This window comes from Melozone crissalis, unplaced genomic scaffold (assembly GCF_028551555.1).
Source record: "Melozone crissalis strain CALT ecotype California unplaced genomic scaffold, PUWL_Pcris_2 ptg000005l_1, whole genome shotgun sequence".
Classification (NCBI taxonomy): Eukaryota; Metazoa; Chordata; class Aves; order Passeriformes; family Passerellidae; genus Melozone; species Melozone crissalis.
The window spans coordinates 33,348,446-33,420,534 of record NW_026535783.1 but is presented as its reverse complement, the minus strand read 5'-3'; the positions used below and the strand labels follow the sequence as shown (position 1 = coordinate 33,420,534).

General features: G+C 38.6%; 1 protein-coding gene across 3 annotated transcripts; it reads right to left on the bottom strand.

The window, feature by feature from the left end:
• Positions 1 to 19,304: 19,304 nt before the first annotated feature.
• MFSD14B (major facilitator superfamily domain containing 14B) lies at positions 19,305 to 65,828 on the bottom strand. Of its 3 annotated transcripts, none has more exons than XM_054286563.1 (12): positions 65,597 to 65,828; positions 53,718 to 53,813; positions 50,607 to 50,669; positions 48,269 to 48,396; positions 47,302 to 47,416; positions 46,105 to 46,323; positions 44,918 to 45,031; positions 44,309 to 44,380; positions 41,764 to 41,876; positions 40,779 to 40,876; positions 38,855 to 39,012; positions 19,305 to 20,341 (listed from the first exon to the last, which is right to left on the bottom strand). In XM_054286563.1, exons 1-12 carry the CDS (start codon positions 65,786 to 65,788, stop codon positions 20,309 to 20,311), a joined length of 1,401 nt encoding a protein of 466 aa, XP_054142538.1. In that variant the 5' UTR covers positions 65,789 to 65,828; the 3' UTR covers positions 19,305 to 20,308. The 3 variants fall into 3 exon arrangements, with proteins under 3 accessions (XP_054142538.1, XP_054142533.1, XP_054142547.1); XM_054286558.1 differs by lacking the exon at positions 19,305 to 20,341 and adding an exon at positions 35,707 to 37,301; XM_054286572.1 differs by lacking the exon at positions 19,305 to 20,341 and adding an exon at positions 35,707 to 37,301 and having other exon boundaries at positions 65,658 to 65,701.
• Positions 65,829 to 72,089: the final 6,261 nt, after the last annotated feature.

Sequence of the window (72,089 nt, the reverse complement as noted above, 5' to 3'; positions counted from 1 at the left end):
GCACAGTTGTTACTGTACTGTTGTAATATGTGCTATTGTACGTGCTGCTGGCAGAGAGGAGGCTGCAATGGTCTCTGTCTTGGACAGCCACAGGGGCTGCTGGCAGCAATGTGCCTGCTGACAGGTTGTGGATGCAACAGTGCCTGGAGACCTCCCCATGCAGCGCCTCACTGTTCACTGCCTTACTGATTGTATTTCATTTGATTACTGAGGCCCACTTTCTCTTAATTGTCTCCTGCTGTCTAGCCCACTTTACATGCTGGTGTGGGCTGCATACAGCATTTGCCTGGAAGCCTTCAATGCCACGTTAAGGGAGGGGCAAGCTGGTCTAGTGGAAGGTGTCCCTGCCTGTGGCAAGAGGGTTACAAACAGATGGTCTTTAGGTGCCTTCCAACACAAGCCATTCTATGACTGTTGTGATAGAATTCTCACAGCACCCAAATAGCAGAAAGCCCTTTGAGTGTCAAGGGGAAGCCAGGCCAGAGAGGACTCTGAGCAAAAAGCATGGTTCAAGTGCACAGCAAATAAGTGCATAACACAAAAATACCTTATGTAGAGCACAGAGATGCTCGTTGCTGCTGGTTGGCACAGTGGGCTCCACAGTGCATAGGGCCCCATATTGCAGCCTGACAGCAGTCCCTGACAGACAGACAGACCATCCCGCCTAGGACACCACGGCCCAGGCCAAGCTCCCCAGCATGGCCTGACCCAGGGCTGGGGGAGCCCAGCTGCCAGTCCACCCTGTGTCTCATGGGCCGGACCCTGCATGTGCTGCCTGACAGGCCCCTTGGCTGCTCACTGCTTGGACCCACCACCTCCCAGTTCCAGGTACAAGGATACAAACATAAAAAAAACTGCTAATAAACTTAGACTTGTTAGCCCTCCCTAGTTTTTTGTGCACCCATGTGTTTGGAAAGTTTTGTCTGCTATTCATAAAATCGTAATTACACTATACATCAAGCAGCTTTTCCAAAGCATTAACCATTCAGCCTTCTGTATGATAACAATATCACATATAGATGGCAGATTAGGACACCTGCTTATACATTTCTTCAGCTTTGTAGTCTTCCACTGTATGTGTGCCAATATGGTAACTTACCCTCTCAACCTTTTTAGCCAACTCATGCCACGCAGAAAAGAGAATCTGAAATGTCCACTGAAGAGCTGGAAACTGAATGCAGGCAGCAAACAACAACGATGGCAAATTTGTCTTTTTGTTTATAACTTGTAGTATATTGTTGTTTTCAAATACACATTTCAGCACTGAATGTATTAACATTTACGTAAGCAGGAGTCAAGAATGAAAGTCATTAGTACCCTCTACTGGTGTACTTTATAGTAGCAGGCAATCTGTCCGTCCTTGTCTTAGTGGCTTCTGTACAACTCATCTTCTTAATAGGATCTATGGCTAATTAAGAGAGATAATTATTCCTGAATAATTTAAAAAAAGGGAGATGGAATTATAAAAAGAAATTAAAAGTTGGGTACAGTCTGATAGGTGGATTATTCAGAGCAAAGCTCAGCTTGGAGTCTGTTACGAAGTCACGCCAATCCAGCTGGATGTACCATGAGAAAAGCTGCCACAGTCTCTCTGCTGCTTTACAGGAATAATGTTCCAGGAGTTTTAAAACTCCCTGCTTTCTAGCTTTTAATAAAGTGCTTAAACATGATGATCATCATGATTTTTCCATTAACAGCATACGAGTCTTGAGCACATAGAGATAAGGATATCAATGCAAAAGATAGAGATGTGCAGAAAGCAGAGCCTCTAAAGTCACTGCTTGTATTGTAAAAACTATCTGCTTCCCACTCCCACCCAGCCAACCCACACCAAGCCTTCTGGGTGAACCCATCGTCCAGCTCAATCCCTGCTTCACGGCCCTAAATTAAATAGTGGTGGCCTTTATTCTGTGAGCCATGGTACTACATCAAGGTACAGAGATACATCTCTGAATCAGAATGTCACAGTGGGAAATGGAGGACTGAAGAGAGAGGTGCTAAAAGCTAGTGGGGAAGATACACTGAGCATTTTGTGCTATATTTTCACAGTCTGGAACATAAACAATCTCTATTCTCTCCATCACTGACAACAGAGGAAAAGAATTTTCCAACTAACTAAATTATTTCTGGATGGTTTAACATATCTGTGATGATAATCAAAAGGGAAGATTACATAACAGCCATCATTCTGTAACAAGAAATCATAACCTGTTATGATCCACTGAGCTCCTTTGAAATCTCCTGCTTGAGCCTTTTGCTAAGATGTTATTTACTCCTGGGGACCAGCAAGCCAGATCAACAAAAGATTAGGTAATTGAGAAGGAAAACAGAAAACTTTATAACTCCAAACATCCTTCAGCCTTCACAGGTAGTTAGAGTAATTTCCTTCTGTAAGTGCTTAGAAAGAGATGTACAGAGAGGAGAATGAGAATGATGTAGTTTATTTAATATCTTAGCAAAAAGCTAATGTGCAGTACCTGCTGACAAAGTTTAGGGTAACACCACAGGAAATACCAATATGAAACAACATTTTTATCTGGTCAAGGTCCTTCAATTTCTATAGTAATGCAGCAAAACTTTTCAAGTTTATTAGGGCAAAAGGCTCTAGGAGACAAGAACCACAGTACAGTCCAAGCAAGAGGAGGTGCCTTTTGTCTTTCCAGTCTGTGTATTTTATTTTAGAAACAAACCTTAACCCTGAGTAGATCTCAAATGTATTTTTGCTTTAATGTTATGACTGTGTACTATTTGTGTTAATGACAAAAGTACCTAAAGATTCCAAAGGTGATCAGCACACATAATTCTAGATACTGGGTAAGCACATTTCACTTAAGGAAAGCTGAAAAGCCTTAATAATTCATGATGAGTTCATATTTTGATACAAAAATAGTATCAGTGTCCACTGTTTCAGAAATATCAGAGGATGCTTTTAGCAAAACTGTGACCTACACCCTAATCTTGTCCCAAACTGGTCCCTTAGTCAAGAGCTACTGTCCCTCCTCAAATGGAGTTGCATTATCTGAGTACTGGCAGGGTAGACAGATATGAAGATGAAATTCTATATAGGATGTGTGTTTGTCTATTCAGACATCCCCCCACAATCTAAGGAGATCTGAACTGAAAAGCTTTACTTAAGAATATGCATAGAAAAAGAGATCTGAATGTAAACTGAAATAAGGAAAATTTACTTTCTTTGTAATACAGAACACATCTTTCATTAACTTATCCTGACTTAAGACTCTTTTTGAATAAAATTCACATCTTCATATTTACTTTGCTCCTGCGAGTCTGCAGAAGAAAACTGCAGAACTGCAGAGCATCTCACATAATTTTAAAGTCCCTTAAAAACATCAATAAAATAAATTACTTTCTGAATGTCAAGAACTATCGTGACAGCTTCATCACCTCAGAGGCTGTGGTCACTACTTAAGAATGCAAAGTTCTGTCTGTTTTTCACAAGTATTAAAGGAACTATTTTTCACTAGTGCCCATAGCTTCCTTTATCATCTGCTATGGGTCTGATTAAGTGCCTTGCTTGATGGTAAATTACAGAACGTGAAAAAATGAGAGAAAACAGAGATATAAACATGAATGGAGACAGATTTTTAGCTTGTAGCATGAATTACAGAAAGTAATTTTAAGGTGAGAAAGACTATTCCTATTTTAAAGAATCCCAAATTAAAGAAATTCCAGTTTTATATTTTTTTCCAACCTGAGAGACATCTCTCATCTTCAGGAAAACCTTCCAATCATAACAACTTAAAAATGGAATTAGAAGCATGCAAACCAAAATACTCTTCAGCAAGAGAGCTCCACCATTTGCAAGCCTTGCTATGCCCATTGAAGCACATCTACATTGAGTAAAATTTCAGCTTGCCAAAACAAGAGAGTACGCATGATACCATCTACAACCTAATGCCATTGCTCCAACAGGCATCTTAACTCATGATGAACACCAGTAGATGTTCCTCCAAAGTGCTAATTTTGATACAAATGTGGCTTTAGGGTGTGAATCTGAATTAAATTTCCTACAAAAGGCTGTGATTGACAAGAGTTTTTGGAAGGAAGTGCTCTCTGCCACAATCCAATAGGTCAGAGCATGAATCTGATCCAACACTTGGCCTGTTTTGGATCAAGAGGTTGTATAAATTGTCCACACCTCTGGACAATGCCTGAATTGCATGGTAACATGGACTTCCTTTTTTCTCTATTTCCCTATTTTTCCACCTGAGGCTATTTTGTTTCACACAGCTAAAGAGAATTTCCTAGGAAAATTGGTAGGAAGAAGTAGAAGAGATAATACAGTTGTTAGAGCACTCATTGAGCCAGTCTAACCCCCAGCTCTATAAAATATTCATAGAAAATTAAATCATTTCACAGAAGGAAAAACACAAGCCTGGAGTATCTAATAAAAGTGTGGTGTATTAGATCTCTTCTACAAATCAGAAAATAAAGGCACTTTAGAATCTAGCCCATTAAATGCTCTAACCACTAGTTTAAACAAAATACCTTTTGTATTTTGTTTTTTTCTCATTAGACCAGCTTTAGGATAGGGTTTACTGCTGAGCAGCATTAGATGTTTCCTTCTATTTTGGGCTTAACTAGCTAATTATGTGTAGAACAGGAATCACACTTTCATTCCTCTCCTTGGCATTCTGTACTCATTAGGAAAGACAGGCCTTTTCTTATATTGCTGGATCCGCTGAAGCTCTGCTTTGGATTCAAACTTGCCAATCTCTGCTAGAGAAGGCACTTACTGTTCCAACTAAGCCTAATGGTAGAAAAGACACACACAGGCGGCTAGAATAGTTGGCTAGACTGAAGACTTGTCCAGGAACTGGGAATTGTGTCTAAATAACATGTAAAGACTTAATGATCTTAACATCAGTATTGTAACACTTCAAACAAATTTTAATTCCTGAGCAGTTGGAAAATATTTGTATGTCAAATATGCTTCAGTACAATATTTAAGAAGTTGATATGAGATCAAGTCAAGGAAGAATAAATATCACAGCAGACAAAATTTTTTGTAGTTCTGCCCAAATCAAGAAGTCGCATTCTACATTGCTGAAATAGTTGTAATTAGACTTTAATCCAAATTTTAAAAAGATGATAATTTAATTTATATTGCTGTTCATATGCAAAATATTGTGCAACACTAGTGATTGCAAACCCTTTATGATGAGGTGCATATTTGGAATCAGGCTTTTAAGCAAAATCCTGCAGAGAGGTACATTTCAGTTTATATCATAATGAATTTAAGGTAGAACTGAACAAATTCCATGTGAGCCTATCTTCCAAATTGTTTAGTTAAAACTGTAAATTGTGGATTTAGTTATACACCTTCTCGCACACCAGAGTAGGAATTTCACATTCAAAGGCTTTCTCATTTTTTTTCATGATAGGAGTTTAGATTGATCTTGCCTAGAAAAACAGATTTAGAAAGTGTGTGCAAACCTTTTGGTGACAAACTGTATTCTGTTTGAGAAACAAATCAAGGGTTATATACATCAGTGATCCCACTTCACATACCATTTTGAGAGAGCAAACCACCCTATAGACCCAATAGAAAGGATCCACTGCATTACATACATTTAAGATATATGAATATTCTGACTCAAGCTGTTTCTCCTGTGTGCAAAAGGCAAATTGTTTGTGAGAAAAGGACTGGGGACTGTATCATTGCAAGAGAATTTGTCTGCTGGCTGTGGGGATAACAAACCAGGCCTGAGGAGCTGAACTTTCAGGTTCAGAAGCAATGACAGAGAAGGGTGCTTGGCAAGAGGAAATATTTGAGGCAGAAAATGGGAACATGAAGAACCATGCAAACAGCTTAAATGGCTCTGTTCAAATAAGAAGCAGTGCAGCACAAATTCAGCTTTTAAGCCACTACTTTTGCGTAACGTGAAGAATTCTGACAGCAGCTCACTGACACCCTGCCAGCACCAGCTGGGCATAAAAGCAGGAAGAAAATTAGTGATTGCACAACTGCAATCATACTGAAACATAGAGTGCAGCCTCTATGGCTGCCTGGCAGCAAAGTTGCACAAAGACAGGTAAAATTCTGAAAAACTGGTAATTTAGGACCTGAACCTTCAGTAGCTGGCTAGGAAATTAAGAGTTGAAAATAAACAAATACAATAAAAAGTAAAATCTCATAGAACACATTTAATCTGTGTTTTAGGTATTGGAGATAAGGTTGGGAAAACCAGCTACTGAGCTGTATAAAATGCACGTTTCAGCTTTGCATGTTGGAGGAGCTGGTTGGACGTACTGATTTTGGAAAGAGTCATTTCATTCCACTAGGCCCCACAGACACAGTCTAGCTGCATGCGCCGGCATTCATTCCTCTCTAAGCATTACTAATCCAGGGAATTATATTTGCATGCTCAATAAAGGGCTGAACATGTTCCATAAAGAGCATACTGAAGATCTCAGATAGAATGAGTTTTAGTGCAGGTGGCATTACCTACATTGCTTGCAGAGTACAAGTGGCAGTGACAGGTAGGGTACAAAGAAATTGACTTGGTATCCAGGATAAACACCACATCTTTTTACTTGCAAACTGAAAGTGTTAGATATGGAAATTAGGAATAAACAAGAAATTCCAGCTGTGTCTTTTAGGAGTAGATTTGTTCTTCGGTTTGTTTGGGTTTTTTTTCACTATTTTCTTCTCTCATATATCTAGCCTGTCTTAAATCCACAAAAATATCTGCATAATAAAAATCTCCAATAGCAGGTCCTGCTTTGCACCTGATTATTTTTTCTCATGTCTGTAATTTTCATATCACTTTGAGGCATCTTGGCAAGTAAAAGTGAGAACAGCAAAACTTTCTACATTCTATGTAGCATTTAAAATAGAAAGGTTTGGAGTCTTTCTCTGACTAGTTTTCATCTTTCTCTTCTGTTCTGCCTAACACAGATATTCTGCCTAACAGAGGTGTTCTGCCTAGGTTTTACTCAGTCACATTAATTCGGAATCCATTCTCTCTGTATAGGAGACTTTCACACTGCTGATCACATGTTTTTTTTCTCTAGGTCAACAAGCAGAGTTGGAAAGTCAATGTCATCCCTGGCATATACAGTCACTGCACCAGCACATCTGTCAGTGTTGACACCAGCACTTGGATGGGCTTAGCTAATGGTCTGCAAGACCTTTTTGACAAATCATCCCAAGAAAGAGCTGCCATCTTGTCAAGACAATTAGTTGCAATATTTAATAAACCAAGACTTGGCTTTCATAAAATGGAGAAAAGCTAACCAGTTAATCCTCACTCATGGAGATACTCTATGGCTCCTTTCACTACTGTCAGAAACTCAAGACAAAAAGTTTTCCATCTATAGGGTAATGTAAGCATAATGGAATGGGTCGTCAAACATTTTTTTTTCCTTTCTCATACACTAAATTACAATTTTCCTTTCTCATACACTCAATTACAGTCATCAGGCTTGTGAGACCCATGCATGTAAACCTTAACAAGTTGAGCAGGGCCAAGTGTAGGATCCTACACCAGAGTCGGGGCAATTCCCAACACAAACACAGGTTGGATGGAGAAGAGATTGAGAGCAGCCCTGCCCAGAAGGGCTTGGGGGTGCTGGTGGGTGAGAGGCTGGACATGACCCAGCCATGGGCACTCCCAGCCCAGAGAGCCAAACGTGTCCTGGGCTGCATCCAGAGCAGCGTGGGCAGCAGGGCAGGGAGGGGATTCTGCCCCTCTGCTCTGCTCTGCTCTGGGGAGAGCCCACCTGGAACCTGCATCCAGCTCTGGGGTCCCAGCACAGGAAGGACATGGAGCTGTTGGAGTGATATCAGAGGAGCTACCAAGGGGGAGCACCTCTCCCATGAAGGCCTGCTGGGAGAGAGATGGGGTCATTCAGCCTGGAGAAAAGAAGACTCCAGGGGTACCTCAGAGCAGCCTTTCAGTATCTAGAAGGTACCTATAGGAGCTGGATGCTTTACAAGGGCATGGAGCAATACAACAAAGCGTAATGACTTCAAAGTGAAAGAGATTAAATTTAGATTGGTCATTAGGAAGAAAGTCTTTACTGTGAGGGTGGTGAAGCACTAGCACAGATTGTCCATGGAAGGTGTCCCCTGCTCATGGCAGGAGGATTGAACTAGATGGTCTTTTAGGCCCCTTCCAACCCAAAATATTCTATGATTTTATTGTCAGGGACTGAAACAAGGGACAGAGTCAATCTTATATTTTGTCTTCTTTTATACACCCAGACTTCTAACTATAAAAAGACAATACTGCTAGCAGCAGTGTGGTCAGGAGCAGCAAGACCTTGTCAGGCATCCAGCACCCACCCAGTCTCCAGATGATGATTGCAGGCCATTAACTTGGCAGCCTGCACTCTCCTGCCCACCCTCTGGCAGCCATTTCCTCCATGACAGTACTAAACCCAGTTGCTGTCATAATGACAAACTGGTCTTTATTCCCTTTCCGTGTCAGCTAACAAATCACAGAATGAAACTTAGGTAGCTGAAGTCTCCAGACCCAAAGAGTAATTATCATATTTTTCACAGAATGAGCTGTCAGAGCATTACCAACCCAGATGCTACTAGATTCCAAATTGCTTAGTATATAATCTAAACTATATTGTTTCTGGAATATCTGCAATACATTCTGCAGTACCTGTATTGCATATGACAGCACAGCATTCCTTGTGGACTGTAGAACTCCAGGTTTGTTGAGGTGTAAATTTTGTACACATGGTAAGTTCTTTGCCAAAACATAAACATGGTCAAATGTGGAGCTGTTTGGGAATGGTTTTGCTGTTTTTTCTTGAGGAAATACAAATGGACGTTGCAGACCAAAATACCTCTTAGATGCAAGATGAATTGAGTAATCAAAGCAGTAGTTCCTTGGTCCAGAAAAGGCAGCTGGTCAGACCGTCTACCTGGACTTGGCAAGACAGGGTATGAATTCCTGGCCTTGGTCAAGAAGAGCAGGGTAACACCTGGGTTTCTCATATGCCACATTAGTCCTCTCTTTCAGACATCTTTTCTTCCATTTTTCTGCAGAAAAAGAAATCTTGGAAGTCCAAGGCTTTATTTCAGTGTAAATTGTCTATAATCCCAGATTTCAAGATTTTATGGAGCAAAAAAAATCTCTACTGTCTGGGTTTCGTAGAAGATTGTATACTTTCCCTGGGGTAGTATGAAAGTATTTCAGTCTTAGGGCAGAAAAATGGTTTGGAATGTTTTTTAGGATCAGTTTATTGTTTTATACTGGCTAGAGAACTCCCAGATTTATTGGTCTGAATTGCTTTCACACTCATGAGTCAGTCTTTTCAATGCTTCACCTCGAGATTGGAGTTTAGAGAACAATTTGTAGTTCCTTTCAAGGTGGCAAGTGTCCCAAGGAATGACAGTTGAGAGTTCACTGGAAATAAAATAATTTTAATTATTCAAAACAATTCCAGTCAGTTTCAACCACTTCAGATTTTCAAACTTGTTCCATACACATGCTTTTATATGCAGAAAGTAAATACATTATTTGTATGTGCATAACTTTGGCTCAGAGTATAAACCCCAGGGATTGTATGCAGCTCTGAATACATAGGTTACAAAAAAATTTAATTTTTAAGCTTTTAAGGCTGTATTAACTCCATATTACTTTTTTCTGCACTTCTGCCTCTCCAGATGTAGAAGCAGAGGAAACAGTCCAGGAGGAGTTTTGATTAAGTTAACTTAATGATTAACCTGTCATTAAGTGATTTGAGCTGCAGCCACAAACTTCACTCCACAGGTAAAAGTCTGAGGACCTCTGTTTGTGGGTTTTGGGCCCAAGAAAAAATGGGTTTAGCCTAGACAGTGCCAATATATTCTGCAGTATACATTTCTGCTAAGGTTCAGCACAGCACAAGAAATAAAACCCAAGCAAGATAACATGTAGGATGAACACAGTGAGATGTAAGAGATGCAACTGTCAGCTGCTTAATGAGATTGTTCCATGCACAGTGATATGAAGGAATAAAACTCTATCTGAGCAAAACAGGTGGACTCAGTGCATACCAAATACCTGGCTGCATAATCAGTTATCTTGATAGTCTAATGGCCAGAAGGAGTCAAATCCCAAAATGAAATATGAGTAGAACATTTCCAACACTAATGTTCAAGCATTGAATAATGGAAACTGAGAATTGTTTTGAAACTCACTATGCCTGAAGACTGAAGATCGCAGATTCATTCACAAATCATGGAAGAATGGCAGGCTATATCTGCAGCTGTCCTGCAGATATCAACGGGTCTATCTCAATCTAAGTGAAGAAAATTGTTCAAATATTTCAGTTCCCCCAAGAATACTGGTGTTTTTGCTGTATAGTGTGATAAAGGGTTCATTTCTCACACAGGGAATGGACCATTTTTACAAATTCCATACCAAACAAATTTCCAGGAAAACATTTCCCTGATAACAATTCATCTGCTAATTCTGAACTGTGAGATTTGAATTCAAACATTTTTTTTCTCTGTCCTGCAGTGAAATAAACAGACCTTTCTAACTTTTTCTTTTAAAACATCCCACATTCCAGCATCTAGAGCAATCATGTGGCCTTTAAGATATTCCCATTTAAGTTTGGTCATCTTGGTTGGTTTCAGCTAGAGTAAAGTTAATTTTCTGCAGAGTGGCCAATGTGGGGCTGTTTTGGATTTGTGTTGAGCACAGGGTTGATAACACAGAGAGCATTTTGCTATTGCTGAGCAGCACTTACTCAGAGCCAAGGCCTTGTCTGCTTTTCACACTGCCTTGCTGGCAAGGACATTGGGGGTGCAAGGGAGGCTGAGGGGAGACACAGCCAGGACAGGTGACCCCAACTGACCAAGGGGATATTACAGACCATATGGATCATGCTCAGGATGTGAAGTGGGGGAAGAGGGAGGAAGGGAAGGACATTTGGTGTGATGGTGTCTGTCTTCCCAAGTAACCATTACATGTGATGGGGCCCTGCTCTGCTGGAGATGGCTGAATAGCTCCCAGCCTATGGGAAGCAGGGAGTTAATTCCATGGTTTGCTTTGGTTGTGTGCAGAGCTTTTGCTTCCCCTATTTAGGTGTCTTTATCTCAACCCATGAGTTTTCTGCCCTTTACCCCTCTGGTTCTCTCCGCAGCCTTGTTGGTGGGGGAGTTAGTGAGTGGCAGCATGGGCCTGGGTTGCTGGCTCGGGTTAAACCATGGCAACTTCAAATTCTCACACGTACTCTCTATCCTGGAGTGAGTTCCATTTAATATTTTCTTGTTAGAAGCACTTCACTTGCCACAGATAGTTATTGAATTGAGATGGGATTTGAACTTGAGAGCTGTATAAGAAGTAAGTACTGTTACCTCTTTTTTTGTAATTTTAATTCAAGACTACATCCAATGGACTTTCTGAAAGTTCAGCCACACCTGCTAAAGCCCCATTAAAATGCATTTTGTCAAAAATACTCATAACCAATTCACGCTTTCATTAAGGGGTGCCTCACAAAGATGTCTAAGATGCATGATGGGAGCCAGACTTGACATGGAGAGACAATACCAGAGGAAAAAAGGACTCTCAGATATTCAGCAAGGTATTCTCCGATTCCTTTAAAGCAATTCCATCTTTTCTATTTTCCACTTAAAAGATGGGGTCAAAAATGTGGAGACTTTTTTTCCCTTCAGTGCCTTGCAGACATACTTAGGTATTGCTGATTGCTTCTTCTTCAGGAGCTAAAGAAATATGGAAAAGTCCTCTGGGAATGAGTCTCTCTATTCCCTTATGAAAGATAACTATTTGAAACTTTTCACTTAGGGAGAAACTTATATAAGGTATTTCATGGTGATTTTAAAAAGTCATGCTAAGAAATAACAATCCATCTGGTATTAGAGATCCATCGCCCTAGAAAAGAAGTAAAAAGGGATTCCTACAGGTCTTTTCCTGATTAGGGTCAAAAGCTTAGAAACAAATTAATTATCTAAATCTCTTGCACACACTGCTGAAGTGCAGATTATTTCCTTAGAAATAGTCCATGCTCATTCCCTCAAGTCTTCTTCAAGCTCTAAATTTAGAATATTTTGCAACTATAATGCCACTTTTTAATAAAACTGGAAATTCTAAAAAGAAAATTTGAGAGCCAGGAGAGGGAGCATTAGCAGATGTTGAACTCAAAAGCAACATGAAGAACAAATGTGTGATTATACTGGAATTTACACCAAAATATTCCCAAAACAAAACCAAAAAATAAAATTCAAGGGACTTTGAAAGGTGCCATAAAGACCAGTAAAAGTTCTTAATTCCTTAGAGATTACTGCAATTTTGTTTTTTCCAATAAAACTCTGAAGTCCAGTTGACCAATATTTTTGTCAGAAAACATACACAGAAAAATTAGTGCATGGTAAATATTCTCCTATTTTTTTCTTCCTCAGGATTCACATTCCTGCACTTAATTTTTTTTTCCAGTTCTTTTAAGGCTATTTCAAGGCTGATTCTAGAAAGACTATTTTGGCTGAAAGACACCCATCTCCATACCTATGGGTAACTCTGACTGTAAAAAGAAAAGAGACTGAAGTAAGAAAGACATTTCTTTCTTGACTGCACAAGTAAGAAAATGGGGCAAAGAGCTCTGTGTGGATGAACAAGGGACCCCAGTCACTACTCAAGCATTAAGCAGGAAATACACAGGGGATGGAAGCACTCAGGCCACTTGGAATGAATATAGAGAATTTGCAAAGTGGAAAGCAGATGAGGAATGCGGAATTTAATGTAGCCAAGGATGTCAAAGACAACAAGAAAAGCTTCTTCAAACACATCAGCAACAAAAGGAAAACAAAAGATAATGTGGGCTCAGTCCTAAATGGAGGGGGAACCCTGGTAACAGAGGGCACAGGAAAGGCAAAGATACTGAATGCCTTCTTTGCATCAGTCTTCACTGACATGACCAGAAATCAGGAATCTGACAGGGGAGTTGGCAGGGGAGGGTGGGAGGGAGGAACCCAGCCCTGGTGAACTTGATATCCACAAGTCCACGGGCTCTAAAGGGATGCATCCCCAAGTGCTGAGAGGGCTGGTGAACACCGTAGCAAGGCCATGCACAATCACCTTTGAAAGGTCATGGCAACCACAGGAGGTGCCTGGGGACTGGAAGACAGCAAATGGCATCCCAGTCTTCAAAAATGGAAGAAGGAGCCACAGGAACTACCAGCCAGTCAGCCTCACTTCAGTCCCTGGAAGGGAGGCAGAGCATCTCATTCTGGAGGCCATCTCTAGCCACATGCATGACAAGAAGGTGATCAGGAGCAGGCAGCATGGATTCACCAAAGGTAAATCATGCTTGACCAGCCTGATTGCTTCTAAATGAAACAATTACCTATGTGGAGAGCTGTGGATATTCTCTACCTTGACTCCAGCAAGACTTTCAACACTGTCTCCCACAACATCCTCAGAGGTACACTCAGGAAGTGTGGGCTGGATGAGTGGACAGTGAGGTGGACAGAGGATCACAGAGAGCTGTAACTAGTGGCACAGGAGCTAGTTAGGGGTCTGTTATAAGTGGTGTCCCACAAGATGCCACAGTGGGCCCAGCATTGTTTACTTACTCATCAGTGACTTGGATGAAGTGATCAGTAACATCTCAGCAAGTTCCCTGATGACACTGAGCTGGGAGCAGTGGCTGATAATCCAGAGGGATGTGCAGTCCTTCAGAGGGACCTTAACAGGCCGGAGAGCCAGGCAGAGAAGAATTATCTGAAATTCAACAAAGATAAATGTAGGGTCCTGCACTGGGGAGGAACAACCCCAGGCACCAGCAGAGGCTGGGGGTGACCTGCTGGGAAGCAGCTCTGTGGAGAAGGACCTGGGGATCCTGGTGGACAGCAAGCTGTCCGTGAGCCAGCAGTGTGTCCTGGGGACCAAGGCCAATGGCATCCTGGAGGGCATCAGGATGATCTTTGCCAGCAGGTCAAGAGAGGTGATTCTGGCCCTCTGCCGTGCCCTGGTGAGGCACATCTGGAGTGCTGTGTGCAGTTCTGGGCTCCTCAGTACCAGAGAAACAAGGAGGTCCTGGAGGGGGTCCAGTGCAAGGCTAGGAGGATAAATTATTGGACTAGGGAGCATCTCTCTTATGAGGAAAGACTGAGGGAGCTGGGCCTGTTCAGCCTTGAGAAAAGATGACTGAGGGGGGACCTGATCAGTGTCTGTGAGTATCTGAAGGGAGGGTATGAAGAGGATGGAGCTAGGTTCTGCTCTGTGGTGCTGTGCAATGGGATGAGAGGCAATGGGCACAAACAGGTCCACAGGAAGTTCCACCTGGAAACAAGGAAGAGTGTTACTGTGCATGTTAACAAGCACAGGACTGTGTCCAGAGAGGATGTGGAGTCTCCCTCACTGCAGATACTCGAGAACAGTCTGGACACAGTCCTGTTCCATGTGCTCTAGGATGGCCCTGCTTCAGCCAGGGAGATTGGACCGGATGGCCAACTGTGGTGCCTCTCAGCATGTCTCATTCTGTGATTGTTGTAATCTCAACAAAACCCAGTTCCAGGGTACCAGGTTGAAAGCCTTCCACAAAGGTGATGTGTGACCAAACCATGAGAACCAATGGCATTTCCAAATGAAGGGAAGTATTCAACAACAATGTGCCTAAGGAAATTCGCAGTGGGAAAAAAAATGTTAGATGTGTATGTCCTAATAATTAAAGTTAAAAAACTAATTAGAAATCACTCCAATTTTCTTACTAATAGGAAGGAGGGGAGGGAGTAAATTATTATCACTAATGGCGGTATTAAGAATTAAGGCTGACCTCCTGTTTTTTCCTTGATAAGAGATAAAGGCTGACTGCTGCTCTTAAGGTCTTACTTGGTTGCCAGAACTGGAATTCATACACACATTATGGATAAGAAAGCAGGCTCTGCCAACAGCTGCTTGGAGTAGGTGTCTCCAGAGACCCAAGGGATCATGATCTATCCCTAACATGTATCTGGCTGCCATTGTGGCCATAGAAGGCAACAGTGGGATAGATGTTGCTGGAGAAGCTGGCCAGTTACAATACAATCTGTGAGGAAAATCCTTGATCTTGCAGATGCCAATTGCTCCACAGGGAGAAGATAGATCAAGCCCAAAATGCAAGATTTTTCCTGATGACTTCCCAAACCAGCTGCAACTGATTTCCAAACTCATGGGCCTCCAGAAAGAGCACACTAATCAAAATTCACTTTTGGCTGAAATTGTTAGTAAGACAGGATTCTCATATTCTGGAAAATAATATTTTTAAAAAAATCTCCCTCTGGATTTGTATGTGTTCTCTGTATGTGAAAAATAACACTGAGTTTACTCAAAGCAGAAAGGAAAACATCAGTTTTGTTGTTTCTCACAGCTACAGTAAAAGCTTATTCCTCCAGAAATCAGACACAAAATAATCAATACAAAAAACTGCTGCAGTCTGGAAAATACTGTAGGTTGATGGTTTGGTGGGACATTTATTCACAGGTGCATTATTTCTTGTTCAAGTATAAAACAGGCAGAAAAAAAATACAGTTTGAAAAGCTTTCAAATCACTATGTGCAATTACTGGTCTCTTTGGAAGACAGTATGTTTGGGCCTAGAAAAATCTCAAACATCCCACTGTCATTCTTACAGTGAGTCAAATTACCACTCTTTCTATGCAGCCAGCAAGACCTATTTTCTCTGCTTTGTTTAATTGTGTAGTCAAGTTAATGCCATACAAAGAGCACCTTGTAGAGAAAGTCTGCCTTGGAAAACAGATGGAAAAATATTTATGTGCTTTGTATTAATAGTTTATATCAGTGGCTGACTGTTTCATGACTTTATGATAACATACTCCTCTAAAATAAAAACCACAATAATTGTAGGTCTTATCTTAGCACTTCTATTAGCAGTGTGAGAAAATTTCCATTCATTTTTATTATCTTTTCAGTTAACTTGTCTCACATTATTTTAAAGATCCCAGATTGAGTAGAAAAGCACAAAGAATAATTAAGTCTCCTAATCTTTGATGATACTCAGGATGAACAAAGCAGACCTTAATGTAGACAAAAAGAGGTATTTTGCAACTTCTGTCATCCTAGAGATTAACAAAAATATTTCATATATCTTGTAAATACTACCAGAAAAACTACCTTGTATATTATTGAACACAGTTTCTAAATTCAACACAAAAATCTTTTTTCACTAGAGGAAAGAAAAGAATATTTTTCCTATCTAAATGAGAAAACTGCAAGGGAAAAAGGGACAGGTTATTTTTTATATTGTCTTAAAATTCACATCACTGTGATCAAATTCATTCCTGATTTCACTAAGCTCTCAAGAGGGATGAATGTGGCAAATGTGACAGTTATAAAAACTATCTTCCAATAGAAATATTAAAAAAAATTAATCTTCCCTCTAAAAAAAATACGACAAGATCAAAAGCAAAACAATTACTACTTTTGCATTGCAAAAACAGAGAGTTATTCATAGCTATAATAAAACCCAAAATACATCAATACTTACAAATCTATGAAATTTTTTATTCCAAGGTGAATTCTACATTGCTCTCATTTTTCTACATCTCATGCATTAGAAGGAACAATATAAAACATTCATCTGTAACATATAAAGATGTACACTGACCAGCAGGATCCTTAATATATATTCACACCTTTATTCAAGTTAATGACTTTGAGAGTTTAAGAGTTCGATAAAATATTGTTTGCAAGAAATTTATACTTCAATAAATAATTAGGCAAATAGGTGTGACCTCTGATATTCAATGTCAAATGTGAATGCATGCCTGAATTTTTCCAGGCACAGTAGAGAGCCGACCCTCAAAAACAAGCCATGAAGTGTACCAAGTATTTTGTAACCACTAATTTAATATCTTTTCACAATTACAAACTTAATTGGAATTATGAGAAGTATAAAATATCTCCTCACTTGCTCCCAGATAAATCAGTCCCATCGGCACCACTGACTTCCAAAAAACAAATATTAATTTAAAACAAGTGCTTCTGAAAACCTAATTTCCACAATAACCCTTAACTAATTACAGAAAATCCTTGCCAGAGCAATAGTGCAAGAAAAAAAATAAAATTAACAATACCACCACCAAAAACAACATAAAAAACCCATAAAAACAGGAAACCATTTTCAGTCATAAATTAATTTACTTTTGATCATTTCAATGCATTCAGCAAATAAATTTTAAGCAGTAATACAGGTGCAAACAACTAATAAATATGAAAAAAGTGAAGCCCTTCCAGGCCTTCAAAAAATTTTGCTGACAAAGTCCACATTTCTAGAGGAGATAAAGGGGGATTTCCATCCTTATCAATGCATAATTGCATCTTTACCCTAGCTATGTGAAAAAATGTTGAGCCCTCATCCCACCATTTGTTTTTTTCAGAATTACACCTCAGGATGGCCAGGAAGCCCAGGTCCCCAGATGGCTTGTCACAACGGAAAAGCTATGAATAGACTAATGTTTTATTAACTTTGGGGTTGTGTTATGCAAGGCTATCAGCCCCTAAAACAGGATGCCTTTGCCACAGAATCCAGCCCAGGAACCAGACTTAAATCAATGCAAATGATCTTATGAATTCAGCAATTTTCTACCCTTGAGGGAGGCCACAGTAGAAAAAGTCCTCTTAGAAGCTGTTGTCATCTCTCACATAGGACCCATCAGTCAAGCCAAAATGTTGAAAATTCTAAGAGAGAAATTGTTGCCTGGTGTTTCCCCTGCTCTCCACACACTCGGTGGACACAGCTTCAAGAGAAGCTGCTGCTGCACGCTGCAGGCCTGTGCTCATGCCTTCATCATTACTCACATGTGACGACAGCAAAGGTGCTGCAGATCCTGGCCCTTACATTTAATAATAAAGTTGGTTCACCTGGGCTGTGCAGTCCACACTCTCAGTCTGCTGACACAGACTTTATAATTAAGCTGTGCTATAAAGATTGGCAGCTCAGTAAAATACATCCTGTCCGCACACTGCCCAGATGACAGGCTCTCTTCTTTATCCCACATGTTACACTATGTGGAAATGTATGTTTGAAAGTGCAATCAATACTAGTCCTTTCAAATTTAGCTCTAATAGGGAGTGTTATAGCAAAAAAAAAAAAAAAAAAATCAGAAGATAATGACATATTAAATCTTATCTCAGAACTGTAGAGTACTGGTATTATTCATGAGATATTTTAGAGCAGAAGAGCAGAAGGAAATACTGAAAGTTACTGCTGTGTTCCCAGATCCCATACCATGGTACAGGCCATGAACCTAAGGGCTCACTTTAATTAAACAACATCAAAAAAAACTTAAATCCCAAACAAATTGAACAGAAAACACACTGTACCACCTACTATCTTGTTCCACAACTTTATTGCCATTGGTGACAATGGCACCAATGGTCTTCATTTTAAATCTGAATAGATCTAAATTCAACTCCCAGAACTTGGTTCTTCTTTTATAACTTCAATCTCTTCTTCTCATATATTTCTTAGAAGACATCTGTCCTTTCTCAGATATCTGTAAATTACAATTCCTTCTCTTTCTCTTTTACCTGCCATATATTTCCTGGAATCTCTCAATTTACAGCAAACTTGTTCTTTTCTTGACTCTTCACTGAATTTTGTCAGACCTAACAACTCCTATTTTGAATTTTGCACACTGATAAAAGATCCAACATTCTGAAAAAAATTGGTCTAGAGCTAAATACAAAAGTAACCTATCTTCTGGTTTTCTTTTTATATATCTCTGATATACACTGCAGTTTAGTTAAAATAATTAGGGATATACAATCAAAGTTGTCAGTACTAATAAGAGACAGAATCAGGATAAAGTGTACTTCATGGGCAGTATTAAAATGATGATTTACACTCTAGCCAATAACTTGTTAATTTTCAAGCATCACAGATATTGGTGAAAAGATCATGGGCCAAGAAATAAATTTAATATAATCCCAGTATTTTGGACTCCTGGTTTGGCTTTTTTGGGGGGACTGTGTGTGTTTGAAGTTTTTTGGGGTTTTGTGGAATTACTCTTACTAAGGAAAGAGTGAATCAGCTATTCTCAAAAGTTCTCTATTTTTAATATGCTACCACTCACAACCTTTTTAAGACAGTCTGATGCACTGTAATAGTGATGAAGAAAAACCTGCTGTATTGCATCCATGTATGCTCAGCTGCAAGTGAGAAATAAAATAATCCTTAGAAATGCAAAAGCACAGAGAAAGTATTAAGTAATGATAGATTTGAACAGATTATAAAATTAATAAAATGGAAACTGGATAGTCATATCTGAAGACATCATTAAAAATTTCCAATTTTTTTAGCGGGTAAGTTTTCTGGATCAAGCCAAGAAAATTACATTTTCTAATTCTCATATTTGCATGTTCAAAACAGAAAGAACAAGAAGAAAAATCTTATTTCTTTAGCAGGTACAGCAAACAGTTTAATTGCAAAGGAAACTTTTAAAATAAGATTTGATATTGCTAAAATCTACTCAGAAACTGATCAGGTGCAGTGAAGCAGAGTGTGGAAATGATAAGACCATCTGAACCAATTACATTTCATAGAAACGACAACCACTAACGTAATTTTGTGCATTGGAACCAGTTTGCTTACATTACTTATGCCTACTGTTGAGGTCTGTATTTCAATAAAGCAAATGTGCAAATGGCATGATTCCTGTTAGAATAGAGTCCTCCATCAAGCTAAATAGCTGCGCAACACACTAAAATCCAGATAGCTATCATTCAACATCATTCTTGCATCTGTCTAAATTCTTGTTGCAGTAAACAAGATAAAAAGGGGAAGTGATTCAGAAATAAACAACCTTTCTTGTTTTTATTCCATTTGTTGGCCTTTCCAAGACAATGTCTACAATAAACATCATCATTAATCATCATCATCATCCTTACAGTTAAAAAACCCTGACTAACTCCAGAGATATTATAGAAATAGAACTATACTATAATGTGGACTTCTCTAAGAACAGCATGTGTAGACAACACGCTCTTTCTACAATTTTGATAACTTTTTAAATTAAAAGATCCCTTATTGCCACCCTTCCATTCTTCTTTTTTTTTCTCAAGAAAGCCAGATGAACACCCACAAAATAATGGAGAACTACAATTGGTGTCAAAACAGTAACAGACACTTGTTATTGATCAATGCAAGAGCATTCAACATTTAATCACCATAATTCCACCCATTTTGTTGTGCCTGTTGGCCCAGCTCTTTGCCAAAATTGAGCACATCATTTTTGCTAAGATACTTCCAGCAAACTCCTCATTCTTCCAGCAAATTCTCAGAACAAAATCTTTTCATGAACTCTCTGATTAGCTGTCATGCTACCATTTCAGAGAAGGTGCTGCCTTAGGGACCTGGCAGAGGAGAGAAAATAGAAATTCAAAATATTAATTTAGCATTAGTAATCTATTTTGCAGCTGCAGTGATCTCAGGAGAAGTAAACTAGAAGGCATAGGGTATCAAAGGATGACTAGATTTGCCATTTTATGATGATATAAAACTTCTCTAGCCTGTAATAGCAATTTTTGCCCAGCATACTACTTTAAGAATGTAATTTAGCAACATGTTTTTTAGACTTGATCTCTTCTGTGGTCTGTTCCATGGGAGCAGACTGTTTTAACTTCAAAAAACCTGGAGTATGTTTCTCAGTTTTAAGTGCTGCTCCAGTTTGAGATCATTAGCACAGATTTTTTGGACACACTCAGAAAAAAAATATAAACAAATCCCAGCATCTAGAAATTCAGAAGGTTTTTACCTCAGGTGTCCTGGCGTCAGAAAAATCTTTGTAATTACTATAAGTTAAGCCCATTTTGAACATTAGAAAACAGAGTTATGTTATATTATATTAGTAAGAAGGCTTTTCTATGACTTCACTAAAAAGCTTCCCTCCTTTTAATGAATGCTTATGCAGGAAGAAAAGCATACTTTTCATAATTTGAGCTCTAGCTTGTTCCTTTGTTTCTCAGTGAGGACTACCGAAAATTAATCCAGCACAGAAAGATATGTACCGACTTAACATTCTCCTAATTTCCTAATTCCTAAACATTTCATTAACCTTTCTAAAGGGAACAGTTTTTCCTAAGAGAGAAGGCATGTTTCAGATAAAAGATAAAAGGACAGGGGGAGTCCATGATCGAAGAAAGAGTTTTCATATTAAAGACTGGTTGGCAGGTATCAAAATCAGCATGAAAACCCAAGAAATATAGAAGTAATTAAATACCACAACCTCAGTCTTCTTGCTAGCATTCCAATTGTAGCCAAGCTCCACTAGGCAAATCGCTGGGTGGAAGTCACTTTTTATTTTCAGATAAAAGCTTGCTATGTCTAACGTACAGCTGTACTTTTCTCATATCTATTCCCTCTAAAGGTAGCAATTTTCCTAAAGCAGAGGAATATTCATGTGTAGAGGAGTCCTTTAGTAGATGACTTCAGTCACTGAGGCCCAGATTTCCCCCTGTATTAAGAGGGTGCTGGGCCACCCTTTGGACTAGCAAAGAATTGCACTCTATGAAATTATTGGCTCTTTATGCTGAACTTATTCCATGCTGAAGCTGAACTTCAAGACATCCTCCTTCTTCACCTCTGCCTTCTAAATGCCTCTGTTTAAATGACTCTATTATTTTTCCTTTTAACATTTTTTCCTTCACCAGGGCCTTGTTCTTTACTTATTTCTCAAGTTACCAAATGGCAGCAGTGACTACAGTAAGAAAAGGAAATACAAGCCCTGCGCAAGACTATTTTTTAACTGGACAAATGACAAACAATATGTTCCAAAATCTTACAGATATAAAAATCTCAAAACTCTTCACGCAATAAATGTACATGAAATAATTTCTGACACAAGCATGATTTCTCTTCAATAATCCTCTCAGAATTGAAAGCAGGTATTTATGTCACCTTTCTGTTCCCCAGTCTGGCCTTTTGCAGGACAAAATATGTGACTTTACAGTGCAAAATACTAAGACCGTTTTTTGTTTGTTTGTTTGTTTGTTTTTAAATCCATTTGCCTAAGTGCTTCATTTATTTACATTTTCTTTTCATATTGGGAAATAATAGATTCTGACCACTGCATTTCATACATGTGTGAGACCACCTACTTACAAGAAAGAGATCTGGCAGCAATGAAAGAGTAGAGTGAATAAAGGGTGTGTATCTGGTGCATGAGCACAGAAATGCAGCCAGCTTGTCCTGCCATTGGTAGCCATCCTCAGTACACTATTTTGATTGTTTGTCTCCCTTGATTAATAGCCAAAGGAGACATGAAATTATGCCTTAGGAAGCAAAGGATAGTACATAGGCCTTTGAATGTGGAGGAAAGGCACTTGAAATAAGTGCAATGAAGGACACCTACACTGGGGTTTCAAAGAGCTGACAGCACTGTCCAGGCTATTTGCAGATCATTATATAAGCTTCATTTTCAACACCCTGGATGGTCTGAGGTAAGTGAAAGACATTTAAAATCAAAATTAAAACTAAAAACACTGAATCAGAGAAACAAAAGAATTCCTATAAGAAAAGGTTATTACTTTAGAAACTATTTCTGTCCACTGCCCTTCCTATTTTCTTGCTAATCTGCACTGGAGCCTGAGCAGTGAAATATTCAGAAGTGCCCAGCCCCACCGAAATCCAATTTCTTTTTCTATTTTTAAAATTAAAGGTCTTGAGTCAAACCATGATGTATTATGCAATGAATCTGTAACAGGAAGAGCTGTATAACATTGCCAGCTAGTGGTCACTTGACTTCAGAGCACAATAACTCAATTCTAGCACAGTTTAAATATTTTTGAAATGTAATAAAACCTTTTATAGTTGTAGCTTAAGGAAATGACAAATAAATTGCAAACATATTTCAGTACCTTAGCCATCAGAACATAAAATTCTGCATGAAGGTAACATTTAGCTCATGAATATGCTAGTTCTTCATTTAGGTTTAGTTTTCTAGTAGAAAATTACATGAAAATTTTAAGTTCATATCAGCACTGATTCCAATGGTGCAGGAAACTATATGATATTTTCATTAATGTTGTTTAACTTTACTATGTCATCTCTGAGCTGTATCTTCTAACACCTGGATAATAATATGGTCTTGGGTTTTTTACAATTGTTGCTGCTAAAGACTGTTTATTCATTAGAAGTGAACCCTTACAAAAGCACAGACATCAGCAAAACAAACATGTAATGGATACAAAAGAGATTAAGAAAATTCAGGAACCTGCATTTATAACAAGGCATGCATTTATAATAATTATACTTAAAATATTAATGATGCATTTTTCTGAATTCTCTCTGTAATCTAAGGTTTAGATTCAAACAAGCTGTTTTTATGAAGATATAAAGCTACATGAACACCAAGTTATGAATAATACACAGTAAGAGGAGAGAAAGAACGGATCCTAACATGAATGTTATGTCCTGCAAAGACATATACACTTAAATGTTTCTATAGATATCTTCAATAGCTACAGTACATTTGCAAAAATTAAGTCAGTTGGCATTTGTGTGTCAGTATGTAAAGGTCATAGAGCAGAATATACATTCTGGAAGGCAACATCTCCTTCAGATTAACATAAGAAAAAATGGAAATTTTAGGGAATTATAAAAGAAATTAAAGGCATGCCTATGATGGTGCAAACAGTTATAACCAAAGCGTTCTTATTAAGACATTGTTGGTCTTAATATGTTAAAGGTTTTATCTATGTCATCATTTGAAGCCAGTTTTAAAATTGCACTTTTCACACTTGGATCAGAATTGGGAGCAATCATCCCCTTGTGAGAAATCTGTGTTAATTCATCCTGCCCTGCAGACCAGACCTATTGTGTGGATTTCATTCCAGAGCTGGCTGTGGTTATGGGACCCACACAGTTCCAAATGGGGGCACACCATGCTCATACTGTCAGTATGCATCAGCGGGACCAACCTGGTTTTGCCTGTAAAGGACTGGGCAAACCAATCTATTTAAGGTCCTTCTAGCCTCAGGACATCGTTCTGCAAAGATTTACATGCCCATTTAATTGTATTCTGACTTCAGCAGGACTAGCCATGGATAAGTGCAAGCATGGCAGGCGGCTTTGCAAATGACTCTGGGAGCTGGGGTAATTCTGAGGTGTGACCTGAGATACTGAGTTTGAGGGCCAAGTCCTCATAGTCTGAAAAATTGCACTGCCATTGAAATCCATGTGAGGACTATCCCTAGAGGAACAGATCTTTCAAAAAAGGCAGAGAGATACCAAAGAGGCCTTACTCAGAATCCTTTAAAATTATCCGCCACAATGGAAGACCTAATTTAGAACACGTTTTTAAAAAGAAAAAAAGAAAGTGAATTTCACCTTTTAATCTGTAAGAGGGGTTAAAAAAGGCAAAAGAAAATTTGTTCCCTTTAAGCTAAATCCACACCAGCTATTTCAGAGCAGTTTTGAAGCCCTTCCCTTAGCCTGCTCTACTGAAGAGTTTGCTTACACAGGATGGTTTTCCTGTACACTGGACAAATGCCTTGGGCATTGCAATTAGTCCCTCTTTCACAGTAAAGTCTATTCAGCCTTTAAACATTTCATCTTTAGGTATCTCCAAACTGGAACAGTTTCTCCACAAAAGATGTGGATGCCCCATCCTTGGAAGTGTTCAAGGCCCGGTTGGATGAAGCTCTGAGCAATCTGACTCAGTGAAAATGTCCCTGCCCATGGTAGGCAGGTTGGAATTAGATGATCTTTAATGTCCCACTCAAGCCATTCCATGGTTCTACAGTTCTATGACACCTAAGCAGCCTGGTAAGAATCCCTTGGGCTCACCATGTGTGAGAGTCTGTCTGAATTTTCCCTCATCTGCCTCAAGATCATCCTTGGAGTACCACTGAAGAGAAGACCCCACTGTCTAAAATCACTGGCTCAGGAGGAGAAAGTCACATGCCAACAAGGCCCTGAGACCTGAGAGTACTGATAAATTATTGTTTTCACAGGTGTGTTTGCTGTATGCTAAGAAGGGGCACCATGCCCCATTTGCAACAATAGCAGCTTTGGAAGCTGTCCCACCTCTCTGCCTGGCTGACTTCTCCTGAGTTTCAGGTGGTCTCTCCCACAGAAGACCCTCATCTGTTTTACAACCACCGTGACAGACAGACTGAGATGCACGAAGCCTCTCCATCAAGGACTGAGATATGAAACCCCCATATGAAAAGGCCACTCTGCTCCTTCCAAGGACTGGGGCTGAAACCCCCAACCCTGGGAGGTGTGTGTGGGAGAGGCAAGCTGACCAAAGCAAGATGGATGTTGGAGGTGTGAGCATTAAACCACAAAGACAATGGCTCTCACCCACCACTGGGAACACAGACTGTGTGTACCCTTTCCAAATACCATTCCCCCCTTCCCCCATCAAAAAAGAGTATGATTAGAGTCCAGATGGACTACACCTCTGAGATCTCCCTGTCGTAACAGGCGGATCCTCAACTGGACTGGACTAAAGGACTACGTCTCTATGTTTGGCAGCTATATCCCTCCCTTTCTCTCTCTCTCTCTCTTTCTCGATCTTTTTCTCTTCCTTAATCCTGCTATCACATTTTGCTGTGGTCATTTCAATAAAGGTGCATTTGTTTTGATTATTACTGCATATCCCCTGTGCCATGTTGGATTTTTGCACCCTGAGATCAAATCCACGAACTATCACGAAACCCGTTAGTAAGGACGGATCGTGACACCATGGAGCACCAACACTGCTCTCTACACAACTCTCATACATCTTGATTTCTTTTGGATTGACTCCTGCACACTGACTGGGGCATGTGCTAAACATATCCTATTGCTCCACTACTGGAGCAAATGGCCAAGACTTGTGGTTCTTTTCATCTCCTCTAGGAACATTCTGTGGCTCCAGATCTCTCAATTTTCCAGCAGTAATATTGCAAGTTTTCCCTTCTTGCTATCTGTGTTGGCTTTGTACAGCCTGTTTTTTTGGTAGCGGGGGGGCCACAGAGGTGGGTACTTTGACAAGCTGCTGGAATGTCCAACAGAGCCAGTCCCTGGTGGCTCCAAAGTTGGGTGTGAGGTTGGCCAAGGCTGAGCCAGTTATAAATGGCAGTAAGGCCTCTGTGATAACATATTTAAGAAGAAATCAAAACAAGAGTGGTGGCACGCTTTTAATTCCAGCCAAAGAACAGAGTGAGAGGAACAGCCCTGCAGACCCCAAGGTCACTGAAGAAGAGGCAGCAGGTGCTCCAGGCACAGAGCTGGCATTCCCCTGCCACCTGTAGTGCAGCCCATGGTGAAGTGAAGCAGCTGTGCCCCTGCAGCCCATGGCAGTCCATGGGGAGGCTGAGATCCACCCGCAGCCCATGGAGGAGCCCCAGGCTGGAGCAGGTGGATGCTAAAGGAAGCTGTGACCCCGTGAGAGAACCGTGGAGAGAGGGGCCCTGCTCCCCTGCTATAGCAGCCTCTCCTTGAGGGACTGCACCCCGTGGAAGAGTGCCCCAGGCTGCAGCAGTTTTGGGAGGACTGTGTGTCTATGGGAGGGACTCACATGGCAGCAGGTCACAGAGAGCTGCTGCCCTTGAGAGGGACTCACATCAGAGAAGTTCAAGGAGAACTGTCTCCTGTGGAAAGGACCCCCCCCCCCCCCCCCCCGTGCAGCTGGGGAATGACTCCTCCCCCTGAGCAGCAGGATAAACCACGGCTGATGAATTTACCATAATCCCCATTCCCTGTCCTCTGGTACCACTGGGGTAAGGAGGTAAAGCTCGGGAAGGAGGGAGGGGTGGGGGGAAGGTGTTTTCAAGACGTTTTTTTACTTCTCATTATCCGGCTCTGATTGTGTTAGTAATAAATTCACTCTATGTATCTGATTTGAGACTGTTTTGCCCTGATGATATTTGATGAGAGACTTCTCCTGGTCCTTATGTCAATTCATGAACCCTTTGTTACATTTCTCTCCCCTGTCCAGAGGCAGAGAGGAGTGAGCAAGCAACTTTTGTGGGTGCCTGGCATCCAGCCAATGTAGACTCATGACACTGTCATGGAATATGAATGAAAAACTATATACAGCATTCTGCAGCAACTAACACATACCATACCCCTGGCTTGGCTGTTTCTAAGGTTTTAATACATTCTTCTGTTAATGCTTCAGTTACACCATTCTTAATATTTTTGGTATAAACATCTATACATTCTCTAAGTTAATTATCTTTGTATCCATTTGTTTTTCAATAATGGGGCATGTGTTAAATATCTAGCCGTCTAACCTCACAGAGGCATGACTCCTCCTGTGCCTGACTACTTTCAGTTGCAAGTTTATTTAACACAACAGCTGACTCTTGCCAAAGGTATTCTGATATTTACAACATTTAATTATAAAACAGGAGTCTATTCTACTTGCCACCACCTGCTTCAGCAAACACATTTCTACTGCACAGAGGGTGAGTATTTTTGGATATTATTTAATTAAATTCTTTTTCAAGATTGTGCATTAATAGGTGAGGATTTTTATTCTATCCACAGGATGCATTAATGAAACTGATCTCAGATTTCACAATCTTTCAAAGAGACAACAAGGTACTTTCAAAGAGACAACAAAGACTTTTCACTTCCTCAGTATGTCTGTCCTGAGGGTTGTCTTATTTAGCATTAGCACCACAGTTTGCTCCCAGTTGGTAAAGGTTTTTGTGGTCCTTCAAGTTTAATGGTGATGCCAGATATAATTTTATCAGATAGTTCAGTATCTTTTTGATATAATACTGCTGTTCTATCATCTAAAAAAGCTGACAAGGTCTCAGACTAACATCGAAGAAGCATGTATGATGTTTTACCCAAGTATTTGAAGCTCAGTGCCTTAAGGCACTTTCTAACTCAAATACCACTCTGGGGATTGTGGATGGATGTACTACTTCCTCAGCTAAGATTTTCTTCTATGACTAATTTCTCTTAGGAATAAAGTGGTACTATCTTTTTACAATGACACCTGCACCTTACAGTACTCTTGAGACCACGATGTGAAAGCAGACACTGTGAAAACAAAAGCCAAGATTTTCTGGCATTTTTTGCTGCTAACAGTAGGCTTTCTAGACATCTACAACTAGCAGCGACAGACACTTTCACTCCCTCCTGCCAATGGCATTATCACCGCAACCTTAGGCAGTAAAGAAACAATGCAGTCAAGTCTTAAGTGATCAGCACATTCAATGCTCTAAATAGAACTGCTGTGTCAGCCTTCCCTTGGACTTTTAGGTCTTTTTTTATGCAGGACAAAAGCTACACAAGACAGCATCAAACTAACATTCCGTTGATAACAAGCATGTGAACGCTCCAATTAAAGCATGGGTATTTGCTGCTAAACCTGTCATGTGCCAAAAGGTACAAACCTCAAAATTTGCATGGACAGGAAAGAATTGTCATCTAAGGGTGAAAACAATATTGCATCATGAACAAATAAATAAAAGACATTTTTGAAGTACTGTAGTTAAGAAATTGTATCCGACTGGAATTAGTTGCAAAATGGACACTTGAGACTTGTGACATCATCCATCTTAAAGCAGCCTTCCATCTTAAAGAACAAGTTATCTAAAGGTGTAAGTTTTCCTCTGTTTCCTGTAAGTTTGTGGCACACAGTATCAGAGGAAAATGGGTATGTCAGATGGGGATGAATTCCCTTCTTTGAAGGCCATTTCTCAGTTTTCACAGATCAAGTTTGCTGTGCAGATTTTCTTATTAGCTTTTGATTCATAGGTTTAAATTTAAAAATCGAGGTATATTTCAGATATAACCTTCACCAAAATCATTGATCAGTGTCATGTCAAAAATATTTCCATTCAAAGCTAGGTCTGCAAGGAAAACACCTTTTATCAAAATGATATTAACAAAACTTTCTGCAACTAATGTTAATCTTTCGTGGTACTTTATACAGATAAACCTTGCTTACCTCATGAGGTTTTTTATCAGGTTTGAAAATTCAGTTGGTTAGAAAGTCATGCTGTCTTCTTTCCTTCTCTTTCTTCAGTAATACCACGCTTTCTCAAGTGCACTTTTAATACAATTAAGTATCCTATCTGCACTCTGCTCTAGGTAGCTTGGCATTTCTGGTAATCATGCAAGAAATACAATAACATAAGCTAAAACTCTTAGGTTGAGTCTGGAGCCCTTGCAAATAGGGAAAAAATTTAAACAGAATTTTAAAAATTTACCTCTAAAGGTACACATCTTCACTGTTCCATTTTTATTGCTCTTTCTCCAAATATGACTATGTTTAACACTGAATAAAGCCAAATAAATTCAAATATATTTACCAAGGGCTCCTTCCATAAACTTAGAGATGAGCTTTTACTTTTGTGTATTTCATAATAAAGTAAAAGACCTCAACCAACTGCTTGAGGCAACTGTGCAGAACTTTTTAATATGATTGCTACATGGTAGCTTGATGTATTTTTCCCCCTAGAGATGGAAGAAATAGGACAAATGAGTTGTTTTTACTACCTTCAGTTATTACCTGGAGTCATGAGTTGTTTTTCCTTTTGACAGACGCTGTAATGTCAAGGTGGAACCAGCCCACCCTTGGTGAGGCTCTATCCTAGGGAAGTGTTTTGTTCATAATAGGCTGCCTGACAGTCTGACCTTTATCACATTTTTCTTTCCTGTCACCTTCAGGAAGGGCAGCTGTGGTGCTGTTGAGGTATTTCATACACAGACAAATAATTTCAGAATTATTCTAAAACTCTAAAAATTAAGTTCTTCTCTTGATCTTGCAACATCATCTGGTTTTTGCAATTTGTACTAAAAATAAGGAAAAAAATCTGAATTTATTTTTGATTACTTGGTTCCAGGATCATTAAGAGTTTCTAGTGCTCTGTATTTCCCAAGGTGCTTTCCCAAACATGCCTTCATGTCTGAAAAATGAAAGCTAACTCATTGGTAGGGAGAGCTTACTTCTTGAGGAAAAATTGAAATCTATTGTCCAAGAAGATTAAATCCTTAACCACTCAGTTAGAGTCACAAATTATCAGCTCTGCAAACAGCTTTTTCCTCTAAGGACTGCACAGAGGCCTGCAACATCTCTCCGAGGTCAAAATGTGTGCCTGACAAGGATATGCAGAATGCAATTCACTTTAGGTGGCATAATCTAGTGAATATTTATATTTCTTATCTTCCCTTCCAGTTTTATTTTTCTTTCAGTGTTAAAAAAATATATAAAGTATACCTTTTGAATGCATCTTTAAATATTGTACCTAAAATATGCTACTATTCTTCTTAAATACATGTTTTAAACTTTCTGGAACCACTAGATGTACTGAATTAACACAATGCATTTAAGCATGAGCACAAAGCATAACAGGAGTAGGTAGCTGGGCAAGTTTGATGTTTCAGCTACTTATAAGCCAATTACAGATGATGGCAATGATGAAAAAATACATTTTGTTTATTATGTAGGCATAAAGAAGTAAGACAGCAACAAAAAGCTACTTTTGGGCTTAAGCAACATGGAAGAGTGCTTAGACCTGCACGTGTAACTTTTTTCTTCAGTGCTTAACACTTCAGTCTGTAACTAAAATGATTTTTTCATGTTTTGCTTTTTTCCCTTCACTGCTTTTCAGAGGAAATTTGAACCACTACTGAGAAATAGCATTAAGTTACCAAAAATGGCACCTGCATATGATAAAGCAGACTCCCCCATATATGATTAAGTTTCTCTTAAAGAGAACTCATCAGGACTTCCAGAAAAGACTGCAGTAAAAGACTACATTTTGACTTGCTTCGAAGTGTAAAATATGCTTAAAAATACTCTTCATCAAAACTAGGAGGAGAAGGAGGGGAAAAAAATAATTGCCTTTAAAACTTCCTTTCAAACAGATTTTCTGGACAAAACAATACAGCCACTGCAAAGTTTTCAAGATCAACACTTTCCACATGTGTAGAAAAGTACTTTGTCATGAATAATGTCGCCTGCCTGTTATTCACCAACAGCTTTTCTTGCATCATTACCAAATAAGGTCCTGATTTTTGCCTACATTCAGATGATCAGAGCTAGCAGCACAGTTTTCTTTACAGCCTGTTTCTTAACACAATTATATTGACACATAAGCATTAAGGTGTACATCAAATATCAGTCAAGGGACACTTCAGATACAAGCAATTTTCTGAAATCCATAAGCCTAAGCTCTCACTAGGGTATGCAATCAGAAGTGGCCATTTTTTCATGTCAACAGAAAAAAGGACTATAAAAAATATTGACTTCCAAACTGCTAGCACATAATGCAGTCAATCGCACTTAAATCATGCAGCTCTGTACTTCCCAGAGATTCAGCTGGTGATGCAGCATTTATTTTCAAATTAAGGAAGGATTTTAACACATTTGCTTTAAGGTGCCAGTGCTGAAAATGCAATATGTAAAGACACTTTTACAGCAACAGAAAATGGACTGCAAGGGCAGCAGAGTAGCAATGCTAGGCTTGGGACTGTACCCTGAACCATGCCTATCTTCCATTCTCTTACTGCAGTGCTCTTTCAGAAAACAGAGCAAGACTACTCTTTTTAGACAATGGGAGAAGACAAACAGCACCTTCTTCTCTGTACGACTTGTTCAAGAAAAATTGTCTAGGAAATAAACTGATTTAATTTAGTTACACATGCTGGATTCAAGATTTTACTCTTAGATCAATCTCACCACGAAGCTCCTGAAATGGAACCCATGAGACAGCATGCCACTAAACAGAGGACTAGAAGTCATGCTCAGTCTCCTCAATCACATAAAAATAGGCTATTCTGTGGATCTACTCGTCCTGCTTCACCAACTTTTTCAGGTTGACTAGGAAGGGTCTCAGGTTAGCCATCCTCTGAGTGAAAGCTTTTGAACCAGAAGAGAAAAGTATGACCAAAAACTTTAAACAACTTTTAAAATCAAATTCTCTTCTTGTTAGGAGACATAATGATGCTAGTATATATATAACAGATTGCTTAACATGCCTGTTAAAACAATCTAAGCAATAAGTTTGTTTATCACAGGTTTTATTATGATCTTCTAGTATATTATAATCAAAATACAGTAGCATCATATTTTCACAATAAATGCATGTACAGAACAGAGCAAAATCTCTGACCACAGAGGAAAAGGAAAGAAATTTCCCAAGTATAGTTTGCCAGATCTTTGTACTGTTAACTCATAATGTCTTTCCCTGCTTTTTGGTTTGTTTTTGTTTTGGGGGTTTTTTTGTTTTGGTTTTTTGGGGGGGTTTTTTGTTTGTTTGTTTGGGTTTTTTTTTTGGGGGGGGGGGGGCTGTATTTGATTTCTTCTGAAAAAATAAAATTAAAAAAAAGAAAAAAGAAAAAATGAAGAAAGGTAAATTTTATCAGAACAACTAGAACTTTGTTTCTCTGGATCAAAAGCACAGCTCCACACACAGATCAGCAGCTGCCCCAAAGAAGCATGCCCATTACTACACTGAGGAAGTGAAGAACTCTTATTGCATGTTGTTACATTGCAATAAAACATGCTCTGAAGCAATGGTCTCCTACATAGAGGTTAAGCACACCTCAGGGGTACAAGGAGGAAAGCTTTAGTTAAAAGTATTTTATTTACCACCTAAAAGTATTAAGAATTACAACTTTACTAATACATAACATATCTTGACACTACACTGTCATCTGTGTGTATGCCGGACAGTCACACTCAAGGCAGACAGAACACAAGGTACCCTTGGGGAAGACTGGGTGCTTCACAATGCAGAAGGGAGTTGACAGTGATGCCCCCACTCCTTCTTTCATTTTCAGTGTATTGACATTTACATGTGCCCAGTAAAGCACATCGGTAGACTGCATTACCTATCTGCAACTAAACTAACTCTCACAAAATGACCTGGTCTCTCAAAAACGGTCTGGAAAAAAAAACCAATGCAGATTGAAGGTAACACAAATGATACAAGCACAAACAGACAAGTTCCAGAGGTGATACTTCTGCTTCTCATCCAAGTCCTTCATCAACCACTTTGCATGGTAATATCACCGACAATGTAGTTGATTTGAGAAAAAGCTGGTCAAAAATACTGAAAACAGTCAAAGTAAGTAGTTGAAATACAAATTTACTAGTGCTATTTCTAACAATGAACCTCTTTTTAAGTGTGTATTGTACGTTTAGGCATTAGCTAACAATCGTACAGAGCCACAAGGACTAACAGGGCATTTACAAATTAGCCATCCAGGACATGAAGAACAACCTTTAAGTTTTTTCAGCAATGTTTGAAGTCCTGTGATATTCAATCCATTATTTCACAGATTTCACAGAAAACACTCTTAAGTTTGAAGAAGAATGCCAAAGCCTTGAAGAAACAAATATTAGAACAAGTTATGGGTTGTGGGAGACTTGAAAGTAGAAGTGCTCCTATCCTGTCTCAGTTTAAGATACTTGCTAGATTTTTTTACATTATTAAGCACATAAAGAACAACTTTTTAGTCCCTGATAAAAAGATGTAATAGAAATGGCAGCTGCTCAACAGTAAAGTGTTACTTTATTTAAAGTTCTGTTTTGTGAAAAAACTGTACAAGTGTAACCAGTGATGAAGTGGCTGCTTTGAATAGAAACCCTTAGAAAAAAGGGATCTAGCAAGAGTGAAATTTATTCACTGGATCACTCATGTGCAAGCTGGTGTGGCAAATAAACTGGAGACAAAAAGCACACAAAGTCCTACAGTGTCATCAATGTAGTAATTGTATAAAAACAAGACCTTTCAATATTAGAATCTTTACAGTACTTTGGAAATAGATGGGGAGTTACCATGAAAGTCTTTTATGCTACAGGGGTTCACTGGTTATCCCACATGAAACTTACATTTTTCTTCCATGGAAAGAAAAGCAGTTGCTCCACATCTCCTGACCTTTTCTGTGACAAAAAGGGCCTGCCAGTACTATGCCAATATTTTTGAAAAACAAAAACATTCAATGTGTCTCTTCAAGATAAAGGTATTGTTCTAACAATAAGCAAGAAAAATTTCCTTTTAAAATAAAGGTATTTGGAGCATTTTGAAAGCAGAAGTTTGAAAATGTTTCCATCATCATGCAATTTTGCTGCAAAAAGAAGCATGGAAGTCTCAGCCATAAAAACCTCTACTATTTGTACACTTCTATAGGGAAGTAACTTTCTAACCCATTTAAAAAAATCTTCCAGAGGGAAGTTTTTTAATCAATTTGTTAACACAAAAATTCAAGAACTTTCAATTAGTTTGCAAATCCAACTGACTGACATCAGGAAAAATGGAAACTTCCTAGTTGAGCATTAACCTGAATATTAATACACCTTTGCATAAGTAGTGAGCAGGACAGAAAAAAAAAGATCATGATTTCGTAAGCACAGCCTTCAACACACTTTCCATTTGGATAAATATCTTTGTGAGGTATCTATTTCAGTAATGACAGATACTAGAAACAGATATTAAATATATATTGAAGTGTAAAATCAAGATAAATTAACTTAGAACCAAATCTTAAAATCTCTGTACCATCGTGTTGAACAAAAATTCCTAAAAACAATGAGGCATCAGGTATTTCTGAGCATCATTAACTAATTTTCTACTGGGAACAGAAAAATACTTTACACTACTCATAAAAATATTTGAAAATTGTTTATCTCATCTATAACTTACCTTTTTACATTTTTATTGTGTACTTAATTAGCAGAGTAGTACATATAATAATTTATATAGAGTAAGGGTGTGCTTAAAATATTTTTTTTGCATCCAGGCCTGGATTCCCCAGCACAGGAAACCATAGAGCTGTTGGAGTGAAGAGGCCACAAAGATGACTGAAGGACTGGAGCACCTCTCCTGTGAAGACATGCTGAGAGCTGGGGTTGTTTTGGGTTGTTTGGGGTTGTTCAGGCAGCAGAAAAGAAGGCTCTGGGGTGAGCCCTTCAATATACAAAAAAGACTTTTAGGATAGGAGGCAGCTTTTCACCAAGGTATGTAGCAACAGGACAAAGAGTAAGAGTTTTAAAATGAGAAGAGTAAAGTTTAGTTTGAACAAAGGGAAGAAAATCTCTGCAATAAAGGTGGTGAGGCACTGTCACAGGTTGCCCAGAGCAGCTGTGGATAATTAATTCCTAGAAGTCCTGGATATGTTCAAGGTCAGGTTGGATAGGGTGGCTCTGAGCAACCTGCTCTAGTGAAAGATGTCCCTGTCCCACAACCTTTAAAGGTCCCTTCCGACCATTCTGTGATTTTGAGATTCTACTTCAAAAATCCAATCCATTGCAGGGATACTATAAGCAGTAATAAATTTGACAACTGCCACTTTTAACACTAATATATCTGTATTCTATTCCATAGATCAAGTTTAAGACATTCTAAGCTGGGATCATGCAAAACTTACCAACTGCAGTCTGGCCTGCAGCAAAAAAAGATTATCCTGCATAAAAGCCCAGGCTTGAATTACAAGAAATTCAAGAATACAAGAAAAATTGAATTTTCTACGTAAGCATCCCCAGAAAAAGCTATTAATTCTGCAGTAGTGTTCAGATCAGAAATTATTCTCAGTGTTTTTTGTACTTTCATTCTCCACTTCTCCACCCCAGTGGATAACATGTCAGGAACCCATGGAACATCTAAGCAAAGCATGCTTTTCACCACTCTTGATAACACAAACACAACACAACAGAACAGGAATCCAGGTACTGTCATCCAAGACTAGGACAAACCCACTTCTGCTCTGAAGCAGCCAAGGCACAACAGTGAACTTGGAAAAACAGACACGTACTCACAAAACCTAGAAAGCTTGGTATTTATATTTATTATGCATTAGGAAGCTTATTAACTTAAAAACCAACCTGCATAAGTACAAAAGGTTTCTTATCTGTGCTCAACATGGAACAAGTTTCAAAATATATATTTTTAAAATTTGTTCAGTCAATACACAAGCCTTTTAAAAAAACTGTAAAACTGTCTGTACCCTCATTACATTTTTAAATACATGATTTACACAGCACCCCATCTGGAAAAATTAAAACTCCTTACAAATATCTACATATATTGTATACCTATAAAACATTCATAGGAGTACTTCATCAAAGTTGGGTTTAATAGTCCATTTACACTGCAGCAAAATACATATAAATCTCTGTCTTCTTCATAAAATGTCTCTAAAAATTAGCACATTTGTTATAATTCATCACTCCTTTGAAGCATCTTTTAGAAAAAAAAGATATTCATATATCTATGATATTCAGCAGGTAAGACAGTGATATGAAGGCTGAATATGACTAATAACTGAACACTAAGAAGCAGTTAAGGCAGCGGTCAAAGGAATTAATAGGAAAAATTAGTTTATATGGCAGATAAAGTGACAAAATGCAGTACATACATATATGTTTTGATGTAAAGTACTCTGGCACCCACTCAGAATTGTCTATTTCTGACACTGCTCATTTTAATATTAAAATATATTTTTTTATAAGCAAAATATTAATGGGACCTGGCTCTGTGGTGCCAATCTGGATTTGTTTTAACTGCACATAACTGATTATTGCAGAATGTGGCTTTAAGGTTTCTGCATGACCTTCATTTATGGCTAAGTACTATCCTGTGTGATCACACACATTCACAATTCTGCCATCTCATTTACATCACTGCTTTCTGGTAACTACTGGAGTTCTTGCTAGTAAATAATACTTGAGAATTTCATTGATAACCACTATCTCAGGTACCAAAATTATACAGAGATCATTGCCTCCCATGCTATGAAGACTACATGTGGCATAGATGCAGACAAAAATGCGTAAGAAATGTAAAACAACCTATTGTAGTGATGGCTGAAATTGTTCTGACTCAAACCTGTTTATTTTGCATTAATTTGCAATTTTGGGAACTAAACATTCAAACTTTAAAAAAAAAATCTGTCTCTGTATTCAGATTTCTACCCAATATCAGAATTTGACACAGCATTTGCAGTCCAATACTGGGTAGAATCACACCAGCTTGTGACCTGCTGTTCTAAAAAACCACTCCTGCATGCATGACATCAACCTCAGGCAGCACACAGCAAGTGACCTCCTGTCACAGCTGCCTTCTCCTGAAAGGCAGGATACTCTGTACCTCCCATCAAGCTTCCAGAGCCACAATTCAGTGCATGAATTTGTTCCATTGGCCCCTCAGAATTTAGCCTTCATACAGTGCTATCCTGCAGCAATGGTTCAATGTCCTCTTCGTTACTTTGGTCTAGGTTGTTACTCTGACTACTGCTGATGCTGTTGCTGTGTTTTTTGGTACTGCTGGCTTTGTTCTCCGGAATAAATAAGGCAACTAGAAAAGCCAGGAGAACAATGCATGCTCCAATCAGGAAGGCGGGACCAGGAACGATCGCTCTCTACAGGAAAACAAGCATAATAAAGAATTCATGTTTCAGACACTGACTTCTGCATTATGAACTACACCACTAAGGCAGGAGATCATGAGAGACACATTTATGGGGACTATAAAATTTTTGCAAACAGGGTCATATGTGCACTTTAAAGTGAATTTTCTACATCTAAAATCCCCACAAATTCCTCACCTGATCTCCACACTGATTGAAAAATGAAAAACACATAAAATTTTCAATTGAAAGTATGATTGCCTAGATAATGAAACAGATGTTGACTTGATGCTTTTTTGTAATTTATTTTTTTGCTTTAGGCAACATGCTTGTTAAACCAACAAGACTTCTCTGAACATTAATAGAATAAGATTTCAATATCCACAAGTACAAGTCTCAATAACCTTAGCTTCACTTTTCCATGGCTGAGATATCTAGAATCAAGTTAGCCAAATAAACAAGCATCCCCAAAAAAATCAATATATGGGTGAGCAAAATAACAGTGAGACCATTCTCACTGCAGACACGTGTTACTCATGTATGATAACTCAGTATTTGGAGTTATTGTCTCTTGCTTCTAAGCAGTTTATTTTAAAGTTCAAAAACAAAACTTATCCACATTTCATAACCCCAACTAAAAACAAACACCAGAAAGGTTTTAACATAAATTTTAATCAGCCAGGTTTGATGGCAAACCTCTACAAAAGAAAAATGTCAGCAATCCAGCTTTTTTTTAATCTTTAACAACTTTTCTGTATCTGTGTAAACTAAAACTAGATAAAACCAAAAGTGAAGCTTGTCAATCCTGCGTACTTTTATTCTACCAAATTAAATGTAGGAAGTTCTTCTCAAATAAAGTGGGAAAAAATCTGAACATAAGTATACAGTAACCAGGTATTTCCCTTGCCTCAATTCTTGTTACAATCAGAGGCCTAAATTTTCAGCTGATGGTCCACACATATAAACAAATCAAAAATATATTTTGATGATATTAAATTCTTCAAGAGGTGCTACACACACAAATACTCAAAGAAGAAATGAACTTCCACAAATTAATACACCCTCATTTGCAGTGTAACAGCTGATTCATCTGAGCAGCTTTTGAGTATTAACCACATAATTTTGGTTTCATTGAGAGGAGTGAAAATCTTTCAAAAGCTGCCCTTTGTCATTGCATTGCCAAGTGTTATTATTACTCTCCAACACATCTGACAACTCCTCTGTTTGCTGTAATATGTGGAAAATCATAATGATGCAACTTCACTCAAACTTTAGTTCCAGTAAATTTACATCAAAATAAGTTACCTGGCACTGTTACAATACCGAAACCAATGCTGCTGCTACCGTAAATCTAAGTATTTACGATCACATTTAAATCATCTTAATCTGAATTATTTAATAAACCTGAAAAGTGAGAATTAAGAACAAGAACATCTTGTTCTTAAATGACTTAATTCTCACTTTCCAGGTTTATTAAATAACTAAGATTTTAAATCAACCAAAAAGACAGATTTCTGGCACAATGAATTCTACACAGGAAACTCCACATCAAATTTTGAACTAACCTTATTACTGGGATTCTGCTTTGTTTCAGTTTCAGAAGTGTTATCAGGTAGGAATTCATTGAATTCCACATGGAAGACAAAGAAAATAAGGCCATACAGTGCTGGTCCCAGGCCATTGCACAGTCCTCTTACTCCAGTTATTATTCCTTGGACAACACCTAATGAGGAAAAAAAACCAGTAGGATTTTCCTTTTTTAAGCAAAGAAGAAATGCTCACAGCCAAGACCTCTGAGTGTATTCTAATAATTGTTCCAAAATAGAGCATATCATAATTATTTCTACATTCTAAGATGTAAGAAGTTTATTGAAGACAAATCTGTTGGATTCAAATAATCCTCTGCACACCATAGTCCTGTCACTATTACTTGCAGATTACTGGAAGAATTATTATTTTTATTATTGGATAACATTTCGTTATTATGATAAAGAAATTTAGGTGTAGGTTTAATTTTTAATATTAGAGTTCTTCCAGTCTCACCCAAAGCCAGCAACGAAGACAGCGAAGATAGCATTTAAATGTGGTTCCCATTCAATTTATTTTCAAGTGAAATTTAGAGTAATGCACCTAAGTGTTAAGAATTGTGATTGGGAAAATACGCACAAATTGTGACCAGTATTTATTTAAATACCAAGTAACCTATTCAGGGCAGTAAATTAAGTATACAGCAGTAAATTCACAGTACTTGACTGACTGCACTTTTATAATGGATTCTTTTTAAAGCTTGATTAATCAAAGTGCTATAGGTACACTTCTGTTTTGACTTCATTACGTAATCATGGCAACAGTGCAAAAAGTGTTTTGATGATATTAACTTCACATAATAAGAGTCTAAAAATGCTATTTGACAATATTAATAAACTGCTTCATCCTTAAGGCGGTAACTTGTAAATTGGGAGGAAAAGAAAACATGCAAAAAAAGTTTTTACTTCATAGGTTGATGATATGAAAGTTTAAAATCTTCATGCCACTAGGTGGCAAAACCTCAGTCTTGAAAGCCTTAGCTATTAACACCAGTTTCCTCTATGTAAAATCAAAGTTCAATTGCTTCTGTCAGCTTAACTAAACTAGTAATTTCCTGATGTAAACAGAAGTCTTTAAAAATCTTTAAATGTCTCAAAAAAATGGGAGAGAGGGGAATAATTACAAAAACCCATGTAAAATACCATCTTTTGCATCCTAAAACAGAAATCCACCTCCTGGAACAGTATCTCCTTGGTAATTCTCAGATTTCCTGCATTTACCTACTTCATGTTGTACAAAGCTAAAGTATAACTGATACTCAAAATTTATATGTAAGCATTTTTTAAAGAGAATACTAAATTCAAGTTCGAGAACAATACGAAGTCTTTTTACCAGTGTTCTAATTTGTAATGACTTCTCATTTCACTTTAAAGGAGGAGTAATTTCTGACTGTACATTGCTTTTCATATCAAAAATAGTAAATTCTGTGTTTTCTCAGTTTAACTGGTTACGTTGGCATCCTTTTCTATTCCTGGAAAATCTGAAGTATTGTATCAAATAGGGCCAACTTTTCTACAAAAAAAATAAAACTTCTTTCCTACATTTATTTCAATCTGGTAAAATGTGTAATTAAAAAGGTAGTATTGTTACATTAATCCTCACTGTTTACTTAGAGAATACTGCATATAATAAAAGGAAGAAAAAAAAAGAGAATGTTTTTGTTGCCTTCATAGTACTTTTACAGAAAGAAAGACAAGTAGCTAATCAGAAATTATGTCTTTTACAATGTAAATATGATAAATTTGTGCACTTCCTTCCTACCTACATGGACTAGCAGACTTCCACAGGTACTACCAAGTGAAAACACACAAAGATAACTTGAAAAGTACACCTAGGTAACTCTTCTGCTTTCTAGAGAAAAAAGCAGTCTGATGCAAAACCAGCAATTTATCAAATACTCACCTTGTTGATCTGCCTCTGCATTTCGTGAAACCAGAGCACTTATTGCTGGAAATGTAATGCTTGACATCGCTGCTACAGCTCCCGCTGCCCACATCATCCTGTGTTAAATACATAATTTGAATTAAAAATGACACTGCCCTTATAATTACTCCCCACACTCCCACAAGAGCACCCTTATTTAACATTTCATTCCTTTCAAAATATACATACTAAAACACCTAAAGAACTAGAAATTATCTGGTTATCTTCCTGCTCCCTTCCCATACATTATTCTGAACTTGCTGGAAGAGAAGCACATTGGATTTGATTTTATCCTAGCAGAGAAAAAAAACAGGAATGGGAGGGAAGCGGGCTTTCCTCTCCAAACATTGTACAAAGGAACAATTTCCCAGGGTGTCCCAGAAAGACAATTCTCTAGCTTCTATAACTGACTAGGAAGTACTCTTGATAAATGACAAGCACTCCTCCCTCTCAGTAGGACACACTTTGTAAAGAGTAAGATTTTCTAGCTTATGGTTCCAGTTGTCTCTACTTAAAGACAGAAGAAACTCTAGATAGTTTCCAACAGAAGAAACTCTAGATAGTTTCTAAGACCGATGATAGTTGGAGTAAGAAAATATGTTACAAAAACAAGTATAGGTCCAATACCTAATGGGTAAAATAGATCTAGTGGAATTACTAGAGAGAACATGCTACTTATTAGCTTGTGAGTTTAAGAAAAAGTTTTAACCACATTCATAGACTTAATACTCAATGGAACAAAATGTTGCAAAGACTCCCTTTTCAAAAGGGCTGTAAGTACACAAAATTCTATCATTCCAACATATGCAAAATACAGACCAAATTTTGGTAGAGTAATGAAAATGGGAATACTTAATTCACAGAACATTCAAATACCCATGACAACAAAAGTAGAATTTGTCGGGGGAAAAAAAAAACCTTTCAGCTCCTTAACAAGTGTCTACATAGCAAAACGCATGCTTACCAAGGCTGAGATCCAAAACCATACCAAGCCAGTTGAAAGATCTGAAAGCCAAGACCAAGGAGAACTGTGTTTTTGTTCCCTATAGTTTTCATCAAGATACTGAGAAACAAAGTCTGCAAGAGAAATAAGTTCAACCAAAAGTCAGACTTGCTAAAGTAATTTCTCTCATGCAAAGCAATTCAGAGGACCTTTCAATGATGAGAAAATTCGCAACATTTGTCCTTTTCTCCTCCTGTATTAAGCCCATAGAAAATACAGGTAAGTCATTTCAACATTTAATGTACAGATATTCTTAACACTTAAAGGGTTACTACTCTGGGACATCCAGAACCATATGTACTGCCTTCTCTATGTATATTAGATGACAGTGTCTATTTCCAATGCAAACAGGCTTTCATTTTCACCTCTACAAGCCCTACTGTACTACAAAATAGAGCACTCCACAAAATAAAAGCAGTCACCAAGCAAAGACAGTGCAGGCTGGACACAACTTGAATTTACCAGTATTTACAAATACTAGAGAAAAAAAGACTGCTAGCTCAGAAGAAAGTAAACTCCTTAGGTCAGCTGAATTATTTTGCAAATTTACATTTAAACTAAAAAGTAAATCCTGCTGCTTTGTCACCTTCATCACATGCACTGAAATTTGGCCAATTCCTAGGCACCATTAATTACATTTTACTGACTCTTTACATAACTGATATGACCTTTTCATTTGCACATGAAAGTTAATCCTAATCAAAGATCAGTATTTCCATTTTTTAGAAGTGTTACTGCTGAGGGGAAAGGAGATCCCAATTCAGATACAAGACACTCAGGGCAAGAAGCAGACACTTCCTAGTAAAGCAAAGTCCACATGGACAACTTGGTTCAGTTAATGGACCACACACTTTTAACAGGAGAAACTCAGCAATGCTTCAGTAAAAATACAGAGAAAAGGAACCAGGACTGCAGAGCAGAACACACTTCCTCTCTTCTCTTCCTGATTGTCTGTCTGAGATGGAGTTGATTTTCCCACAGCAGCTCTCACTGGTCTGTGGGTAGCTGGAAAGGTGTTGATAACACACCAGTGCTTTGGCTGCTGCTGAGCAGTGCTGGCACAGCATCAGCGCTGTCTCTCAACAATCCCCCCATATCAGCAGACTGGGAATGGGGAAGATCCTGGGAGGGGACAAAACCTGGCCCACTGACCCAAACTGACCAAAGGGATAACTCATCCCATATGGTATCAGCTCAGATACAAAAGCTAGAAAAGGAGGAGGAATGGGGCATTTGTTATTTATGATGTTTACTTTCGAGGGTAACTGCTACGTGTGCAGAAGCACCATTTCCCAGGAAGTGGCTCAACACTGCTAAAATAAACTGCAGAAAATAAACCTTTTTTTCCCCCTGTTTGTGCACCTAAACTTTTGCTTTTGCTTTAATAAGCTACCTTATCTCCTAAGAGTTGTTTTTTACCTTAATTTTTCTTCCCTGTCTGTCTGGAAAGGGGAGTGCTGGAGCAGCTTGGTGGGCATTTGTCATCCAGCCAAGGACAACTGCTCACCCTAGCTTTCTTGTTTCTCATTTCTAGTTTGAATGCTACATAGAAAAAATACGGTAATTCTACCTTCAGTTCTTTCTTACCCAACATGCCAACACAAATCAGTATTTATGAAGCAAAGATTATGTCAATAAGCCTAGATTATTAAGCTGTACTTTTCAAAAAGCTCAAAAATCAAAAGATTTTCCTCATTTTAACACTGAAAATTATAAACCAGAAGGAAAACCATCTTAGAGATTTTTAGAAAAATACTGGTCTGCATAAAGTATGACTGGCAGATGTGAGTGCACACAATAGCCTCAGAAAAAACCACAGCACAAAGATTAAAATAATTTCTTGAATTGCTAAGGAAGGCCACAACAGACACCAGGAAAACTGGTAAACATTGATGAATGTGTTGTTTACATCAAAACAGTAAGACCTTAGTTCAGCTAAGAATGGCAACAAGGGTACAACATACTCTATATGCCATTCCTCCTCTTGTCATCAGAACAGGAAAGATCGCATAATAAAAACCTGGATTTACAAAAGACATAAAGGATTTGTTGAAAAATCAGCTCACTGTTGCCAATTAAGAAATATGACAAGAAGATAACAAGGCTTCACAGCTCCTCAGCCTCCAAGCTGAGCCTAAGTAACCCTGGAAAGACTGCCTGCATGCAAGTTTGATAGCACAAACCAACTGAGCAGGTGCAAGTAGCATGACTTTTATTTAAAATAAGGCACTTCCCCTTCAGAATGCCTTGCATTTAGTAACAAATTTCCTGTATTGTTTTAATAATTTTAAGTCAGAGTTCCAATGAATTTACTGATCCAAGTCTAGCAAATTTTATCTTTCTGATATCCAGATCCAGTATTACTAAGGAAAGCTTATACAAAGTAAGAAATTTACATGGACTGTATCACGAATACAACACTTAGTGAATGCAAGATACACTGACATTAGAGCAGGTAAAAAGTTTTTAGATGAGCTTAAATGAAGCATTAAGAAACAGAGCTTACCTGAGCTATTATGGACAGAATGCCCACCACAGCTATAAATGCCGCAATGCTAACAGATCCAAAGCCTATAACCTGTAGAGAAGCAGAAACTGTGTGAAACAAATGCCAAACACAATCCAGGACAATTACTAGCAGGGAATATCTTTTCAATGAAAACACTCATCCCTGCTTATACTCTAGATTTATACAGGATCCATTCAGGAAGTGTCCACTTTCAAGAATGATCCCTAACTTGACTCTTTGCCAAGAAAAGTATAAAGGGGGGAAAAAAAAAACCTGCCTTAAAAAAAGGAGACAAAAGAAGTCATAGATCCGGAAACTAAAGTTCTCTATCCCTCCCCAAAACACACCAGGTTTTTGACAGGCAAGATCCCACTTCAAGACAGACTCAGAAACTGCTAAGGTAAACACGTGCTTAAAATACTGCAGGGTTTATGCATAAGGAGTGAAGTGTTACTCAGTTTTTGGCTTAGCAAATCACCCTGCTTTTAATTTTAAAGTTTTACTTTGGCAGAAAGCAAGCCTCTAAGCAAAGCCTGTAACAACAAAGAAGTCATAGGGAATACTTATTTAAACATCCTTAGTAAGATGGAAGAGATCAACATTTACCTGTCTCAAGTACAGAAAGAAACTAGAATACTGGCCAGCCTCAGGCAGGTATGAGAATAACACTGTAATGCAGATTGGGAGAACTGTAGGGTCTTTTCTAACCTTTTTCAGAGACTGTAAAACAAAAGAACAAGGCAGGTATTAAAACATTGTACAAAGTCTATGAAAGCATAAAGAAAGAAGGTATATTCCCTTTTTTTGCATGCATATACATCAAAACAATTACACATGGACACTGTTAAGCTGAACATGAAGCCACAAACAGTCTCTTTATATACAGTTTGGGGAACTCAATTCTTCAGTAAAGTTTCCATCGAGATTTTTGAAGCTACTGTTCAGTACCAAGTCAAAACTACTCCCCAAAAACAGCATTACATAATTGTAATAACTAATGTCTTCTAATGGACCTCCACAGTAATTACGTGTTTTGAAAGACACTAGCAAATAATATACATTTCTTACACTTGTTCACCAATTATAATTATAATTAATTACTTTAAGGAACAAATAAATTGCGGAAAACAAATTCTGTAACTGCAGTCTTTCAAGCGTGCCATTCATCTCTCAATATTCACAACCAGTTCCCAGCAGGACAGATCTTGAGAAGAAAAATCACTTCTTCCTTTCTTAAGATATCAAGGTGTAATGAAAACATAAAATAACTGAGTACGTGTGAGTGAGTGAAGTTACTACAAAGACTGCATGGTATGTTTTAGCCCTTCCTATATATGCCTACAAAAAGATCAGGCTTTATAGATCCAATCTCTATTAGAAATAAATCATCCATAACCAAAAGTGGAAATCAAGAGTGCAGAGAGATACTGCCAAAAGTACAGTCATAAAGTGAGTATGTAAAAACTTAAAATATTGGGGCATAAGAATTCAGCATTTCTGTTCGCAATAAAATAGAGCACCTAAGTTAAAAAGTTAAAGGATTGTACCATTGGATTTCACACCAAACATTATTTTCAAATCTAGAATTATTTCATCCACAAAGTTTGGTTTGATTTTGTTTTTTAAATGTAGTTAGATCTTTATGGGCAAGAGCAGAGAATGGAAACTACAGCATACCCAACAGTCAAGCTACCAGTAAGGCTGAAAACTTCTCAAGCTTACAAACTGAAACGAATAATTATTACTTATCAATCACCAAATATTTAGTAACAACTTATTGAAGTGCATCTTACTGCAAAAGGATCTGCCTGTTCCCATGATATAGAAGATCCCCATGAAGCAGGTCTTATTTTTTCCGGCAGAGATTCTGGTACAGCTAGCAGGATGAAAAAGATGTCCACAACAGCCACCAACGTGGCCACCAGCACAACCAGACTATCCCCGTAGCTGGCAGACAGGTATGCTCCAATGGCAGGACTAGTCACCAAACTTGCCGCAAAGGTGGCAGATACCTATGCACAACAGTTTACAAACCCATCAAAGTGGTTATTCTCCCATTACAGAAAAAGGAAGTAACTTGCTCACCACCCCTCCCTAGAAGTGTCATTGAAAAAACACCCCAGTAAAACTTCACGTAAAAAACCCAAACCAAACAAAAAAGTAAATAAACCACATACTAATTACAACAATAAGTATGGGCCCCAAATACAGTTTCTACTGCCTTCTTAACAGGACAACATACTAGACAGGATTTGCACTCCAAGATCAGGTTTGGCTCAAAGGAAAATGGCTCTTACTTTCAAATAGACTAAAATATTTATTTTGTTTTCTAATTATGAATTTGAAGTGATTTCACTGAAAAAGTTGTCAGTACATTTAAATGCTGCCTAAAAGAAGTTTAAAAGCTAAGGACATCTATCAATAGACCTCCAAAACGCAAAGCAATATAGATATTAGGAAAGCAAACTAAGCAGGAATTCTATTACCTCTGAATGGACTAGTTTGTACTAACCAAGTTAGCTTCCTCATCTTTTGATCGTGAAGAAGGATCATGTCTAAGTTATTAAAAATACTGTTTTATGCATTTTCATCCTTTCTTACCATTCTAACATTAGAAAAGGCTATTTTATACCAAAAAGAAGTCATATGAACTAGATATGCAACTTAGAGGTGATGGAAAACTATTGCTAAATTATATTACTTGCATTGTCTTTAACATTAAATGTTCTGTTTGCAAAAGTTAAAGACATTCTTTCTTACACATGCCCTGTATGCAAGTTGTCAAATTTTAATTCTGCTTCCATGAGCACGCAGCACTCCGTTCACTGTGTGAACACTAATCCAGTGTTCTGAACTGTGGTACACTTTATTAAACTCTTGAATCAGGAAACAATCTGTACATCAAAACACAACTTCAATATGAAGGTCAAACACAACTTCAATATGAAGGTCATAATCTGACCTTTTGCCCCAAATTGAGCATATCTTACCAGTCCGTAGGCTGTAGTTCTTTTATGCTCTTCTGTTACATCAGCTACATAGGCAAATATTACAGAAAAGGTAACAGAAAATATTCCACATACTGAAATCATAGCGAAGTACCACCTAGTAATTTAAAAGCAACAATTAGAAAATTTGAACTAAGATCTCTTGCTTTTTATCTTACTAATAAGCAAGTTTGTGTTTAAGTCTAGGAGGAGGGTTCCTTGAAAACTAACACAGAACTTTACTGGAGATGAATGAGTGACTGGACAGTCTTACTTAAATATTGGAAAACAGCATTTAAATTATTTTATATTCTTCTGTTTACTATACATCAGCCTAAAAGAAGAAGTGGTCCTTTGAGGACATGGTACCCATAGATTTTTACCCTCTCGAGTTCAAGCTACAAAAAATTAACTATCTTAGAAGTTATTTCATCGGACATATAATACTGTGGAACCTGAACTCTGAATGCATTCAGACTGTAAACAAAATTCTTTTGTAATTCTTCCAAGTTTCACAATTAATGTAAATGCAACTAAAGTCATAACTGAGCAGTACTAACTTGGTTTCAAAGTACTAATCAAACAGGTAAAAGATCTCACTTGCAACAATTATACTTTTCTTTAGCAAATAAATTATAAGGTTCATTTAGCTTTAAAAACAAATTTATTACTGTCAGTCATTAAGGGGAAAAATTAACAGCTGGTCTTAAAATAGAGTTAGATGGGACTGTCAAACCCTTCAAAGAAATGCTTTATACTTGTATGAATATAGTTCATATTCCATTATTTCTACTTTTAGGACACACAGTTTGAATACATCTTGAACAGAAAATCTCCAGAATAATGCTATCATGTCTTGAAAGGAAAGCTGCTTTCTTCTTGTCTTATTGTCCCTTTCCCATTTCCCCAGACATCTCCTCTGAATATCTGCTCTCCTGACAAGACTGCTACTCCAGTTTGTACCACTTACCATGGGCTTATTCGCATTAACGGAATTGGGACACAGGTGAAGAAAACTGTAAGAAGAAGAAAATATTTTCTTCCCCAAGCATCTGAGAGAGCACCTATTAGTGGAGCACTGAGAAATGACAAAAAACCCTGTGACAGAAGAAAAACAATTAGTATGTCTGCAGCTACATTTCCAAGGCTCACTTTACAATATAAGAAAAGAATAAAATAGATAACTGAAAATTGACATTATTTGTTCTACAGTCCAGTTTTCTGTGATTCTGATGTTTTATGTTTCAAATCAAACTTGAGTGAATTTTAAAAATAAAAAAAAGAGCATATGTTTTTTCAAGCACCATTTGATTCAATATAGAAGTAACACAGACTGCAAAATCTTTAACATCTCCAAAATACAGTCTAGTTCCACAAAAGACATTACCTTACCCTCTATCAAGAGACTCAGTGCTAGATTTCAAACCCAAGTTGTCCTCTAATTTGGACTGTCCTAGGAGAGAGCTTTGGGTAACGTAACTGCTCTCTGAACAAATTCAACAGCTTAAATTAAATTAAACACTTACTGCTTTATACTACATATTCATCCTGTACCGTATATCTGTAAATAGCAAGAACTATTAAGATCATTTGAGCAGGCCTGGCAACTTGAGATCATGGGACACCATAATGAGATTCCTGTGGTAAAGGTCAGACTCACATGTACAGTAAAAACAGAAAAAATTAACTAAGCATCAAATACTAGATTTTTCCAGAATTTCATGAAGTCCTAGAATCTAGGCGTCATATCCGTTTTATTACACAGGAGAATTAAAATAGGAAAGGATTTCACAGGTTTGTTAACTGGGGAACAGTTCCTCCTAATTAGTACATTCTTCATTTATCAATCCAATTGCGCCGTAAGTCCAAACATTAGTAAATGCATGGTTCTGTAAGCACCTCAATACCCTGGAAGCCTACTCTGGCTAACTTTAGCTTATCGCTCTTATTCAAATGTAGTCACAGAAGTTTAACATATGCATACAGACTTGCTATACTAAGTAACTGTTCTGTCAAATCCTTACAAACCTGATTTTCAACATTTTCAGTAAGTAGACTGAGAGCAAAAGCTGTAAAGCCAGACTACCAGATCTTTGTACAGTTACATGTCTTACTCAACTGAAATTACATTTTCTGTTCCTTAGAATCAGATTTCAGCGCCACATGAACTAACATGTTTTGCTGTCAAAAACACTTCCAATGTTTCACAAACAAAGTTTTAAAGAAAAAAGACACAGAAGTACAAGATCTCCCTAGCCTTTGATCTCCAGTTTATTAGACCTGTTAGAGCAATCCAAATATTCATTACATTACAGCACTTTTCTACAGGCATGCTCTGCACAAAATCTATGGAGAACCCTCTATTTACTACTTTTAATACATAGTTACATTGCAGTGCAAGAGAAAAACTTGAAACAGGAAGAGGAACATGAGCTTTGTTTGCCTATGAGAACAATGAGAAGATAACTTCCTCTTTCAGTCTGAGACAAACATCCCAAGTGCACTGTGTTCCGCCAGTTCACCATGAAAGACAGCAAGACCAGCAAGTTGATCTTAAGGATGTTATGTTCTTACAGCTAAAAGCAATGCTTTAGATTTGTTACGTGACATAGAGAAAAATAATTTCTGAGCGCTACAAATTATCTTAGTCATAAGTTTGAGCAAGGGCTTTGCAGCCTCTCAGCACAAGGGTTATGAAAGATAAGACTTTACATTAGATATGCTATAAAACTCTTGCAAGCTTTTTTGTGGCCACAATTCAGCATAATCACTGTGGGAATGCAGTGGTCTAAGTAAGCTATAAATTGCCCTGAATATCTTGAATATCACAGAATGTTCAAGAGCTGATTAAAAAAATAGGACCAGGAAATAAACAAACCTGATGAAAATTAGCTCTTATGCAGCCTTTTAAGACAAAATCACAATGATCAAATGCTTCATTTTCTATATCAATGGTATGATCATGATTGCATTCATTTTCCTCTGATATAAATCATTTAACATTAGGAAGCAGACAACAAAAATGCAGCTTTATTTTCAGACAGATCCTTATCAAATTGCAAATAGCTACAAGTGGAACCTATTCAAATGAGAGGAATTTAAATTTCTGAGAAACATTCCACTTGTCTCAAGATACTGCCACTTCCGCAGTAAAACTTGAAATCAGCCCAAGAAACAACCATTACAGTAAAAAAATTATTTAAGAATTAACTACATTCTCAGTGTTTTGTTATGTTCTTATGGAAAAAGTAGTTGAGACAAGTCAAACACACAGAATACTTAGGTCAGAGGTTTAAAAAACATCTTACCTTAACACCTTGAATAAGTCCATTCATTAAAAATGTATGACTGGGAAATGTTTCATGTAAGACCTGAAGGAAGGGAGGAAAAAAAGCACCATTTTAATTATGAGAGACAGGAGAGAGTTGATTCCAAGTTTAAACTTGATTTGTAAAACAGGATAGCTCTATGGGAACTTGTTAGAAAAAAAGGATCCTATCCCAAAAAAAAAAAAAAAAAACCAAAAAACCTGGAACAACAAGAATCTTCTACCTCTTTTTTGTTTTCACAAGAAAATGTAAACAAGATTTAGTATGTATTTATTGACATAAGTTCCTATGCTGGCAAAGACTGTAATGCAGAGATAGTTGGTTTGGGACACTGCTCAAAAAGAGGATCAATGTAAGCAAAAACCATCTCCAGGCAGTACAAATTATAAAATTTTTATGTAGCTGCTTCATTTAAAAGGTTGACTGTCAATATTTAAGAGTGAAAATATTTAAGAGTGAAAATGAGATTCTGCTAAATTACATTGACACAGAAAAAATAGTGCTATATTCACAACTGAACACACAGCAGCTATTAAATAGCCATACAGTTAGAAACACTTCCAATTAGTAAGTAGATGCTTATAAATACCAGCAAGAGTTCTGAGTGTTTAAATACAGCTACGAATTCATGTAAGGTGCTTTATCAGCAGTCCTAATTCAAGGACAAGAATGTTAATCTATGCTAAACAGATTTACCATAAATATGCAAGAGAGTTAAGGGGCCTCACAGGTGCTATCACATTGACTAAAAAAAAATTATTGTGATGTTCAAAACATATATGCACAAAAATTCAGATTCAAACAAAACTCACATTCATTTGCACCTGATATTTATAGCTAAGTGCCACCAATTACAAAAATTACTTATATGTATACTGAGAAAGGGTCACTGAAAAGTATTAGCATCATTTTTATAGGAAGACTCAGATTCTCAAATCATAGGTTTAATTAAAGTGGTGGTTATCTTACTAATTACTGGTCAGATAATTCTCCTTATTTACATCACTCTTCCCTCCTGCCATCAACCTTTGATTTGGTATTTAAAATAATTCCTCACCTGTTAGAACACTGATTTTATGAACTGAGGGAAAAAAAGATCAGAACTAAAATTACAGATCTAAAAGTAGATGCCTTCAAAGTTAAAGAAAAACAAAACAAAACAAACAAAAATAGGAAACTCAGAGTCAAATCTAATTACCTGTGAGCAGTTTTCTAGTATTTTTTCCTGAGAGGCAACCCTTGCTGATACTAAGTTCAAGTTCTTTGATATTAATTTGTTACTTTATAGACAAGAGAAGTTGACAAACTGGTAGATGGAACTGCTTTATTCCAGTTCTACCAATAGATACATATTCAATATATATATATATATATATATTGAAGAGAGAACATGTCATTAAGTAATTAATATTGCTTATGGTAACTTACTAACACTGATTAAAAGTCCCTAAATAAAAAAAAAGTCAATAACCTCTGGGCAGTCTTTGACTAGAATAGCCTTTGTGTGCTTTACAAAGTCTTTAAATCTTTTCTTCTCCAAGTATAGTGTCATGTAACTAACAGTACAGTTTTGCTGACAGATGTCAAAAGAAGTGAAAAAGCAATTTAAAATTTAACTTTAAATAATCTCAGCCATCAAACAATTTATTTTCATAGTATGCAACATTTTAATGAGACTAAAAGTGCACAATGACCTACAGAATCATGAAAAAAACCACAAAAAATTGAATAACCATGAGCTTTGACCAACAGGCCAGACATTATCATTTCTGCCCTTCCTACCTGACAAACCTGCTTGAGCAGAAGCAGGCAGCTGGCAGATCAAAGGCTGAATCTTGCTGATATCACTCTCTACATGATATCTAGTACTGCTAGCTCATAAGCAGGCCAATGTAAGCTACCAGAGGTACATCACAAGACAGGTGCAAAGTATCAAACCAGACTTGAAATTATATAAACCACACAGCAGCCATTCAGTGTTTACAAAGCTGATTACAAATAAAGATGATTACCCTCAACTATGGACCTATTCCAGCTGGAGTGTACTACTGGGCAACTACTGAACACACAGTTCTATTAAAATTTGTGGAGGTTTACAGATCTGTAAGAATCATGATTTGCATATTTATCCTTTTAAATGAGAAGTGCCAAACTTGGACAAGTTGAAATCGAGCACTTTGGTTAAGAAAAAAAAGCAAAGAAAAAGGAAATACAAGAAAGACCACCCAGTAAGCTTCCCTATATTTTGACACCAGCAAGACAGGATGAGAGGACAGTCATTTTGTGAGACAACTGCTTTATGGAAATGCGTCAACTGTTTATGTGAACTTCTTTATTACTAAGTAATGTTACGAAGTTCAGCAACAGTCTTTAGAAAAGTTAGGCAAATACATTCCAAGAGTTATGTACATTATCTTACTTGGAGTTTGGAGAAGGAAAAAAATTAACTCTTTCAATCATACAAAACTTTGCTCGCCATGTTTTCAAAGTGGTCTCAAGTATAAGGCAATGAAAACCTGGACTAGTAGAGGTAGACCTTCTGCAATTGCCCACAGGCAGGCCCCACTAAAATGAACGAGATCCATGCCTCCAAATTAAATGCTTCATATCCTATTACCAAACACTCAAATTATCTGTTCACCTAGCAAATAACCAGAACGTAATAAATACTTATGAAATCCATTTCTTACATGAATGCCTTTGCACTTTTAAAGTTACATGCTGACTAAACAGCCCATGGAAATATACATAGTTAATGAAGGGTTGCATAGTTTATTCAGTTGTTACAAGAGGAAGATTAACTAAACTATGAAGTCTTGAAAAAGCCAGAATTTCCAGAGATACTTTAATCAAGAGACTAAATTGGTGTTAGTCTAAAACACAAATAAGAGTTAAAGAGCAGCACAGCAGAATTAATTTATTTTTCTTTATCTTCTAGTCTTTCAGCAGTCCAGATCTCAGCTGCTTAGACTTCTGGAATTGAGGTAATGACATATGCATTAATATAAAGCAAATTAAATCCAAAATCCCTAGAAATTAGCAAATTAACGTTTGTCAATACCAAGGCAACAGCTGATGAACAATACTTACCGCTAGCATTGGAGTTGTCAAGAGCCCCCAGGCAAAGAATTCCAGGAATATGACCACCACTGCATGGTAAACACTCGGCCGACCAATACCTTGTTGCTAAAAAAAAAAACAAATGCATTGGTTGTACACATCCAGTTCATTACATGTGCAAATATCTCTTACAAACATGTTTTGAGCATAACCACTTTTCAGCATGACCTACTAACCAAGCCCTTGGGAACAACAATAAGCCAAACAAGAGAGGAGAAATTGTTTTGTATTACAAAACAATTAAAGATCTCTAGGGAACTTCAAGTTTGTTCCCCTGAACACCTGCTGACTGAAAAGAATTATTGGCCCTATTCCTGACATTGCCCTGTACTGCTCTCACCTCCAACATGTCTTTAGGCTTTCTCCCACTTGAGCATTATTCACAACCCTTCCATGACAAGGTGACAAGGTGACAAATGGTATACCTCTCCCTGCTTCCTCCACAAGTGACAAGACACATCCACTTCATTAAAATCACAGCACTGCTTCGACAAAACCATGACAATATACATAATCAGAAGAGCAACAATTTTTGTATTTGAAAATGCCAAAGTATGAGACAATAAGGAGCTGCTTATGTCATCTGTACAACTGTTTTCTACTGATTGCTGACCAACTGATTCTATGCTTGTGTCTGCAAATACAGACTTCAGACTGTGGAACTATTCTACTGGTCAACAAGCAACTCCAGAAAGAATTAGCAAACTATGAAAGTACTCATGATTTTGCGAAACTGCTGCCATTCAAGATCAAAGGACTTGATCCCAGATGAGATTAATGAAACCTTTTTATTTAGATTAAATGGGCAGAACCCTTGGGAAAGGTGCATTTAACCAGAACTCTGTTTGCTTGCTTTCTTCCTGAAAGAGATTTAAGCAGATGTGCTGAACAGTTGAGTGGGCTTCACTGCAGTGACAGCAATTGTTGACAAGAGGAGACTGACAGATATCATTTAGCTAGAGTTCTCTGAAAGCCTTCAACACAGCTCCATGCGACACCCTTACCTCCAAATAGGAGACACATGGATTTGAAGTGTGAACCATTTGGTGGATAAGGAACTGGCTGGATGGATGCAGCCAGAGAGCTGCAGCTCTGTGTTCAGGTGGAGGCTGGTGACGAGTGGTGTGCCTCAGGGCTCTAATGTGGGACCAGTGGTCTTCAATACCTTCACTCCTGACACAGACAGTGGGACAGAGTGCAGCTCCAGCAAGACTGGGGATGACACAAAGCTGTGCAGTACAGATGACACAATGGAGGGGCAGGCTGCCATCCACAGAGTGGGAAGAACCTCAGAACTGGGCCCACAAGAATCTCATTAAGTAAAACAGGTCTTGTTGCCAGGCGCTGCACCTGGGTCAGAGCAATCCCAGACATGAACGCAGACTGGGAGAAGAGTGAGAGAGGAGCCCTGAGGTGGACTTGGGGGTTATTGTGGATGAGAAGTTGGACATAAGCCAGCGAAATGCACCCACAGCCTAGAGGGCCAACCACATTCTGGGCTGCATTAAAACAGGAGTAGCCAGCAAGTGAAGGGAGAGGATTTTTGATCTTCTACTCTGCTCTCACGAGACCCCATCTGTAACACTGTGTCCAGCCCTGGAGCCATCAATACAGGAAGGACATGGATCTGTTACAGTGGGTCAGAGGAGGCCCCAAAGTTATCAGAAGGCTGGAGCATCTCTCCTATGAAGACAGGCTGGGAGTGCTGGGGTTGCTCAGCCTCCAAGAAGAGAAGAGAAGGCTCCAGGGAGACCTCTGTGGCCTCTCACTGCTTGAAGGGGTCTTTTGAAAAAGAGTGACTTTTAAAAAAGGAACAGTGACTTTATTGGGGAGACTGTGATAGGAGAAGGGGGATGGTTTAAAAAGAAAAAAGGAGAGATATTTAGATTAGATTGAGGAAGAAATTCTTCACTCAACAAACAGTGAGGCACTGCATCAAGTTCTTGGAAGAGTTAAAAGCTAGCTGGATGGAACCTTGAGCAATTTCCCTAGTGGATGGAATCTTCTCCACTGGTGGAGGGGGTGGAATTAGACGATCCTCAAGGTTCCTTCCAATCAAAAACATTCCATGATGTTTTAATTTCTGACTACTCCTTGGCACAGTAACTGTTTTACATAGTTTTTGTGTTCCAAAATTATTCTTTGCCTTTCTCCTAGCAACTGTCCTGCAAAAGACTGTTTTTCAGTGTTTCCAGCGAATCCAAGGCCATTTCACTCCAACAGAAGAGTGCAATTTAATAATGCAGAATTCAGTTAAAGGGACACTACCCAGTGATAAATATCAAATAAAATCTGATAAATATCTGACTCATTTCAGCAAGTGGACACCAGGGTGAGCATGAAACTCAGGATCTTGCACTGAACACAAAAGAAGTCAAGACAACCTATGATGAAGGTAGAGTACAGACAACTTTGGTGTTTCTCCCCTGCTCAAAAACTTTTGATCTAATTGGTAGAAATCACATGTTTTGAAAATGCTTGCATTACAAGATTCATTTAACCTAACTATAGTAAAAACTGTGAAGAAATTCCTAGTGTTTAAACAGTAAATGCATAGATCTGTAATAATTTTTAGATCCATCAGTTTATCAAAACCTGCAGCAGCAGTGTATTCTAGCTAGTGAGATTCAATGTATTTTCTACATTGCAGCTTGTTTCCAAGCATGACAAATTAAAGAAAACAATTCTCTTTCTCCTGGGAAACAATATCAGAGATCAAAGATTATCTCTGGAAGGCTTTCAAGAGTTATTAATATGCAATTTTTAATTTCTAAATAGCAAAGATTCCAAAGGCTACGGGGGTAAAAAAAAATATCCTCCGCATATAAGAAGTCTTTAAGCACTCCTATATAAGGTAATAGGATAACAATTTCATGAATATTTTTTTTGCCAAGATGTCTGTCTGTCAGACTAGCACTTAACACTACACTGAAGTCTGAAGACCCCTTCCACAGCAGCTTCCTCTGAAAAAAGTAAATTTTACAGCAGAGTAGGTAAGGGATGCCCCTGCCTCCACTTTACTTCCCTCTCAACTTTATACTGCTGCATCATTAATATCTGGTCTGCATTTGGCAAACATTTTTAATGCCATGTAAAATGAAGTTTTGGAGTGTTTGGAGTTTTTTAATAGTGTTTTTATTACACACAAATTTGATCTTATACATTTTAGTAGAAAAATGATGTACATACACACTCAAAGACAAGCATGGAGATTAAAACAGTCTGCAAATCATTTCTGGCAACATCACACAGCTTACAGTTAGCTGCATCAACCTACCAAAAAAAGAGAAAACACCATAGCCTTTTGGATTCAAGCCATGACCTGAAAAACTAAAATTCAGATCTTGAAAGGAACATGTACCTGTTAAAAATAAGATAAGCATTCTAAGTCAAATATACTAGCATTACCAATATATGATTCACTTTAACTATAGTTGATTATTTTATTTCCATTTTCTTTACAGCATCCTAAATATGCAGATTAATTAAAAATCTTGTGCCTGTAGTTGATTATTTTCTTTGAGTTTTCTTTACAGTGTCCTAAATATGTAGATTAATGAAAAATCTTGTGCTAAGGGCTGCATTGGAAAATTAAGATCATGAAACCAGGAAAGTTTACTGACATTATCAAATGGACTGATGAAGACAACTTACTTCTGAATGTTCATCTTTACTGTAGCTCCCAAAAACTCAATCACAGAAGCTTCCAGTTTTTAATTAAGCATCAACTTATTTTTTAAGAAACCAAAATAGTTTATGATTGATCATGTGCACAGCCTGGTCCACACATTTAAAAAAAAAAATCAATGAAAACTCTTTACTCAGTTCAAAATCAAAGAGTTTTCTAAAAACATTTCACACTTGCCTTTTTCATAAAGCTGTATCACAACTAATGGGTGAGGTTCATTTCTGCATTGAGAAAACACCCTGCAACAAAACTTCATTAAATTTACACAAAGAACTTTTGAGTATGTAAAAAACGGTTATAAACCTTGAAGCACAGGACCTTTAGGCTTCTTGAATAAACGGTATTGGAACAACCTACTGAACTCCTTATGATTAAAAAGATTTTTAAAGGATTTGAGAAATAGTGCAGATATGGTCAACATAGAAGTTGCATGCCTCATTCACTGCCCTCAAAACTGGAAGTGTTTTAAGTGTCCTCAGAAAAGCCTTAAAATTGTTAAGGGCTTATTTTTTACTCACATGAGTAGAAAATACTTTTCTACTTAATGTGATGGAACTGTGTGTGGGCTGAGAAACTATGTATGAACATTATAACAGCCTTCAAATGCAGCTGTTTGTCAAGGTTTTACACTTGCACAATCATTAATGAGCAAAACATTACTTCATCTCAAATGCTTAACAATACAAGTTTTAGGCCATCACTGTAAAATCTGAAGCCCTGAAAGTTCTAACAAAACATCTGTTATTTCTCCAGTTTTACATTTTGCTCCTCCAATGCCTCTTTTCACTGCCCAATTCTAAAATATCTTTTTTTTTTTTCTGCCTTTCTTGAGTCAGAGTAAATCTGAAACTTAATTTGAAGGAAGCTGGGATAACTACTGGGAGGCAGTTCAATCTTTTTGCAAAGCTGAACAGCTGTTGAACATTCATAAATCCATGAAAAAATGTCAAAATGATAAATCCAGTTGGTAATAATTGCTCATAGAAAAGAAGGAGGAAAATGCATTCTAATATTAGTAACAATACCTTATCTAAGACATTCTGAAGAACGGCTAATACAATTCACCCTAAAATACTCTGCAGCAAAATGCAAGCTTATAGCCAGTCCTAGATCTGCCGAGCAAACTAAGAACAGGCAGTATTTGTTATTCATACAGTTTTTAGACAACTACTTATCAGTTAATTCAAATCTATAATGTAACAATTAAAATTGTTTGAATGTCTGCAAAAGCATCTTAACATCAATTTCAAGAATGTCTGTTTATTTTTCTGAAGAAATACGTTTTTTTCAGAACAAAATCACTTGTCACTGTTCAAATCCTGAAGTCATCCAGAGCACTTTTTCAAATTTTTTCTATTTTGATGAGGGCCACACAGTCCGGCTAGGCAAATTAAGCAAAAGTTTCAACTGGATAAACAGGCTTTTTTTCCTCCCTTAAGGGTGAAGCAGCAGAGCTGGACATGAAAGGTTTGTTTCAATATACACCTGGAAAAGCCCTGGGCAACCTGCTCAGGTCTCACTGCTGATCCTGTCCTGAAGAGGAAGGTATTTCCCTAAAGTACCTTTCCAGTAACATAATCCTATTATCTTTCAGGCAGATAACAACCAAACTCAAACTGAACTTCTGAACTGCCAACCACAGGAACTTGCTTTTGTCCCCCTACACCACCCCTGGGAAATTCCTTCCCACCAAGCGCTAGGGTCCCTCAGGAGAGCCCGCTAGTTGCTTGTTCTACTTGCAGTACAGACAGACCTTTGCAAAGAGCACTCACTGTCCTACAATATGTAAAACAACATTCAAATTAATTAGTATGAGTTTAATTAATTTTTTTCTAAGTGCCTACAGAAACATTTTCCACTACAGAAATTAAATGATTCAAATAGTCATTTTTCTATACTACCATCTGCACTGCAGTCCACTATGTCAATTCTGGTATCTTCAAGAGGAAAAGAACTTAATTAACAGAATCAGTAAAACACTCCAAGAAACATGCTTTCATGTATCAATCATTTAGATTCTGAAGTTCATGACAAATTATAAAATTCATTCCCTTTACACAGTTATCTTGATTACTATTTCATTAGTTTCCCCCAAAATACAACCATTTCAAATGCAAACTTCTCCTGGTATGTCTCACTACAAGACTATTTAATCATTTTAGCTTATTCTTGAACAAGTATTATGCCACCAATCCATCTCACTTCATGATGGATTCTCCTTCTATCACACGTTACCCAGATAGAGACAAACATGCAATATCCCCAGAAAACTTTCTAGTGACTCTTTTCTTTAATTTTCAAACAGAAGCATTTTGGATCCACCTTAATTCCAACTGTTCACCAGAAATGCTCTACTTGCTGGAATTTTTGCTGGCAAAAATTCAATGCAAAAATACACAAAACACAAATGAAAGTGCTTTCCAATCCTGTACAGCATTTTAGATATATCTTGTGAGCTGCAATATAAATCATAACTAATTCAGATTATACACCGTCCAAACTTGTATTTCAGTTGCAAAACAAACACCATAAGCAGATCTGTATCTGGACTGGAAGAACATAACAGACTTTCTTAACAGAAAGCTAGGCTACATCATATTGCACAGGTCTAGAGTATCAGAACAACAATTCATTCAAAATGGAAAAGCCAGTGAAGATTTTGCAAAGAGAAATTGTGCCTTAAAAAGTTCCTGGAGTTCTCAAAAGCACACGTATAGATAAGGCAGATCAGATCATACCAATAAGCTTTCCAAAAATTCGGTAAACACACTCAAAGATACTCACCAAAGGCTCTTAAAAGCAAGCGAACTTTCCGCGGGAATCAAAAAGAAAAGAAAAGCAAACACACACACATAGGGAAAACAAACAAACAAACAAACAAAAAAAACCCTCCAATCCACAAAAAACTCCAAAACACGCACAAAAAAACCCCAGCACAATTTAAAAAAAAATATAAATAAACCAACTGCAATCTGTTCATACAGCACAGTGACATTACCGGATGACTCCTACTGCTCTGTCCTAGTGCCTACGTTGTTCAACGCATTCAGAAGTGAGCTGTAAAAAAGGATGAGAGTGAAGTGACGAAGTTCACTGACAAAAAGCAATTCACTTTGGAAGAGCAATGAGGAATGAGCACTTTGTAGGGCAATGAGGGCAATGGCAAAGAACAACAAAAGTTTGTGGAATGTATCGAACAAATTAAATGGCAGATGGAAATTAATGTATATTACTTTAAGCAATGCAAACAAGAAGAAACAATTTTAATTCCACATATAAGATGATTACAACATAGGAATGTGATCCTGGAAAAAAAGAATTCAATGAAAGAAATGAGTCTAGCATTCAGAAGTGGCTTACTAACACATGTTCAAAAGAACTTCCTCTGTTAGGAAAAAGATTATCACTATATTACTGCATTAACATGTGACGTGCCTGCCTAGCTAATCCTCCTCTTCTGATGTTCTGACCATTTTTAATAGCTCTATATAAAGATCCTCCTCTTATCCTATGACTGTTTCGTTCAGAAGCTTTAAGCAATATTCATTGTTGAATAATCTATTTTACAGAAGCACAAGAGGCCCACAGAAAGAAAAGGAACACTACCAAAGATATGGTGGAATACTGAAGCAGCTTCCTCCAAACTGCAATAAAAATATTTGCAGAAAGGTTAAATGTGATTCATTGAACTGGGACCGACATGATACAAAGGGTGTTAAAAAAATTTGCCACCATCTCCCTACACTAAAATACAAGAAAATAAGTGGCACTTTACACAATCTATTCTTAAGGTCTAAAATGTCATGCCATACTGTATTTCCTGCTGGGAACACATTCCTGTTTCAGTTTAGACTGGACAAGTTTAGAAGCGGGAATATTTTAAGGCACGTAAAGCATGAAGATCATTTCTGGTTCAGTCTTCACTGCTGAAGCCACTGAGGTAGGAAGATCACCCAAGAAAACAACTGCCATACATCCTGCCACATTCTGAAAGCTCCACTCTAGACAGTGCCTCATTGCTTCATTAAAATACTTCATACAGAAGTAACATATAACTAGCATATTACACTACAGCAAGTTGGAAGCCAATTTATCTGTTTACGTTTTCTTTGTAAAACTTAGAAATATGTACAATACTGAGAAATTCCTCTAAAAAGCCCTGGCTGCTTAGTTAACACACATGCTTCTCCACAGTGCAGATAGTTACTCAAAGTCCTTGTGCAGCAAGCGAGGTTAGGATCTTTATGACTAATTATATAACTATGACTTGATAATTTAAGTTTTTACTGATCTCGCCTACAGTGCTTTTCTTGGAATGCAACAACATCCAAACTGATAGAATCCAGAGCATCATTAACAGTAGACTTGTAACAGCAGAAGCGCCCTCTCAGCAAAAATATAAACCAGAATGATTTGTTTTTAAACAGAACAGCTAAACATTCCTGGTAACAGTTCAGACTTTATGTCAATCTGACAGGATGGGAAGATTCAGAATTACACTGGCAATCTTGAGAATGTAATATCGTTCATCTCTAATCATTCAGATTTAACAGTAAAAAATAACCTGTGTGGGAGAAAACAGTGCTCCACAAAGGACTTAACACACAAACTCACAAATGAACTACTAAAAACTATGTTTTTACCACCAGAAATATAATTTAAATTCTACAAGCAAGAAATTTAAGAAACCAGCTTACTGAGTTCAGACCTGTTTCAGTAAAGTCTCATGATATTAAATCATGATGCCTTAGTTTTACTGTGCTGTATTTTTTATGCAGTATAAAAAAGAAAACTGCTAACACTAAGGGCAAGAATATATAATTATTTGGGCACATATAGTTGTGCTTCACTGTGTAAAGCAATATAAAATTTAAATAATAAAGGCTGGCAAAATTCCGAGATGTACAGTTCAGAATGTTTATGTTATCTTTCCAAAATATATAAAGGTCTTGGGCTTCATAATAGTTGTGACATTTTGCAGTGTCCAAGAACATGAAACTAACATCTGATTAATTCTCAAAGAGGTACAGATGTGTGGCTTTTAATTTCATACTCTATTTAGGATTTCTCCCACAAAAGCACTTTATTTAGACAGTGTGACACTATTTTGCTGAAAAGTTTCCTTAGTGTGACATCTTACCGGCAATAGGTTGCCCAGAAATGAAGTGTGCAGTGCAATTATTCTGAATGCCGTGCTAAGCTTTATACTACCAGCATTCATAATTCATATATAACAAGATTGCACAAGAGATAACAAAATGTCGCATGGCATCATTTACTTAAATTTCTGAGGCTCACTGAAGTCATGGTAATACAGCCAAGAAAAAATATTTAATTCCATTGGAATTTAGTTAAACATACTGTTGTTTAACTATTATTAATTTTTAGGTAGTAACTCAATTCATAAGTCATTTGTTCAGCATCTTTATTTCAGCTCTTCAATTCAGTGAAGCCAATGCACTCAGCAAGGTGAGGTTAGTTACAGCTACATCCAAAACCAGAAGCTTCTTACACCCAAGATGAAGACATAAAAGGAGAAAAACTTGCACAATCTGACAGACTTGGTCATACTCTTCCACTTTGTCTTACTAATCTGATACGAAAAAAGAGTAAAAATAAAACTGCAAAATTAAGACATTCTTCAGAGACCAAAGAAGCAGCTCACAAAAAATTCACTTCTGGATTTATTTCTTCAGCAGCAGTCCAAGCAGCAAGCTTCCTATTCCAAACGCCTGGGATGCACTCCCACTGAAATCAAGCACATCTCTGCACCTACATCTAAAGCCATGACCCAACCCCTCATACTTTACTGTGAATACACTCTTTCAATAAAGTCTAGGCAGAGAGAGTTGTAGCAATATGACAACCATGTGAGAATCACAGGGAGGTGCAGGAACTGCAATTACAAAACAGACTGTTCAGTCAGGAGCAGATGCAGACCCTAACATGATATAACTGCACTACTGAGATAAGGCTAGAGCACCGTGCGGTCTGTCTCAGATGAGATGCTTTACAGGACCACAAATTCCACTTCCAAGGGCACAATTAAGAGGGATGGAACAAAAAACACACTCAGAAAACCAAACCTCAGATCACTTTACAAAATTAAGAATTTATGTCATTTTGAACCTAAATTTTCAAACTTACAGAAGAGCATATATTAAGTACTCAAAAGCATTTTTTAACACTTACTCCAACTTTATCAGATCTATCCATTAATTAAAAAATGGGTTAGTGCCTTCGTCAGTTATAGATTTCATTTCCATTTGAGTTTTACTTTTCAAAATTAGGGGAAAAAAAAATCACTTCTTTCATTTCTTTTTAAATTTCCCTACCTGTACCTTCCATTTTCTAGCCTCTGTTCATACATCAAAAAATTCAACTATTTTTCTTCTATATAGTTAGATCAATCCTCTGTTTCTTTCACCACATCTTCTGAGCTAATAAAACTAAAACTTTCTGTTTCTTAACTAAAACATTAACTTTTCAAAACTCTTACAGAGATAGTTGTGTAGTCTAACTTCAGATTCCATATACACAAGACTTTTTAATGACACAAATCTGAACTGCAATTCTACCATACAGCAGACACCAGCTGCACTTCTTGAAGAGTCCAACCTGCTTTTTGAAGGGCATAATCATTTCTAAAAGACAACTGAAAGACTCAAATACAGAAGTGGTACACCATAAGAAGTGTGAAGCTATCATTTTGGAATTAACTTACATAAAAGAGATTACTTTACTAATGAATTCCACAGAACATTTTTCTACATCTTCATTAATCATCTACTAAAAGCACCTTAAGCACTTCATCAAATACAAGTAAGGCAGAAAGAATGTATGCGTATCAAACAGATGGTTTCAAGATTTTTTTTTAATCATCTTCAGCTGTAACTACAATATCACATTAATGCTACACTGTTAATGTACTAAATATAACAGCTAAAAATACTTCTTCACCTTCACATAAAACAGCCCACTATCTTCTCTCTGACAGCACAGATGCTTATCTGTGGGAGGACAGGTAACACACAAAGGAGATGCTGACTCCCTGACATCCCTGACACAAACCTAACACTGTTTTATAACTTTTGGCATATGCAAAGCTTTCAGCATACCCAACTTTGTAAGCAAACTAATACCTAATTATTCAGATACACATGAACATAAATATACCTCAAGAAAAGTTATTAACAGCTTGCAATTCAGATGCAAAAAAAAAAAAGGTACGTGATTTCAATTTCCTGAAAAAGATTCACCATGGTAAGGCATTGCCTTGTTTTGCACCGGTGCCCTTTTAAAAACTGTTCGCCAGAATCACCTGTTTTATTACTTTGCGCCTTCCCCTGGGTTCTTCTACTCCATTTTGACCGCTGGGTTAACTCCAACGAGACAGGATGAGTTCTATCGCCTCAGCCAGTTCCATCCTGCCTGAAACAAGTCACCTGTCATCTACTGCAGAAAGCTCAAGGGATGTGACCTCTGAGCTGGTTTTAAGGCACCTTGTGAGCACACTGACGTACTTAGAGAAAGGCTTAAGCCTTTTTCTTCAGAAAGCAATTAGGCACGGCTACCACACGTACAAACGCAACTTTGCATCGAGGGCACGGATCACTCACTCCCTCCCAGCTCCTCTCGTCGCACAAGATCTCAGCGCTCAGTGTGAAGAGACGAAACAGAAAGCACAGCCACCTACAGAAACTGCATACGGTAACCCCGTGGGTAAGGTTCAATACGGAGCACCTCCAAGAGCTCTTAAGGAAAACTTAAGCTTTACCTTCCTGGCACCTCGGATTCATACATTTTAAGAGAAAACTTATTTACAGCCATCTCCTCACAGGTGCTGTTACGCAGGTTACTCCGTCCGGGATAAAACTCCTAAAGAATGTAGCGAGGCTCTCAGGGTCGGGCAGGGCCGACTCAAAGAACCCGCCGCACCTCAACTTCCATAAGGCATCCAGAGGCGGGACGCTCCAGGAAACACCTCGGCAGGCAGCTGAAGGGGAGCTGTCCCTCACGGCCGGGCCGGGCGCTGATACCCACGGGCCGCCCGGCCCAGCCCGTAACGCACGGCCGCGCTCAGCGCCGGCAGGAACCGCACGCAGCCGCAGCCGCAGCCCCCGCCACCGCGGCGGAGCCCCAGCTCCCACCGTGCACTCACCGCGCCACCGCCGCCCGCCGTCAGGCCGACCCTCTTGCCCAGCATGATGCAGCCGCCCCACCTGGCGCCGTCGCCGCCCTCCCACGACGGCAGCTGCGACGACGACGCCGGTGGCGGCTCCTCCTCCTTCTTCTTCTTCTTTGCCGCCCGGTCCCGGGCTGGCGGCGGCTCCGGCTCCGGCTCGGGGCTCATGTCGCTCCCACCATGGCCCCTCCCGGAGCGGCCGGGCCGGGCCGGCGGCGGCTGCAGCGGCCGCCTCCGCCGGGCTCACGTGACCGCGCGCCCCGCCCCTCGCGCCGAACCGCCCCCGCCCCTGAGGCGGATTCGAACGGCGGCGCGCGCGGCAGCCAGCTTCCCCCCGGGAATCCGGGTGGGCGGGGCGGGAAGGGGTTCCCGAGGCCATCTGAGGCCGAGCCACGACCGGCCTCCACCCTGCCACCTAGACCATGGCACTGGAGTGCCACATCCAGCCTTCCCTTAAACCCCCTCAGGGTCCGTGATTCCACCACTTCCCTGGGCAGCCCATTCCAAGGTCCAGTCACCCGTTTCTGTGAAGAATTCTTCCTAATGTCCAGCCTAAATGTCCCATAGCTTAAGCCCGTGTCCTCTTGACCTGTCACTGGCTGCTGGGGGAAAGAGGTCAGTCCCCACGTGGCTACACGCTCCTTCCAGGTGGTTATGGAGAGTGATAAGGTCACCCCTGAGCCTCCTTTCCTCCAGGCTAAACACCTCCAGCTCCCTCAGCCAGTGACAGGTAACTGTGAACTAAATGGATGCACGAAATTATTTTTGTTATTATACAGGGATTAGTAAATCAACATATTTTCTTTACATTTCCTTGCCAGCCCAAGCCAACTGTGTGTAGAATTTGATGCTTGCTTTCCACTTTTTTTTTTAGTAGCTTAGAAGCTCTTACAAAACTTTTCATTTCTTCAAAAATAGTCACCATAAAATATAACAATATTTTTGCTCTTTTCAAGACTTAACCATTTTTCTACTGGCTTGAAAGGCAAGGGATTTTTCCCTGTACAGTTTTCAGTGTTGGTTTTTGTTGTTGGTTGGTTTTTGGTTTTTGTATTGAGGCTTCCAAGGGATGAGAACCTTTTAAATTCAGATTCCTCAGTCAGAAAGGTATGAATTTATAAGTTGATGTATCAGGAAGAAACCTGTCTACCATGTAAGGTTCATGTAAAATATATTACTTAAATTCATAATTGTATTTTTAAAATTTTACCATTAAAATATTTACATATATAAGTATTTATTTATTCCACTTTATATACAAACCATTATTAAATTATCAGCTGTAATGACTTTTGATCTGGGCTCAACTGACCCGTCAACTACTTTATGTCCTTATTGCATTCAGAATTTAAAGTTAGAACAGTTTTGTTCACATGCTGAGCTACATATGTAATCCTTATTAGGAGCTGGTTATCCAAATAAGTGGAAACAAGGCAAAGAATAAATACTGAGTTTATGAAGAGATGTTACTAGTACAGTTCCTCCCAGTTCTGTGCTCTATGCTTTTTAGAGTATTCTTAGCAATATTTTAAGGTAACTGGAGGGGTCATTAATAACAAAGACATAGAGGTTATTAGAGAATGCTATTCAGATTAATTAAAACTATAAAGTAGAAATACATTGTAGAAATACAATGAACATGAGTGACTGTTGAAATGTCAGCTGAAAGTGTCGGTAAGTGAAGACAGATCATCCCGGTGAAAAGAATTCTGCGTAGTCATTGGGTTTGTAGACTTCTAAGTCTACTTCTACTTCAAAAAGATACTAGAAACTGCATAGGTAGTTTTCTGAGATAATTCTTCTATCTGGCAGTAGTTAGTTGCTTGCTAAGAGAAAATAAAACATATTCTCTGAAATTTAAAACTGTACTTTATCTCAGCTTAGGCACCTGCAAGTTTTTTGTATTTTAATCAATTTTTTGGAGTTAATGTAGTTAAATTGCCTGTTTTATTGAAGAAAAAATATGAACCAGATCTAATGGGGTTTTTTTACATAGTTTAGTGAGGTTTTGTGAAGCGTGAAACACCTGCAACACTGTTTGAACAAAGTATTTCTAAACCGAAGAATGAAGTCCCAGATTAACAACATTGTCTGAAGGTGAATCATATGTTGATCTCAATAAATCATGGCCAAGAGTATCTCAAGGAGGATGCCCTTGGGATGGCTGGATGCCTGAGATGCTGTCCCTGCATTCATCCATGCCATGCCGCCCTGTGCTGCTCTCTCCTACTGGCACTGCTGGTGCTCGGAGCAGTCATCTCCAGGCTTTGGCACAGAGCTGGCAGCCAGGCACTGCTGCTCTCGTGGACCTTAGGTGCCAACAAACACCCTGCACACAGCCCCGAGTGCCCTCCTGAACAGGGAGCACTGCTGCTGTCATGGCAGCAAGGCCTTAACTCCGAGGGGCTGGATGGCACTGAGGGCTCTGCCCAAGGAGTGGTAGATATGGTGCATAGCCAGCGTTGGAATGCACGGTGCTGCTGGCCTGAGCTGGATGCTGCTCTGTGGGACGGCTGGGCCAGGCCTCCCCTTGCTGGGGCAATGCTCAACTCCTGGATGTGGCTGGGTCATCCTCTGTGTCCTTGTGACCATCCACAGCAGGGATAGGCTCTCAGGGTTGCTACTGCCTCTCTGTGGGAGACAGAACTGAATTGAGGCCACTGGGTAATGACTCAAAACATTCCCCATTTGTGGAAACCTGGGAGCTTTGTTGAAGACCAGCTTGAAGATGGAAAAGTTGAGCTTTTGACTGTGTAGTAGCTAACCTCTGATGGGGTAAGACAGAGAGTGACTGAGAGGTTGTGAGTGAGATAGGAAATAATCCTGCCAGGGATGGGGCCTCTTCTCATGCTAAGTTGTCCTCCCTTGCACAAACCACCATCCCTCTCATGCCCCTTGCCTTTCCCCTTACTTTTCCCTCCCCTCCTTACTCTCTCACCACCCCCACTCACACCTCCCCAAGTACCAGGGACATTCATATGTGGCCTAAGGCTCATATGGCTAATGGGCCATAATTGGCTCAACTGCCCTGGCAAGGACACCCATGTTGTCTTGGGCAACTGTGTTTTCTCTGAAGGGGTCAAGGGCACCCAAAGTGTCCAGTGATCCACAAAATGACATGAAGCTCCCTGCCCCAGAGGCAGGCACCTGGGCACCTGGACATCCCACCTGAACCTGACTATAAACCAAATAGATTTTGTGTTCAGCAGATTTTCCTGGGGATTTTTCCCTACCGGTTTTTTGGTACTTCTCCCAGCATCCAACAGATCAGTTCTGCAACCACCACTTTCACTGAGATTGCTCAGCAACCAAGTCGTGGTGAAGGGCCTATGGGCGGTGAGAGCTTCACACTCTTGTGCTTTCTCTTTCTTTTCCCTTGTGCATGTCCTTGGGTGATGTCACATTTTCATGTTGCAATGCTTCCTTGTTGTTATATTACTACAGGTAATACTAACCAAAACTGCTACGTAGCTGTTTTCCTTTCCTTTCCTTTATAACATAGACCAAATTGCTCTATGTTATAAATGGGTAATGAGATGGTTTGCTCTCACAATTAAGAGATTAATATTATGTGTATGTTAAAAAAAATTGTACAGATGTATAGTAGTGTTATTTGTTTATGTTCTCCCCACAGTCTTCTTTCCCTTCCCACCTTGTGTTGTCACTAATCAGGGCATTTAGGAGAGGGAGAGCTTGTTACTAGGAGGCACAGCATGCCAACACCTGACCTCCAGTCAAGTTGTAAGAAAGTGATCTCCACCAATGGATGGCAGAGAAAGAGTTGACTGACAAGACTTTGGGAGGGACCAAGGGTATTAAAAAGCAGAGGATTAATTTTGTCGATGAGCACATGGCTGCTGATCATGTGGTGTTAGGGTTTAATAAATCTTTGAAATTTTAAAAGTGAATATCGTTTCTCACATTCTGAAATAAACCCTACATGAGTGTATTTACAAACACCAGTTATTCAGTGGCATTTCACCACAAAGAATCTTCTAACAAGAACTGGGGTTGCCCTTGCATTCTGCAGCACTTTTAACTCTCTCCTAAGTCTTCTGTGCCCTCGTCATCTTCATGTTGAAGCACGTCCTGGCCACTGTGGTCTTCCAACACGTCTCAGGACACCTGGCTTTTGCTGTAGTCTTTCCACCTCTTCAAGGGCACTGGACATTCTTGGTTCTCTTCAGACCTCTCATAGGACAGCTCTTTGTCAATATTGCATTCTAAATCCTCCTCCTCAGCCAAGGTCCCTGGCTCACTTAGAGACATGGGCTTCAACCTGCTCCAGCACCTTCTGCATGCTCTGGATGGTCTCTGTCCCCTCCAGGCCCATCAGCTCCAGCTGCCGAAGGTCAAGAAATATATTCACCAGGTGGATGGGAATCAAAAGAGGGAGGAATTCTCCAAGAGTTCTTCCTGATGTTCTTTACATTGAGGCTGGAAGAGCACTTGTAATAGGCTGCCCAGAGAGGTCATAGAGTCTCCCTCTCAGGAGACATTCCAAATCCACCTGTATACATTCCTCCGTAACTTTCTCTAGGTGGCCCTGCCTTTGCAGGGCAGTTGGACTAGTTCACCTCCATAGGTCATTTCCAACTATTTTGTGATTCCATGATTTGTATGGTTTGCCTAGCTCCCGCCAGCAAATGTGTGCTGGGGACCTGGCAGTGGTGGCCTCTGAGACAGGAGATGATGGGACTGCAGCCACAGGGCACTGCAACTGGCCCCAGGAATTGAAAGGCTCATTATCCTTTCCCATCCCATCTTGTCCTTGGCACTCACCTGCCTGGGTCTGTCTTTGAGCTACCAAGACTGTGTCAGGGAGGCAGGCTGTCCTCACCCTCCTGCTGCAGTAGCTCATTCTCCAGACTGTCCTGCTGCCACTGCAGGGTAACTTTGCTCCACTGAGCCCTCTGCCTGGGCCAGGCCCAGCTGCTCCTCTGCAGAGCCTTCATCTGCAGGCTGGGCGATCCTCTGGGAGGCTGGAAACTGGTGTTCTTGTTTCCAAAAGGATCTCCATTATGTCTTTGGCATGCATGGCCACAGACCTGCCAGGGGCATCCAGGAAAGACGCTGTCTGCTGAAGGAACTGCTCTCCCGAGAGGGGACATCCAAGGGCTCTGGGTTCCTTCAATGTGACAAGCCAGGTCAAGGCCCTAGAGCATCACAGTGGTCTCTGGGCATTACAGAGCCCTGGCAGCTGACCCCAGCAGCCACTCCCAGTGCAGGTGTTCAGCGGCACTAAATCCCAGACACAGTGTCTGATAACAGCACCCAATCCATCAAAACCACCAAAGTTCTGTATTTGTCATTTTCACAGTATGAGAGATAATCTCAAATAGGATATCATGCTGCCAGCTACTTTTAGAAGTACAGAGGATCAAGGTGAACATGACCTTTTGCAGTAGAGTGCAGCAGCTGTGCAAATTGGCTGCTGCCATCTTACTTTATGGAGGAGTTTTACCAAACTTATTTGGAGCACCTTTTAAAAAGGTTGGAGTTTTTGTAATGAAATCCTCCATTCTTACATATATTAATCATTAATATCATTAGTTTTAGGCATTGAATGGCTTTGGTTTCAGAAAAAAATTTAACATATATGTAGCCTCCTAAGTGAGAAGACAGGAAATAGAAATCTACAGACCTTGCACTCTTTGAAGAAGGATAGGAAAGCTGATTTACCTGTGATTAATGGAAATTAGAGCCCATGTAAAATAAGCTTTTCTCTCTCAAAGATTTTCATGCTTGTTTGAGGTACACAGTGCAACTGTGGTCATAGCCAAGTTGAAGATGCTGAGTATGGCCTGTAACTAAGCAAGTCCAATTCTTTTGGCATTCATTGAGAGCTATGTGCCTGGCTTCGGCAGACATAAAGTTGCACTGTGATTGGATTCACTGCAGTTGTTTTAGTGAGGTTAAAAGCAGATTCGGATCAAATATTCTCCACTTGAAAGTAGTATTTTTTGGAGGTAGAAATTGGTAACTGTCGTGTAGAGCACAATGCTTTATATGTAAAGAGAAATATGACATATGACTTTTTTATTATTTCAATGGCATGTTTCTAAAACTTTGTTGGTGGTATGTGTAATATTCATGGAAGAGTTTACAGAACTTTAATACCTGTATTTGGACATTTGCTTGTTGTCACACATCTTTCCTCTTATTTTAATACAGAAAAGAGAGAGAAATCTCCCTTATAATTCAGTTTTTACATTTACATAGGAAACTTCTTACAGTATTTTAGTCTTCTGCTTTCAGAGATCTTATGGTGTTACAGGGATCAAAGTAAAGTTGCTGCCTTCAACCTGTGAAATGTCCAAGCAAGAACAGAGAGAATAAAGCAAGGGCAGCACAAGCACCAGGTCAGATTGACCTCTCTCCTCCTGATAAGGATACTAGAACAACATTTTACTCACTCAATAAGAATAGCAGAACAGTACAACCTTTACTCTTATCAAGGATCCCAGAA

Coding starts and splice junctions, on each gene's coding strand:
- MFSD14B (XM_054286558.1), bottom strand. CDS start 65,788: ATGAGCCCCGAGCCGGAGCCGGAGCCGCCGCCAGCCCGGGACCGGGCG. Junction 50,670..53,717: donor TGACAACTCCAATGCTAGCG/GTAAGTATTGTT, acceptor CCCTTCCTTCAG/GTCTTACATGAAACATTTCC. Junction 41,877..44,308: donor TTCTGTCCATAATAGCTCAG/GTAAGCTCTGTT, acceptor TTTCTCTTGCAG/ACTTTGTTTCTCAGTATCTT.